Source organism: Neolamprologus brichardi, chromosome 1 (genome assembly GCF_056152115.1).
Source record: "Neolamprologus brichardi isolate AB-2024 chromosome 1, ASM5615211v1, whole genome shotgun sequence".
In the NCBI taxonomy this organism is placed as follows: Eukaryota; Metazoa; Chordata; class Actinopteri; order Cichliformes; family Cichlidae; genus Neolamprologus; species Neolamprologus brichardi.
This window is the reverse complement of record NC_142104.1, coordinates 36,568,370-36,640,458: the sequence shown is the minus strand read 5'-3', so window position 1 is coordinate 36,640,458 and position 72,089 is coordinate 36,568,370.

Sequence of the window (72,089 nt, the reverse complement as noted above, 5' to 3'; positions counted from 1 at the left end):
CTTTGCTGGAAATAGTTTATTTTGATGCATATGCTGTTTTTTTTGCAAATTTGCATTATAATATTTATTTTCGTTTTTCCTGCAGTATGTAAAAATTGGTGTATTTCAAAAATAAACTATGAAGACACTTAAAATTAATTTCCTGTGGTGGGAAACTATTTTGTGCAACTTTTTGTGTATTTACAGTTTTGAGGGATAAGCCTCTTAAATTTCTCTAACTAGAAATATATGTTAAAAAAGCAAAAAAACGATTTTAAATTTTTTTGTAGTTTATTGCACTTTTTTGCAATGTATGTAATTACTATGCACTTAATGCAGACGTATTATTAAAATTTGGGCTATAATGGTTGTATTGATGTATAGCAACTTGAAATGCTCCCAAAAATGGCTCTACAGCATGTAAAAATATAATATAAGGTCTGGCGGACTTGGTTCTATGGTAGGTCTTAAAGGGTTAAGGTGTGGCAGGGGTCTCAAACTCGCTGCTCGCGTCACCTTTACTTGCGGTCCATATTGACGTGACGTTTAAATATTTCAAAAGAATTATTATTCAAAAAATTATTTAATATGAAGACAATATTAGCAGAGTGTTAAAAGCATAGCTCTTTAAGAACGTAGCCCGATGGGGGGTGTAGTCCGTGCTTGAATGTGTGGGACTGCCCCTCCCGTTGTATGTGTGCGCACGTCAGTGAGTGCGAGGGAGGGAGAAAAAGGAGAGTCGAAAAGTACTAGTTGCTACCAACGAGAAACAGAAGATGAAAGCATATAATTACAATAATAACCACTGCAGCCAAAAAGAGTGCCTGACGAGCCCAGTTGTAGGCTGTTAAGACTCGACTGTACACTGTGTTCGCCTCCTCTGAAACAAGAAAGTTCCGTTGGAGCAGCTCTTCAGCGCCTCTGTCTGTCTCTCGCTAGCAAAGTTGACCCAGATAGTGAAGCTAGTTACCGCCTACGAGCCCGACACGGAACCCGACGTATTAGTCTGAGGTCTCTTTACCACGGTTCAGAGCCGCGGACCTGGCCGAGGTAACAAGAGAGTACGAACATGCTGTGTTAGTTCAGTGAGAGATTTATTTGGAAAGAAAACAGTTTTCACTAGAAGTGGGAAAACTAATGTGTACACTTATTTCTGCATTTTATTTTGTTAAATATAATAAATGTTTGTTTTTTTTAACCCATGTTTTTTCTTAATGGATCGCACAATTTTAGCTTAACAGATGTTTTTAATAGAAAAGGGAAAAGAGTATATTCCTTCATGTATAAAGAAATGAAAAAAGAAATCTGATACTTTTCCAAAACTGATATAAGCACAATAGTCACATGAGTGACAGCAAAGTCACATTTATTCTATTTAACAAAATAAAATGCAGAAATAAGTGTACACAGTCACTTTTATTGTGAAAAGTAGGAAGCGTAAATATCCTTTTATTAATGCATAGAATAATTGTTTTTTTTACTTACAGATTGCAGTATTTTTTTTGTGTGTGTGTGTGCCTTTTTTGTGTGGTTGGTTGGTTTTTAGCCCATATGAAGCTTGGTTTTATATTGACTGACTGCATTTATTAATGACACCATTTAATTAACTTTGGTATGCTTTTTAACTTTGTGTTTATCTAGTTAATTTGGTAAATTTTAAATTGAGGATATTAATAATTGAATAAAAACGTAAAGTTCCTTTTAAGTTAAAACATGCTCTTTCAGGATCTTGAATTATTATTATTTTTTCTCCATAGGACAGCCCTGATCTGTGCAGTGGGAGCCTTAAATGATTTTTGCAACAACAAACATTGGCAGAACTGGAACAAGGCCATGTGAGCTTGTTACCTTTGGAAGCTGAAAAGTTTGCTATCATTTTGAGCTCTGGTGTAAGTGAGAGCGGGGAGGAGGGGAACTCGCACTAGCTGCCACTGAAATGTGGCAAGTTAAACACTGAAACAGGCTTGAATTAAATGGATTGGCTTGTAGTTTGACATATTACAATGACTATTTGTTCCATCTCTTTGTGTTTGGATCAGAATGATATCTGATCCAAATATCTGATTGGTGCATCCTTAGTCAGTTATGTTGACTTGCAATGTTTGCGGATTTAAGTGCATCTCTTTGACTGAATACCTGAAACACTGCAGATCACACAGACACATTAACAATGTATTTTCTTTGTGTGGCCATAAAGATTGTGGCAGAAGATTTTCCTCATACAGCTGCTTTGCTGTTCATATGTCACAGACACACAAAGATACAAGTACCAGACAAACCTGGAACAGAAATGTGTCTGTGCAGCTAAAGTGTTTGTTGAATTTTTGCAACAGAGAATATGCAGATGTTAAAAGGCTTGTGACTCACTTGAGTGGTCACATACAAGAGGGTTTACGTGTAACTTGCCCTTTTGGTAATTGTGTAAAAACCTTTAATGTAAAGACATCCTTTTCATCTCACATATCCAGGTGTCATAGAGGCTGGACTGTCACCCAGATAGCACCTGCACATATATATGAAGTTCGACGGCCCTTACTAGGTGAAGGAGCACATGTAACAGAAAATGTAACTGAAAACACAGATGTGACTGATGCAGCCCAAAGCATTGATGTTGAGAATGATAACATTCAAGATGCCTATACAACGAATCTAGCTTTGTTTTTCTTGAGATTGCAGGCAAAGTGTTTAGTTCCAGCATCTACAATTACAGGGATTGCAAATGAAATGAAAACCCTTCAGGATATTCAGCAGGAGTACACAATGGATGTTTTGTCTCAACAACTTAAACAGTATGGTGTTCCAGCTGAGACATTTAGATGTCTTAAGCAAACTGTTTACAAACAGAGTCCTATGTATGAACTTTAATGAAAATGGTTCATTGTCTACACACCACAGAAGGCTGCAGTATTACAATGCACACTATAACTATGTTCACCCTATGGAAGTCAAGCTTGGGTACAATGATAATGGGCAGAAGAGGCATTATCATCACATTCCAGTTCTGGAAAGCCTCACTGCATTGCTGAAAGAGGGGAATGCAGTTCAACAGAGTTTTAATTCTGTTTCTGCTGCTGATGGTGCAACCTGTGATATTACAGATGGGCATGTCATTCAATCTAATGCCATGTTTTCTTCAGATCCAGATTCTTTAAAGGTGATGCTTTTTCAAGATTCCTTTGAGGTGGCCAACCCTCTTGGATCTGCCAATTTTTGTCACGATCCTGGGTCTTATGACCCAGTGTTTTGAGTTTAGTTTATTTGGATGTTTATATGATTAAGCTCATGAGTTTTTCTAGTTCTTTGTTATTAGATTCCTCTTGTGTCTTCCAACCCCTGTTAAGTCTCCCCTGCTCTTCATGTGTTTCATGTCTGTGTCTTACGTTGTCAAGGTCCGGTTGTCATGTCTGCGTCTCATTATGTTTCCTATTTTATTTTGAAGAGATCTTGTGTTTTTATATTATGGATTATGTTTTGAGTCCTTTGTTGTACTGTTTCTTGTTTCCCTAGATTTCAGTTATGGTTATCATAGGTTTAGTTCTTTGGCTTTGTAATATGGCTTCCCTGCGTTCAATGTTGTGTCTACTGTGACCTTTTTGTACCATGTTTCTGGTCCCTATGTTCTGTCTTCTCAGTTGCTGTTAAGTTTGCATGTTTAGAGTTCAGTCAGTGTGTTTCCCTGTGTGTCAGTTTATCCATGCCCCAGTTTAGTTTCGTTATATTTTTGTGCCATTCTGCAATAAAGCAGCTTTTTGAGTTTTATTCCTCCGTGGTGAGTTTTGCGTTTGGGTCCTTCTCTTGCCTGCACACAGCCGAAACATGACAATTTTAGCTGTTTACTTAACCTTGGGAAATTTATGTACACACCACAGATCAGCCATTGACCAAATACAGTTGGCACTGCTCTGTCTAGAGGAAGACTGCAAATACTTTGGTGTGGATAAAGTTTTCAGTAAACTTGTGTCAGACTTGTGTGAGCTGCAGTGTTGCCAACTCCTCAGTAAGGAAAATCGCTATTGGCTGTCCTAAAAGTCGCTAGAAGTCGCTAAATGACGTCATTGCCTAATTTGCATAATTGGTCATGCTAATATAATTGTAACCTACGTTGTTGGAGAGAGAAATAACATCGTGGAAGAGACATAAAGTGAGTAAAAAACGTCCTAAATGCATTTAGAATTTATTTAGAACTACAAATTAAATTTATTTTAGCAATTATTGTTTTTTTTAATGTCACAATTCCAACCCTGCTCCTTTACCCCGGCTTGGACCGGCAAAAGTGACCCGAAATAGGCACTCTGGTGGAGTTACTTTGTGTGTGTGTGTTTATAAGTAGTTTTAAACCTTGTGATCCACAAAACAGCATAAGAGTAAAAGAGTAAAAGAAGAACTGACTGCGTTACAGCACCCGCTGCTTGTTGAGAGTAAAAGCGATATGCGCTTTTACGTCTTTTTTTAGCGACTTTTTTTTAGAAAAAAAGTCGCTAGGGGGTCTGAAAACTCGCTAAATATAGCGACAGAGTCGCTAAGTTGGCAACACTGGTGAGCTGGAGGTAAAGGGCATATCTTTTGAGGGCAAGCTAATGGGAGATAACCTGGGCTCCCACATGATTGGTGGGTTTACTGAAAATGTCAGCTCTTGTGAGTATTTCTGTACATATTGTCCCATTAAAAAAGATGACTTTAGGTCTAACTCACTCACAGTTGCCATGCATAGAGATCCTGTTGGATATAATGAGTCTCTGAATTTTTTGGAGAGTCATCCTGATGCAACAATGCATCATTGAATTAAAGGCAACAGTGTTTTCAACAGATTATCTAACTTTCATGTTTGTCAGCCTGGACTGCCGCCATGTCTGGCACATGACCTTTTTGAAGGTGTTGTTGACTATGACATAGCACTATGTTTGCAGTTCCTAATAAAAACAAAAAAGTGGTTCAGCTTTGAGTCACTAAATGACAGACTTGGATCTTTTTCTGGTGAAGGTGGTGACAAACCAAATGCCATTTCCAACAAGGGACTAAAGCTTGGAGGCAATGCAGCCCAGAACAGGTGGCTGTTGAGGTTTTTGCCCATTTTGGTGCATGACTGAATTGAAGATGCTGACAATGCTGTATGGCTGCTTGTACTTCTTAAGAGGGAGCTGGTTGAATTTGTCTGTGCACCTATGCTATCAGAGTCGCAGATTGCGTACATGAAGGTACTCGTATGAGTATGTGGAAATGAGGCAGGAGTTAGTCCCACATGTAAATCTCAGACCAAAACACCACTATCTGCTTCACTATGCTGATTTGAGTTTACAGTTTGGTCCACTCATACATATGTGGACTATGCGCTTTGAAAGCAAGCATAGTTATTTCAAAAGGTGCATAAGAAAAAACTTCAAAAATATGACCAAGTCTCTTGCTGATGGACATTAGTGATGGGTCGGTCGCGAACGACGTGAGCCGGCTCCTTATCGCGAGCCGTGGGTTTTTTTTAAATTCTTTCTCTCACCCTCTCTCTCTCTCTCTCTCGCACTTTTTTTCCACTTCACTCAGCATGCGAGCCTTGTGCTTTGCGCTGGGAAGAGGGGGAGGGGCGATAGTTACACTCAGTAGCACAGGAACAGAGCGGGAGGGAGAGAGAGAGAAAGAGCCAGGGACAACAACGTCACATTAGAAAGGTATAGTAATCATCCACAACTATTTTCAGTTGCAGATGATGAAGGATTCAGAAAGTTTATTCATGCAGGCCCATATGACAGAGAATATGCATCTTCTTTTTGTTTTCATATTTTAATTTATATTTAATTGTGTTGTGGTTTGCAGTGTTTTGTGTTGTTTCACTTTAAATTTGTAAAAGGAAAAAGCTGAAAATTTAAATAGTTAAAAGTTGAAATGTGAATAGTTGATTTTTGTATTATATGATTTATTTATTACATTTTATGTGGAGTGAATAAATAAAAGTATATTTACAGTGGCCCCTACAGACAAAGCACGTACAAACTCCGAAGCACGTACAAACTCCAAAACACGTAAAAGCTCAGGCTACGTCCACACGTACCCGGGTATTTTTGAAAACGCAGATTTTTCTATGTGTTTGCACCTTTCGTCCACACGTAAAGGGCATTTTTGGTCACTGAAAACGGAGATTTTTAAAAACTCCGGCCAGGGTGGATATTTTTGAAAACTCCGTTTTTGTATAGACTAGACTTCTGATTGGCCAACATTTCTGCATGGTTAGGAATATATCGCCACCTGTTGCTTTGGCATGTTCCTAGCAGCGTTTTCCTTCATTTCTGCCTTTACGTGTGGACGGGATTATTTTTTAAAACGAAAACGGAAAATCTCCGTTTTCAAAAATACCCGTGTACGTGTGGACGTACCCTCAGAAGCACATAAAAACTCAAAACACGTTTAAAACACAACAGAAGTGCTCCAGGATGCTGGGCGCAGTGTTGAGCTTTTGTTACCTAGTGGCTACACAAGCCAGCAAGTACCAACGACCGGATTTGGTGTTTGGTAATAACAGGTAAATGAACATATTTTCTTTATTATTTGACTATATATGAATGCTTGTGTATAAATACACAAACAATACACATATGCTTTCATGCTTTCAATTGTGTAATTTAAGTCATCTAGGTAGCTCTGTTTTAGAAGTTCAGTTCATGCTAGAAATGTGTTTTGGAGTTTGTACGTATTTTGTCTCTTGGGGTCCCCGCATATATTTATATATAAACATATATAAATAAAACCATTTTTTTTTACATTAGTAATTCCTTTTGTGCATAAATTTATATTATTGTTAATAATAAATTAATTAAAGCAACAAAACAACCTGAGGTGAGTGGCCCTTCCTTTTTGAGGCAGTCCACCTTTTTGAGCACACACAGACTCTCCTTGGCTTTGCAGTTCAAACAAGGCTATCAGAAGAACTAACAACCAAAGAAAAGCCCATAAAATAAACTTTCTTAACTTAAAAGGCATTGAAATACTGGAAGGTCCATTATCACTGATAGCTGGAATTGCAAAATACTTCAAGGAAAACCCTCACCATCTTATGTACCAAAATGAGGTGGGTTTAGACTCCCTCCCCGGTAGAAACACCATATTTTTAGTTGGTGATTACTTTTTTTTCACTCCTTTGTGGCTTATTCATACATAAAATATGCTTTTGCATGAAACGCTTAAACTAAATGCAGACCAGTCAATTGCATTGTCCAAGTAATGCTCACAAGGACATTCCCTGTGTTTCTTTGTTTTATTTTACAGAAACAGATTTGCACAGCTGGTCGACTGAGCATCCCGTGCACCCCCTGCATACTTGCTATGGGTTTGTAGTCTATATTACACACTTTCCAGTTGTCAAATCAGGGAATATTACCATCCAATGCATTAGCAGCATCACATTTGAGAGGGTTGGTTGTCTTCACACAGTATATAGACAACCAAATTGTTTTGAGTATAATTTTAAATAATTTAGAAAAACTAAGGAAGAATATTACCAAATGTGTCAAAATAAACAAACTGGAGTTAAACATTGTCAAAACTATATGCACTGAGTTGGGTAACAGGAATGGTCTATAGATGAGATCTCAATTGAGCAGGTTGTTCAAATATCGTTATTAGGTTTTTTCATTTTGTGTTGGTTTTTTATTTATTAAATAGATCTTTATCTTGGTCTAGTCATATCTATATGGTATATGTTTTCATCTCTGTTGTGATTGATGTCATCTGCTCACCTATTCACACATTTGGTCCTGTGCTGCTGAAAAACATGTAAACCAAAAAATGTATTACTTTGTTGTTATTGCTATTATTTTGATTAACTAAATTATAGGCATGTCTTTTGTTATTCATACACATAGCTATTGTAAAAACTATGCCACATTATGCCACAAATTACTTTCTAATAGCAGTATGTACTTTGGTTTGACTAAAGTAATTTGTATGGGTTGGACTCAACTGTAGTAAATAAGTTGATTCAATATTAATTCATTGAGTTACTTAAGTAACTCAAGTACAGTTAAGTAGGAATAGCAGAATTGCATAATGATAAAATAAAGCAAGTTAATCACGTGGAAATCCTTTCCATGATTTTTCAAATAGTTATCACTTCTGAGTGTAAAGGAAGCATTTCCTGTGGCCAAGGCAACCACAAGAAGTCTTAATGTAATTCAGAATTAGAAACCACACCTTCAGCACAAATGGCTATAGCTCTAATAAAAAACAAACAAGCCCTTGGCCTCTATGCTTTTCCAGACTTCATGGAAGATGTCAAAATGTGGTCTTGAGGAAACTTTCACCTGGAACTACAACAAATGTGGTTTTTAGTACTTTAGTACAGCAGACTGCAGGCAAATAAGGTTTATTTTTTTACTAGAATTAGATGCTTGGGACATACTGCCCACTCCATTATTTGCAAATAATCAGATCAAATATGTTTAGGCTTTGACAATCTCTCTGTATAAGGTGGTGTGGGAGAGACAATGCTGTCACTAACTACATCGCTTTGCTAACGATTTGGTTAAGCAGGAATTAGAGATCCATCAATGTGCAGTCAACTTTATGTTGACATCTGTCCTTGTGTTTTTCATATTGTTGTCCACTACTGTTCTCTGCTGGTAGTAGCACAGGCTCTGCTCAGTGTTTGGATTTATTATCATCACTGTTTTGAAAGTGACACATTTTGAAATCTGATTTGAAACACCAGGATATTGCTGAGGCACATATACAGATATTTAGAAATCCAACTGACATGAAATATTTTTCAGTTATTTTGTGCAGACTTCCACTAAACATAATATACAAAAATGAATTAAGCCAGCACTCTGAACAAAGTCTTTGGATGGATTTGCCTCACAAGTATGTTATGATGTGGTGAAACTACATCTAATCATGAAACTCGATCCTAAAATGAAGCTCTGAGAATGGATGTGGTCTGAGAAATCACTGGAATTGGAGCTGCTGATCTTGTCACAAGATGGTCTCTAGTTAACTGCAATCAGTTTGTAGTATTCTGCATTTGAGTCCCCGAGCTCTACACTTCAAACAGACTACAGTGACAAACAGAATTCGAAACAAAAGATGAACCTTCAAAGTCAAAGTCAGACACCTTGACACAAATGACACAATGAGGACTGGACTTGTACAAAACCTGATTAGGGATAAAGCACAGATATGTCTGAGCTTTTGAGACACATGTACTGATAATCAGGACAACTGGGGCAGACACACAGATAGCTATCAACTATAAGGGGCGATCGTGGCTCAAGAGTTGGCAGTTCGTCTTGTAATCAGAAGGTTGCCGGTTCGAACTCCGACAGTCTCGGTCATTGTGTCCTTGGGCAAGACTTCACCCGTTGCCTACTGGTGGTTTCACACATGCCCGGTGGCGCCAGTGTCCGGCAGCCTTGCCCCTGTCAATCTGTGTCAAGGCAGCTGTGGCTACAATGTAGCATCACCAATGGGTGAATGACTGAATGTAGTGTAAAGCGCTTTGGGGTCCTTAGGAACTAAGTAAAGCGCTATACAAATACCGGCCATTTACCAATAAACAGGGATGAACAGTCACTACTGACACAAGGAGGCACTGCTACAAGAAAGATGAACTGCATGTGACTGACCTGTTTTAGGGGTCAACTATAAGGGGTGATCGTGGCTCAAGAGTTGGCAGTATGCTATGTTCCTCTCTGTTTTAGGGAAAACATAGCAGGACAAGCTAAATACAAATAAAAAGGTTACACCATCTAAACAAGAATTAAAACTCAGAATAAAAGAAAAGCTAACCATACTGGGATAACAATGAAAATGTGGTCCAACAAAATTGCAAAACAGGAAACTATTTTGGGTCACTGCATTTGAATTTGTTAGCTTTAAGAAAAGTTTATAGATTTCAGGATAACACATTGACATTTAGGTTGTATTTACTACTGCCAAATGTCAAAATGGGTCAAATTTGCTCAGAGAAGTATGTTATAATTATTATAAGATAACCAAGTGTGCAATTTAATATAGCTTACTCTGAATTCTGACTTAGAGGAAGCATTTCCTGTGCCCAAGGCAACCTACACAAGAAGCCTCAATATAACTAGAAACCACATCTTCAGCACAAATGGCTCTAATAAAAAAAACTAACTTTAAACGCTTGACTTCTGCACTTTTCCAGCATTCATGGAAGATGGGTCTGATGATTAAAGAAACAGTCAAACAGGTAATTAAATGCTGAATGTTTGCATTTAATTATTTTATCTTAACAATTATTTTAGCAACAATTCCCATTTCCTGTCTAATGCTAATTCACTGGTATAGTATATATTTTTCCTCCCAGGGAAGGCATGAGTTGGTGAGTGTGCATATGTGTGTGAGCAGAGAGGATGTGTGTGCATTAGAAAGTCAACAATTTCACACATGCTTAGTCTTCAGTGAGTTTGCTACGAACGGATTTGCGAGGGAGTGTGTGTTGGGTGTTGGGGGTGTAAGGTAGGAAATGAGGGAAGAGGGAGACAATTGGGGTGCAGGATGTTCTTGTTTAATGAAGTGGCAGGGGGAACTTTGGTCTGCTGTACATTCGGTTTCCTTCTCTTCTACTTTAGTTTTCTTGTCGTCTCTTGTACTGTTTTTTGTGCTTTGTCCTTTAGAAAGTAATTCTTAACTGTAGTTGGGGCAAGACTGTTCTTATACTGCTTTCCACTCATTAAAACTAGATAAACACACATTGCAATCTATAAAACTAGAACTGAATTAAAGAAAAATGTCATGACCTAAGATGCCATGTCTAAGCGCAAACCTAATTTAGTCTCCTCTGTATCGCTGTACAAAAAAGTCACAAAGACCTTTGTCTGACTGCTTGAGTTGCACTGTCAGGGCTTCTATTACTTCCTGACACTGTAGCAGGCATAAGACCCAAATCCAAAACAAGAAAGCTATGACATAATACTTCTTTTCTGTCATTTTTTCCCAATGGAGTACAATGTGGTTGTATAGTACAGCTGTTTTTTATTTTTGTAATTATTTTTTAAAGGGTGTCATTGGCATCTATATGATATAAACAATAGACCCTGTGCTATCTATTCCACACCAGCCATCACAATACTGGATGCCAAGTGTAAACTGCCCAGTTTGACTGAGTTACAAAGCTTATGTACTGTTTGTAGGTAGGAGGTACAGTGGCTGCAAGTCCTACAATAACCTTTTTAAAAGCTAAACTTATAGTAGAATATGATTACCACCCAGCCAGACCCTTATGACCTCTTTTATGTTAATTGGTGCATCACATGACAGTAACAAACAGTGTCTGGAATACATGGTACTTGACCAATCAGTTCTTATAGTAGGGCTGCACAATTAATCGTTAGAAAATCGCGATCTCGATTCATACTTATGTGCGATCTCATTTCCAAATGACAACGATTAAAAAAAAAAAAGACGACGACGATTGTGCCGCATTTTGATCCGGGACGTAATCTGCATGAAAACAAGCGCTCACTCTTCCTGCTCAACAAATGACGAGGGCGGAGCCTTATACCACGTGATACAGAAGCTGGCTGCTAAAATTAGCAGGGAAAAAACAACAGAGAGCACGTCAGGGATGACGAGAAAGTGACAGGAGAAAATCCGTCCCGGTCAACCACCCAAACATCAATAACGGGAACCTTATACAGCGCTTCCCTATACCCGTCGAACTCCCGCAGGCACAAAGAAATTACGGAGGCTGTTACTTATCACCTGACCAAAGATATGGCTCCATCAACACTGTGCAAAACGAGGGATTTAGGAAAATGATCAACACCCTAGACAAACGCTACACAGTGCCGTCCCGCAACTATTTTTCTATTGTTGCACTACCTGCTATATACACGCAGTGTCGAGCAACGGTGGAGACGGAAGTTCAAGCAGTACAACATTTTGCAGCAACGACAAAACGTGAGACATTTGTTGTTTTTATGTTTATTTATTGTTTTTATGTTCAGTCTCAACTGTTACGAAGTTGATGTGCAGTTAATGAGTGCAATAAATATTTATACTGGAAAAGAAAATCGTGAGAGAATCGTGATCTCAATTCTAAGCAAAAGAATCGTGATTCTCATTTTATGCAAAATCGTGCAGCCCTATCTTATAGTAAATATACTGTATATGTAAAGGACCTGCTGCTTACATTTTGGGCCAGATACCATAGGTCTTTCAGAATCCAGGCCTAGACAGCTCAGAGCCAAAACACAGCAATTCATCAAAAAATGTTTAAATGCAAAATATACACGGACAGAGTGAGATAATACTATGAACAGTTCAAACTCTGGGATTTCTGACACTTTAGGCAGATTCAAAACATAAAATCAAAGCTGGCTGAAATGTAAATCATATGTTTCATGAGCAATGAAAAAAAAGAGGTTGTTGCCTTCCGGATATAAGGCAAGATTTCTAACAACAACAACAACAATAATAGTAATAATAACAATAACAATAGTAATAATAATAATAATAACAATAACCCCTTAGATCCTTAGATGTATCTTGGCTAAGCTATATGGCAGTATGGCTAAAATCAAATAAACCTTTATGCTTTTGTCCACATGTCCTCTAGGGGCTCTACTTTTTTTTTTCTTCCATGTTTTTTTTTTTTTTGCCTCCTTGCTGTCACACCTTAATGCACAGCTGAAGTCACTTCCTCGTCACCAGTGGACTGCATAAAGCCACACTCATCCAGAGCCACATGTTTTTCTCCCTGGATATCTGTGATGTGATGTGTCAGCTGCTGTGATTTTGTGTGAAACTTACTCCTGTGTACCCAGAGTCTGGTTAATGTTATGGTTAGTTGTTTTTGTTTTGACCAACTGTGTTACGCTATCTTGTTTTAGATGGGATGTTTGGTAGGAGTTCTGACATTTTCTTTAAACTAAACTTTAAACTAAGCATTGTATTCTTGTTTTATTTTCAGTCAGAAGAGGGTATTTTTGTTGTTGTTTGGGCCTGAGCCCCTTAAGTCTAGTTTTGTTTTTGTTAAATCATGTGTGAAACGCTTAACTTAAAATAAACTGCAATTTAGCAGGGGAATAAATAAACTGAAAATGAATCACTTTTCTGCTGAGCTTGGTTTTGTGCAGTAGTTCTAAGTTGTGGGTTGCTGGATTTACTTTACTTTGTTACAATCTGTGCCTCCTAGACTTCCAAACTAAGGATAATAACATAAGCTGGGGCTCCTCCAGGATCTCTGGAAAGAGGGAGTTTGGAGTTGGTAGTATTGGGCTTTTAATTATTTTGCTTGTAGATGACTGACATGGTGCTATCTTTGGAAAATGCAACTTCCTGGTTAAGTAAGTGTGCAGCTGATCTTCTTCTGGGTAATTTTATTTATTTATTTTTGGAGTAATTCTCAGTGGGAATAAGTTCCTGGTTAGGAGCTATGCAATTCAGGTCTCTAGTCACTGAAACTTTAGCCTTTCAGGTCACTTTGTAATGTTGCTGTGTAAGTTGACAGATAGGCGGATTGGAGGACTGTTCTCGTCTGTATGGTGGCCTGCTTGGGTAATGAAAAGCAAACTTGTACCAGAAGCCTATAGGCAGCATTTTCTGGGTTTAAAGAGGGTACCAGGTCAATCCTACCTTGACTTTCCTCGAGAGAAGAAATGGCTCTTTTGACAGTTTGTGCTCTGCAAGTATGGTTAATGAGTTGGCTGCACTGTGAGCTAATGCTTGTGGAGGAATTTGAAGACTATGCCTCAGTTTATTGCTTTATCCAAGTGAACAGAGATTCCACTTTACAGCAGGCTGCCACAGTGGCAGATGAGTTTGTCTTAATTCACAATGTAATTGGGAACTGAACTTATCAAAATACACCCTGGTGAGCTAGCAATACAGAGTGTTGTGGGTTTAAGACCTAAGGTAAAGAAGCTGCTTTTTACAAACCTGTTGCTAGCTGTTTGAAATTTAAACTCAAGCGGTAAGCACATGAAGCATAAACAGCCTGGCTTGTGGGAAAACATTGAGTTGTGGTTCTCAAATGGACAAAGATGCTAGGCCTGGTTAAAAAGCCACATTTGGAGCGTAATTGCTTAATGGTGTCATGCGCTCAGTGTCAGAGGTTGACTAACTCTTGCGCCATCACTCTGATGGTGCAGTGATGAGGCAGGTATAATTAATTGGTTTGCTCATTGCAGTGTGAGACCCTTCGTAACAAACCACAGGTTTGTATTTATGGGAGAGTGTTATGGCCCTATCAGGGCATGCTGTGAAATTGACCTTGTGTGGGTGTCCTGCCAGCTCTCCTGCCGTAGGTGCCACCCTTTTTGTACAGCTGACTCTAATCAGCAATTAAGCTAGAGAAGGGAGTCTTGTGCCAGAGGGCCTTGTTGGTTTTGCAGCTAGTGAGCTGTGTGGTGGCTGTTTGCTCCTGCTGTGTGGAGTGTTTTGGTGACTTGTCTCTATTCTTGCCTGACTTTTCAGTTTGGTAACCAGCGTTGTGTTCGTCCTCCTAATATTTCTATTAGTAATTATTCATTTCATTATTTTGCCTCCCTTTTGCCTTTTTTCAAACCAGACAGTTTTTAGTTTCTCACATCTCCAGCTGAAATGCGACAGTCCGATCCTGAATGGGTACTAATAATGCACTTCACCCACACATCTGTTTGATATAGGCTTTTGTTTTAGTCAAACCAGCTAATCAATCAACCTGGCAGGGCCTCCTTGGATGAGGATTTCTAGTGATAATGGCCGAAACACCCGATGAATCCAAGGTCCACTACTGACGATGTGTCCCAAATTTTAAAATGATAATCTACATCAGATCTCTAATCCCTAAACCTAACCAAGGAAGAAAAAATGGCAGATTAGCTTGGATAAAAGACCGAAAGTTGAGGCACACAACGATGTGTGCTGCTAGTAAAGTTTCTGGGCTGCCTTTCCCTGAAGAGTCTCTCCATCTAAAGTAATGCATTATCAGGGACTCTAACATCTAGTCCTTTTGACTGAATGTGACAGTGTAACCCTGACTCTGTACCACTGCTCCACCTTGGACACACAAGTCACTGTGGCTACCTGTGACAGCCGCACTGTAACAGTGTTGTAATGTAATATTGTGCTATAATTGATGACAGAACTTTCACATTTATTTATTTATTTATTTAGGACAGTGCATGTTAATGAACATAAATGTAAAAAAAATTTACATGAATGTAAACATACCAGATTATAGCCAAGGGCTAATTTCCATCTGTTGTCCTTAAGCATAAAAAATATACATAATTCATAAAAATTCATCATTCATTCATAACAAAAACTCCATCACCAAACTTACACATACACACCATTCTGTTCCCAAATAAAACATTAAAACTATACAACTCATACATGATCACACACTTGATTTGTCCATAACCAGTTTTTAACCTTTGCCTTAAAAAAATTGAATAATATACACATGTGATTAAAAAAATTTCAGTGCGTTTTAGACAGCAAGGTAGAAGACAAGGATATTATTACAGTGCAATATTAAATGCCAAGTAGCAAAACAAATCCAAACAGAAATGCATAATTTAAAAAACTAAAATATTACAGTTCAGTATTAAATATAACAAACTATATAAAAAGTGTCATGCAAGAGATGCAAAAACTTTTTATCACATATCGGAAATCTGTAATCCATAATTACGTTGCTTGATATGTAGGAGCTCGCCACAAAAACATTTTAGGACATTTTGGGGAACGTGAGGATAATTTATGTGCTTCGATCCTTCTTGTTACTGTTATTTCCTTCTTATAGCACTGCTTTGCTTCACTGTTTAGCTTCTCTGTACTGTATCGTATGTACAGTGGGGCAAAAAAGTATTTAGTCAGCCACCGATTGTGCAAGTTCCCCCACTTAAAATGATGACAGAGGTCAGTAATTTGCACCAGAGGTACACTTCAACTGTGAGAGACAGAATGTGAAAAAAAAATCCATGAATTCACATGGTAGGATTTGTAAAGAATTTATTCGTAAATCAGGGTGGAAAATAAGTATTTGGTCAATAACAAAAATACAACTCAATACTTTGTAACATAACCTTTGTTGGCAATAACAGAGGTCAAACGTTTACTATAGGTCTTTACCAGGTTTGCACACACAGTAGCTGGTATTTTGGCCCATTCCTCCATGCAGATCTTCTCAAGAGCAGTGATGTTTTGGGGCTGTTGCCGAGCAACACGGACTTTCAACTCCCGCCACAGATTTTCTATGGGGTTGAGGTCTGGAGACTGGCTAGGCCACTCCAGGACTTTCAAATGCTTCTCACGGAGCCACTCCTTTGTTGCCCGGGCGGTGTGTTTTGGATCATTGTCATGTTGGAAGACCCAGCCTCGTTTCATCTTCAAAGTTCTCACTGATGGAAGGAGGTTTTGGCTCAAAATCTCACGATACTTGGCCCCATTCATTCTGTCCTTAACACGGATCAGTCGTCCTGTCCCCTTGGCAGAAAAACAGCCCCATAGCATGATGTTTCCACCCCCATGCTTCACAGTAGGTATGGTGTTCTTGGGATGCAACTCAGTATTCTTCTTCCTCCAAACACGACGAATTGAGTTTATACCAAAAAGTTCTACTTTGGTTTCATCTGACCACATGACATTCTCCCAATCCTCTGCTGTATCATCCATGTGCTCTCTGGCAAACTTCAGACGGGCCTGGACATGCACTGGCTTCAGCAGCGGAACACGTCTGGCACTGCGGGATTTGATTCCCTGCCGTTGTAGTGTGTTACTGATGGTGACCTTTGTTACTTTGGTCCCAGCTCTCTGCAGGTCATTCACCAGGTCCCCCCCGTGTGGTTCTGGGATCTTTGCTCACCGTTCTCATGATCATTTTGACCCCACGGGATGAGATCTTGCGTGGAGCCCCAGATCGAGGGAGATTATCAGTGGTCTTGTATGTCTTCCATTTTCTGATGATTGCTCCCACAGTTGATTTTTTCACACCAAGCTGCTTGCCTATTGTAGATTCACTCTTCCCAGTCTGGTGCAGGTCTACAATTCTTTTCCTGGTGTCCTTCGAAAGCTCTTTGGTCTTGGCCATGGCGGAGTTTGGAGTCTGACTGGTTGAGGCTGTGGACAGGTGTCTTTTATACAGATGATGAGGTCAAACAGGTGCCATTCATACAGGTAACGAGTGGGGGACAGAAAAGCTTCTTACAGAAGACGTTACAGGTCTGTGAGAGCCAGGGATTTTCCTTGTTTGAGGTGACCAAATACTTATTTTCCACCCTGATTTACGAATAAATTCTTTACAAATCCTACCATGTGAATTCATGGATTTTTTTTTCACATTCTGTCTCTCACAGTTGAAGTGTACCTCTGGTGCAAATTACTGACCTCTGTCATCATTTTAAGTGGGGGAACTTGCACAATCGGTGGCTGACTAAATACTTTTTTGCCCCACTGTATTATGATCTCACAGGTCAGATGCTGTGTTTTTCTCCTTATTACCCACCAGTGACGACTACCCAGAACATTTCCAAACCTTATATGATGGGAGTTTAGTTCACATGGGCCTATGTGTGTTCTTATGTAACAAACCGAGAAGTGGGGGTGGCAGAGGAGTGTGGGAGCTGGACGAAAGGTCATTAAGGGGTATGAGAGAGGAAGTACTTAGGTAGATCAGTAAGCAACCTGAGGTACAAGGCTGTGAAGCATTTAGTGAAGCATTGCGTGTCTTTGTTATCTTTGCTTGGATAGCACCAATGAGCTGCTTTGTACAGCACACTGGAATTTGGAACCATGATTTACATTGTTTGTGCATGCATGTGCGTTCAGGTGTTTGTCTGTGTTGTCTTTGCTAAGCAGCTTTATAAACAGTCATATAAATGTGTGGGTTTTTACAGTCACCCCAACATTACCCCAACATTATTACTCACAGATGCAAAAAAAATCATCTGGAACACTTTATTCAGTTTATCTCATTTCTTCTCAGTTTTCACATTTAACATGGTGCATTAAGAACATTTTAATAGTATCTTATATTCAGTGGCCACAAAAATGATACAGACTGTTAAACTATTAGTACGTTTCCATCATAAGGTTATTACCTAGAAGAGAAAACAAGGACATACTGAAAAGCTACATTCACAACTGTGTGTCCTGATGTTCTCATATTTTTATTTTTTTATGAATATACTTCTGTAAATGGAGCAAAACTGAAAAGCTCTACAAACTGATAATGAAAAGGCCTATGAACTACTGTAGTCTCTGCTATAGACACGTGTGTAACAGGCACAGGGAAAACATGCATCTCCACACAGAAAAACCCGCCAGGTGGATTTGAAACCAGGACCTTGTTGCTGTGTGGCAACAGTACTAATAACACCACCATGCTGCCCCAGATGAAGCATACTATCCTGAAGCAACAGCGCTGGCCTCCACCACCACATTGTCTCCTGCTGCACTGCAAAAACTTCTCACGAACAGCTTGAGACCCTGTTGACCTGATCTTAGACAGGGTCTTTACCTTACAATATAAAGCACATTGAGGCAACTGTTGTGTCACGATCCTGGGTCTTATGACCCAGTGTTTTGAGTTTATTTTGATGTTTATAGTATATGATTAAGCTCATTAGCTTTTCTAGTTCATTTGTTATTACAGGGGTGTCAAACTCAAATACACAGTGGACCAAAATTCAAAACTGGAACAAAGTCGCGGGCTAACGTTAATATTTACTGAAAAACAAAATCTTCCTCCAGATATTAGAATGAATCTTTTCTTATGGACTCAAACACGTTTTGCTGAAAAACTGAATATGGAACAAGCAAAGCTTAATACTAAACAATATATATATTAGCTGTATAATACCAGTAGACCAGCTCTAATAGTAATTTGGTATGGCTTCGCGGGCCAAATGTAATTAGGCTGCGGGCCAAATTTAGCCCGCGGGCCAGAGTTTGACACCTATGTGTTATTAGATTCCCCTTGTGTCTTCCAACCCCTGTTAAGTCTCCCTTGCCCTTCATGTGTTTCATGTCTGTGTCTTACGTTGTCAAGTTCAGGTTGTCGTGTCTCATTATGTTTCCTGTTTTATTTTGAAGGGGTCCTGTGTTCCTATGTTCAGTGTTTTTAGTTTTACTCTCCCCTTGTGACGTCGTTATGTTCATGTGTGTCAGCTGTTTCCCCATGTGTTTCCATTTCCCTCATTATCCTCCTGTGTGTATTTAGTCAGTGTGTCTTCAGTCATTCCTTCTCAGGTCATCTGCTCATCTACGTCACATCTTCAGGTGTCCATGTCAGTTCACCATGTTTAAGGTTTTTTTCATGTTTAGTCTTAGTTCACCCAGTTTAGGTTATTGTTTAGTTTCACCTATGCCCTTTGTTTGTACCTTGTTTTCTAGCCTCAATAAACGGCTTGTTTTTTGTTAAATCCACATCACGTTCAGTTTTTGGTCTCTCTTGCAAACACATGGGCTGTATCCCAATTCAGGGTCTGCAGCCTTAAAGTACGCAGCCTCAACGATCTTCAAGGGCCGTGTACTTAAAGACCGCTAAGGCCGGAAGTGCAAGGCTTGTGAAATGGGACGGTCTAGCCTCCGTTGCGCTGCAAACGAACGGCGTATATTTTAAAGTAAAGGCTTTAAAACCAAGTTAGTACAAACATCACTAATGTCACATAACTTTGCCGACATGTGGCCAACAGTAATGTTTTAATGTTCTTCGTTATTAAACATTCGCACATAAATAAGTGACATAATATTCAGTACTTACTTAAAGTTTACTCTTCGGGCGCCCCTCATCCGCCGTTTTTTTTTTTTTTTTTGGCAAAATTATCCACACCCACCGCCGCGCTATGCATTCTGGGATATGTTGGGCCACAAAGTCTACACCACCACGTCCTTAAAATTCAGGGAAATGAAGGACACATTTGAGGGCCGCATTTCGAGCAGCCTTCGAATTGGGACAGCCTTCGTCGCGTCGCTGTGACGTAATCGGCCTTAAAATGCGGCCTTTAAGGCTGCAGACCCTGAATTGGGATACAGCCATACAGTCTGCCTCAGCCAGACTGTGACATGTTGTTGTGATTTGAGGCTATATAAATAAAATTGAATTGAATTATGCAATTCACTACATCTTTGGAGTGTCCTGGAATAGATAACAGCACATTGTTATCTATTCTATACAATTCTGTGCAGTTAGGTTGTTATGTACAAAGAATAATAGTCTTAAAGGTTGCACTGTATAATGCTAAATGCTTGACTCTAACACTGTACTTGAACTGCTATCCACGACAGATTTTACAGTGTGAAATAGTCTTAATTACTTGACACAGTAAAACTTGATTGTATTTAAAACCTAACAAAAGACTCTATATGGACTTTTTTACTTTTGTACAGACCCTTCAATGCCATGTGTCCAGAGAGGACCGAGTGTTTGTGTACAAATGTAATTGTTATAAATGTTTCTGCAGACAGTCTTAAGCAGGATAGATTAAACGGTGACAGTTCTCACATTTTGTAACCTTCACGGGTACCACCATCAGCATTTCCCCATAAATGATATTAATATAACAAACAATAATCTATTTGCAATTAGCATTTTAATTTCGTCACAAAGCACTTGTTAATTTTTTGTTAAGTAACTTTGAGACAATTTACTCTTTATATAACCATCTTTCCCACTGTCCAGATGTTTAAATGATTATTTTCAAACAGTCTCTTTCTAGTAATTTGTCTAACATATTCATCAAGTGTATCTAGCTTAGTGATAATTAAAGCTCTATAATCAGATAATTTTACTTAATTGAATGTTTCAACTTCATGAATCTCAATTAACACTGAGGGGAGACTCTTTTTAAAGTCGGCGGTGTTTTGGGTTGCTCTGGAAAAACACGTTGCTCAAAAGGCCAATGAAAACACAGTAAGACAACCCTCAGCAGAGGTTTGCACACTATGACGCCTCTGCTTGGCTAGAAAGCGAGACACCCTGGATAAGATAAGTGCTGGAGATAAGATAAGGCAAGTCTTTTCAAAGGGATTTCTCGCACAACCTACGAGCTGTATTCAATTTAGATGGTAAGATATGCATAAAATAAATTGAATTTGGAGGGTGAAGATAATACATTTCTACATTTCACAGTTGTTATTTTGAGAGTGATTTCCACACTTGAAATGGGTTTGATTTGTTTATCCTGGCTGCATGGTTTGTAAAATGACAGCACAAGAGTTTGGATGATGCAGAAACGGTTGATTGGTTGAGTCTGGACTGATGGTTAAGTGACTGTGGTACAGAGGTCTGTGATGATCGTGAAGCTTTTATCAGCAGCCAAGGCCAGATCAGAGCTGGGTGGGGTCTAAACAGAAACCTCCGACATACATACCTTAGTGAATAAGCTATGCTTTGTGGGTATTCAGTAGTGACATTAAATACCATATACTCCAGTCTTTTCTCTTATATACACTCTTTCAGCAGTTAACTTTAAAATGCCAGTTTAATATTTATGAATGCATTATTTAGTCAAATTAAATATGCAGTTAGATCCATAAGTATTTGAAAAAAATACTTATTTAAAAAAAATATATTTTGTACTTTTTACTTTGTGCACCACTAAAGTGGACACATACACACACACATAAACATGATAAAAGATACCAGTCTGTGCTGCCTGTTATTTATTCTTTTAAATATTTTGAAAGCCGTTTGCACTCCTTTCTGGCTTAAGAAATGCAAAATATTGTTACTTGTACAGTTAAATCAATATCTCCTATATTACCAAAAATGATTTATTATTAGCTGAAAATGAGGAATGGTGGAGAAATTTGGAAGAATTTCTTTAGCAAAAGAAGCAATAAAACACTATGAAACAGCCCAGTGTTTATAAAACTGTATTATTAGCAAATTGTACATAACAGAAAACAAAACATCTAAAAACATTCAATGACGATTACATAAATTCACAAATATTTTCCATAATGTGATTTTTTTTTTTATCAGTGAACATTTTTAATTATTTGTGCCAGTAAACAAATCCTGTCAGAATTTGAAAGTCAGAGTTTTATTAAACTTCTATTTATATAACAAATCAGCACTACACAAAATAATAGTGCTAGGTCAACACCCATGCGTCTCTTTACAGGGACATTGTGCTGATTTCTTATTGTAAATATTTGGTGTAAAGAACTTATGAAGGTTATTTTATGAGAAAAAACAACTTACAAAAAAGCTTGCCAACAAACATGAAACTGTTATAACATGCATCCCCGATACCTCATCCCAAAGGATTCCTTAACAGAGACTAAAGTCATATAAATAAGACTAAAATAAGACTAAAAATTTGTATACCGAAATACTATATGTACTTTGTAACTGGCTGGATACTGACATTGAGAGTTTACTGAATACATAAGAAAAATATTAGTACAATAATACAGCTGTCCACAGTTTTTCACATATACGGGCCCAAATCTAATACACACACATTGTTTCACCCCCTTTCTTCCACTGCCAGGGCTAATGAAGAATTCCAGTTGCCAGGCTGGGCGGGCGATGTTCGGACAGTGGGAATTTTTCATCCTGTAATGTTGGCACGGGTCATTAATTGTGCCTTGCCATGAGACCAGTGGGCTTGTCATTTGGGTATAGTACGTCTATACATCTCCTAAACCCCACCCTACTAACTCTCACAAATACACACATAAAAACACATAAACAATTCTCATACTCTGGGTGTGTCGGGGTCTGGATGCTCTGAATGCCCACTCGTGTTCCCTGCAGAGTAGAATGACCCATATACAGTCCCAAACTGATGACCCCTCCTCTAGGGCTTAAACATTCCTGCTAACTGACATGTTTGTGGCAAAGACAGGAAAATGTGCAATTTATATCCAGCTTGATTTTTTCTTGGTGCCATTAAACCAGGATAATGTTTTTTGTTTGTTTATTTGTTTTTAATTGATATGGTGAACAATTAGATTTAATAGGATGTTTAATAATTTTTCAAGGACACATTTTGCTTTCTAGACACTCTACATGCACACACGATCTCTTAAAAAAATTGTGGCTCATCAATAATGAGATTTTCATACCAAGCACAGGTAAACAATGACTACCTTTAGTGCTGTTGGCCAGCAGGGTCCCCGAGGAAACTGTACTGCTGTTGACTGTAGGAAAAGGAAAAGGAATGGCACGTTAAGAGGCAGCAAAAGTGGAAGAAAGATAGGAGTGTTTAGGTGAGAGTAAGGACTTTAAATTTAAATTTACAGACTATGGTGAAGGGAGAGAGCCAGTTGATGCGATTAATAGAAAGAAGGCAGATAAATTACGTCTGTAGGTGACTAGGTGGTGGGGAAGCAAGAAGGGGAAGCAGAAACATTGGACATAAATTCAAGCTACCATTGTGAAGATAGTTGGATGAAGTGGTAGAGAGTATCTCCAGGTAAGAGAAAGTGGTGATTAGAACAAACTTCTGTAGATGAAGGTGAAGGGAACAGAGGTGATGAGGAGATGTTGGGTAGGTATGATACAGATAAATGCAAAAAGGCAGATAATAGTGGATTTTGTGAAAAGGATGGAAATGGCTGTGGTGACAAAATATTTTCAAGAAGAGGGGAGAATATTAAGTAAAAGAGTGGAAGAGGGTGCACATATGTGCAATCTGAAAGATATAGCAGACTGCAAGGTTGATGTCACTAAAGAATGTAACAGGCATCATATGGTAGTGTGTTGCAAGGGGTTGCAAGAGTAGTTGAGACAAACTCTGGGTGGTAGGGAAGAGACAACTGGGAAAATACAGCTGAAGCAGAGAAGGAAACTGCCAGGAATGTGTTTGATGTTTCTGGGCAGAGGAAAGAAGACAGGGAGAATGCGTAAAGTATCTAAAGGAAGAGGTTGGCAAAGAAAAAGTGTAATAGTCAGGGAGAAAAGGAAAGTAGACAGGAGTACTTGGAGTTGTGCATTCAGGAAAGGAGAGGGGTGGCAAAAACAAAGGAAAAGGCTTACAGCAAGTTGTATGTGACACTGGAGAGCAAAAAAAGGAAAAGAAAAATAGTATTGATTGAATAGATAGAGAGATTGAGCCGGAATGGATGTGAACAGATTAGGGTGATTAAAAATATAGATGGAAATGTACAAATGGGTGAAGGGAATGTTGTGAGAAGGTGAAAGCACCTTCACAACTTGTCCAACCAGACCCACATAAGCAGTTTGTTTTCACGGTGGATGCTTCAGACTCTAGGTCAGGGGCAGTGCTCTCCCAACACAGCAATCCTTTAAGCTTCACTTTTGTTTTCACTAGCTAAAGTTAGCTCTTGAAGAGTGGTTACACTTGTTGGATGTTAAATTGACTTTGCCGTTACCTACCAGAATTGTTTCAAAAATGTTAAACCTGACGCTTTCTATCCAGTTCTGATTAAAATCCAGTCGACTCTCTCCAGCAACCTTCCTGCCTTCAACTTGTGAGGTTGCTGGTGGTGTCACTTGGGAATTAATGGACTTGGTGAAGCAGGCTCAGCTGTCTAAATCAGATCCTGGTTCAGGTTCCCCTAATTGTTGCATTAAATGTGCCTGTCTTTATCCACTAAGTGCTTTATTTAGTGCACACAGCTAGGTTTGCCTGTCATCGCAGGGTTGGTTGCACCTTCTTCTCTGTTAAAACATCGCTTTTGGTGGCCTCTTTATAGTCTGTTGAACTGTCCGAGTAATTCCACAGTCTTAACAATAATAACAATAACAAAATATGTTCTCAAAAGCTGTGCAATTGTGTTCCCTAATCATTTCTCAATTCGGGAAAACCTTCAGTGAAGCCATAGGAGCCAAGTTAGGTTTAATTTCTGGTTTTCACCCACAAGCCAAAAAACAAAGGGCAAATCAAGAACCTGAAGCAGCTCCCAATGTATCAACATCCTAGAGCAGGGGTCCCAGACCCCCGGGCCAGACCGGTACCCGTCCGTAAGTCGTTTGGTACCGGGCCGCAAGAGTTGAACCTCGGGTGTGAAATGAATGTTTCTCAGGGTTTTTATCGGTTTTTAACGTTATTTTTTTTATTGTTAACTTGGTTTCCTGGGTCTTTTCCCATGTGTTATGAGTAAATCTTGTTTTTTTGGTACCGGTAGTGGTTTTATTTTGTTGTATTTATCCACAACACCTTAAAGGCCGGTCCGTGAAAATATTGTTCGACATAAACCGGTCCGTGGCGCAAAAAAGGTTGGGGACCGCTGTCCTAGAGTACACATTTGGCTTGGATTGGTTGCTCAAAATAAACTCTACTGCAACAAGATTATTACTCTTTGAATCTCCCCTAGGATATCAACCACCCGTTTCCAGTCCAGGAAGGGGAAATCGCAGTGCTCTCTGTACAATATCATCTGCATCATTGCCAACATTTCTAGAGGCAGGTAAAGGCTGCACTACCTCAGACTACACAGGAAAACCATCGTCTAGCAAATCGTAAAATGACTCCACCGTACACAACAGTTGAAAAGATTTGGCTTTCTTTCAGCAACTCTCCTCTCCAGTGCATCTCAAGAAAACTAGCATCAAATGAGTCATTAACCCCTTCAGGAGGGGCATAGCCCTGAAGAGAAATCCTGGAACCCTCATCCCTTTACACTTGACCTTCTTTCATCACTGACTTTTACAGTTCTCCTCCATATTATTTGTCTTTTCTTTCCAAGTCTGTTTTTGAGTTTCAGGTGGATTGTGAACTCTGCCTTTGGGCCGAGTATTGCTCTATGTTAAGCCTTTCTTACACCTGCTCCAAGTTAACACAATCATTCCAGACTTTTTAAAATCTCGATCAGATCTTGATGCAGATCTTGACCAAATCGTCTTCACCACTTGGGAATCATACTTTGCTTACATGAAGTCTTTTCACATTCTGTTGGCTTCAATATGGAATACATTATGAATTCTCATATTGTGAAGCAATTTGAGGAATTTGAGGAAAGCAGGGGAAACAGGGTTGACTCTATTTAAAAGGGACAAGTAAAGCTCAGAGCTGACTGAGAGGCAAAACAGTAAGGATTGGCCTCCAGCTTCTGGTTGGCTCACTCAGTCTGCCCATTGAAAGTGGATGAAAGATTGACCGCAGCTCTGAGTTCTGTTGAAAGAATCCCTTTCACACGTGGGGAGTGAACTGGGGTCCACAGTTGAAAATTATGTCTGTTCAAAACCTGTGTGGCTGTAAAATTTAATTGGTGAGCAGTTGTGCAGTTTAGAGAGCTGATTGGTGCTTGGGAAGAGAAATGAAATGGACAGCCTTGGAAAACCGATGTAGTATGTTTAATACTACTGTGCTACCTGAGGAGGGTGGAAGGCCAATTACAAATTCCAGGGTGATGCGCGACCAAGGGGAACCAGGCAAGTGGGAAGTGGTCGCAACAAACTGGCAAGAGGACAGTTGCAAGATTTGTTTTGAGCAGATATAGAGTAAGCAGAAGCATATTTTCCGACATCTTTAACCTGAGATGGACACCAAAAGAGATGTTGCAAGAAGGTGCCCAGTTAATTACCTTTGGAAGAACTTTCAAAGGAATGTAGAGACAATTTGGTGGGACTCGTGTTGGTGAAGAGACTTTGACTACCTCAACAAACATTCTGATCTTCTCAAACATGAAGTGGTTGATAAATGAATTGCCAAAATGTCCTTTACATGGGCCTGCATAACAGCTGAAGCATTAGTGAATCAGAAGGGCATTACCAAATACTCAAAATGACCAAGATGTGAGATCTTTTTTTTTTTTTTTTGCCTGTCCCGTTTGGATCTTTTGCCATCAGAATTATTTTCTAAAGGCGAAGAAAGATGCCCAACGGATTTACTTTACCAAATGGACCATCCCAGCCTTGCTTGAAAAACAGCGGGAAAGAGGGACGGGGATAAGGGGCAAAATACAAAAACCAACAAAATAAGCAGACAAAAAATACATATGTCAATCACCTGGATCACCCGTTGAGAAAGAAAAAAGAGAAAACAAGCAGAAGAAAAAAAAGAGCAATATAATAAACAACATCACAATGATCTAAGGGAATATAACAGTAAATACTAAATATTAAACATTATTGTGCAGCACGTAAGATCGACAGCGCACAGTGTGCTTTGAGGTAGGAGCCAAAAAGGGTGTAGTTTGTGTGTGTGAGCACCCGTGTGTACACCTGTGAGCATGAGCGCGCTTGTATTTAAAAGGTTCCTTCATGTAATGATCTGCTAGAGGGTGTGGGGAGCCACAGCCCCGTCCTCCAGGGCATGAAGCAGGTATGGAGGAGATCAAAACTCCAGACATCCAGAGGTCCTCAGAACACAAGAGACCAAGGAAGACCAACAGAGGGGCAGCCGCGCCACTATCCCAGAAAGAGCTGAGGAGAGCCCCAGATGAGGGGTCACTCAGCAGCCACGGAGCATAACCCAGGGGGGGTTGCAGTGACGTGCCCGTGAGCTCCGCCGGCAGCCAGCTGTGCCAGAGTGACCGAGCCCCAGACCGAGAGGCTGAGGGCACTCCACCCCTGAAGTGGCCCGAGCGAGCCCCAGGCTCCAGGCCCCGACAAGCAGCCACCAGGAGTAAGCCAGTGTGTACCTGAACGCCCATGCCCGGACACAAAGAACCACCAATGCACCGATGTCTGAGGGCGTCTGCCACTGGTAGGGGAAGTGGTGGGGGGAGATAGGCCTCCATACCTTGGAGGGCCTGAGATGTCCCTAGAGAGGTGGCGTCTGATACCCAACCTGACATATAGACACAAACAAACAGGCACACACAGATACAAACATCCATTCCCACCCTCATGCTCTCATATGCAATTACTCAACACTCACCCAACGTGGAGACAGACATAAAGAGACACTGTACACACAATCACACTCCCCAAGCGTACTCTAAGCCAAGGGTCTAGGTACCCTTGCCCCTGAGGAAGGGGGAAACTTCACCCAGACCCAGGTAGTGTTACCCTTTTCCCTGGGGTGGAGAGAAGCAGACTGCCCCGACTTGGCAGCAGCAGGGAGACCCCAGACCCCAATCGGACACCCAACTCCTCCTCCTAGCCCCCCCGCTCCAACAGCCAGCAGAGAACGGGGCTGTGTGAAGACTCCAAACCTCCCTCTGCCCGCTCATATTTAGTGTTGATGCATGTGTGTTCTAAGGTGCATTTAAAACCCAGGAGGGCATGGAGCGACCTGCCAGAGAGCAGCAGGTAAGGGCATAGCCCCTCCTGAAAGCCCTCAATGTCTACATGTATTTAAAATTGAGAGGTGGGCAACGACACCAGGGATGAGGTTGTACACCCTAATGGTCTTTTGGATTCCGTGTAGCGTGCCCACCCCCAAGGTCCTATATGTATGTGTTATGAGAGTGTGAATAATGTGAATGTCTAAGTTGTGGGATAAAATTGAGGCACAGGCAGCCAAAAGGGGACAGAGGGGGGGATGCCTCCCCTGCACCCTGGTGACACACCTTTACCCCAAGGCATGTGTGGGTGATTGTCGTGGAGCGGGAAGAGGGAGGCAGCTGGAGATGGGGAGGGAAGGAAGGGAGGGGCAAGTGACCCCTCCCTGGGGCCAGCTCCCCCGCTGACCCTAGTAGGCACCCCCAGACTCTGCAACCCACCAGGGAAAGGGGGCCCAGGCCCATCCGGACCAGGGCCCAGTTCAGCAGCACCGCCCAGCCCCACAGAGCCCGGGACAGCCCACCCGACAGAGAAAACTGCACCCATCCCGTCATCCACTCATCTTCCAGACTACACAAGACAATAGACGCCCAGGCTGAGATCTTCCTCCACCTCTCCTGTATCTCCCCCTCCTGCATAGTGAGTTCCTGAAGAGAGGAGACCTCCTGCAAGATGTAACAGCCTCCCCCACCAGTTGAAGAGCCCCCCAGGTGGCTCGATGCACTGGCAGCACCATGCGCCAGGGCTGGGCCCATATACACCCATCCGCCCACAACCACGGCAACACTCCAACCAGAACCCAAGCCCCCGAGGCCCAGCCAGGGCCCCAGCCCAGAGACGGAGCACCCCCAGAACACCACGCCCGTCCGGAACCCACCCAGGAGCAGCCAGGCTACCAGGTCAGTAACCCGCGTCCGTCAGCACAGACCCTCCCCTAGCCCCGCTGCACGCAGCCATGAGGAAACTGTCACCTAAGAGCCAACAGAGCACTTAATAGGCCATGACCACAACCCATGGTTGATCCCTCCAAGGAAGATGCTCCTGGGGAATCCCCCGACGCCCCAAGCCTGTCCCTACCCTCACACCAATCACAACAGCGAAAGTGGGACCAAACTATGACCCCCCACCCCCACTAGGTGATGGAGCTGATCAAAGGAGCCCAGAGCAATTGATCTGATGTGGTGGCAGAGGCTGTATCAAGACTAATGTAATCTAATAGATAATTTCTATATTGGTTAGAATTAAGATTATTTTTATTTTTCCAGTTCATGAGGACTGTTTTCTTGGCTATGCATAGGGCAGTGAAAACCACATGGGCTATATTCTTTTCTGTAGTGACATTATCTAAGCTGCCCAACAAACACACTAAAGGGGAAGTTGGAATGTTACATTTCAGACACTTTGATAAGTCTTCACATATCTTCTGAACTGGTGGACAGAACCAAAGAGCATGGATATAATTGTCCGGTGAATTGGTTTGGCAGTGTGAGCAGTTGTTGGTAGACGTAAAGCCCATCTTCAACATCCGATGACCTGTATAGTGCATTCTATGTAGTATTTTGTATTGAATTAATTGAAGACTGGGATTTCTAATTAAATGAAAGGTTTTTAAGCATATCTGAGACCAGAAGTTTTGGTCTAAGTTAACTGATAAATCCGCTTCCCATTTTTCAATAAGAAGGGATATTGATTCATCTGTTTTAGAAAGCATTCTGTATATTTTGGAAAGTAATTTGGGGGTTTTAAGAGTAAGAAATTCTACCACACTTGGTGGTGTTTGTAGTTCAGCTTGACCCGGTTTGAATTTCTTTTTTACTATGGATTTAATTTGTTGATATTCTAAAAATCTTTTCTTGTTGATCCCATATTGTGTAACTAGTCGGTCAAATTGAATAAATTATGTTGTTTCTAATATATGTTCTAAGTATTTGATTCCTTTACCACTCCAATCTGAAAAGTTTATCATATTATTGTTTTGTAATATGTCAGGGTTGTTCCAGATAGGTGTACGTTTGCATGGGATTAATGAAGACTCCGTCAATTTTAGAAACTCCCACCATGCTGTCAGAGAAGAGCTGATGCTGACGCTTTTGAAGCATTCATGTCGTTGGATGTTTGAGCTGATAAATGGTAGGTCTGAAATCTCTAGATTATTGCAAAGTGCTTGTTCTGAATTTGGCCACAATAGGACGTGGTCTCCCGGTCGCTGCCCGCATGGGGCCGATGCGATGCACTCTATCAAACACGATATTCTTTACGGTATGCACCCTATCAAAGGCGATGTTCTTCACCGTGTCCTCCGGCAGCTTCAGGTGGGTTTGATGAAGCTTTTCACCGTAGTCGCCGCGTCTTCTCCAGCGGCTTCTGGAATACCAGAAAATACAAGATTATCACGCATGCCATGAGCTTGTAGATCAATAACTATCTCTTTTATTTTTTTATTTTCTCTATTTAGCTGGGTAACATTTTCAGTGAGACATTTCACCAACTCCCTTAGCGTGGCATTTTTAGTAGCGAGCGTTTCCACCTGCTGCTTGCTGAACTCCAGGGATTCTCGCAAGGATTTAAATTCCCGGTGAAGAATCTCTACCAAGGACAGCCTTGCATCGAAACTGGACAATCGCTTGTCGATTGACTCCAGTATGCATAGCTGGACTGGCCATCGGGCATTCCGGGCATTTGCCCGGTGGGCCGATGGTGATTTTTCGTTTTAATGGGCCGATGGGTTTTTTTTCCGTTTTTTTCCCGTAACGGTATAAACACTGAAAGGTGGTGGATTGGCCAGATGAAGGGAGATGTGTAAAAATAACTCGGTTGTTTGGTGGTGGCTATTGCGGAGCTTCCACAGATTCAGTAACATTAGCAAGTGGTGGAGGCCAGCAGATGCAACATGCTGGCAGGTGGATGACGGAAAGGCAGGAGGAGCAGAGACCCGAGGCGGTGAACTGAACTTCAGGTAAGAAGTTATGACCTGCAATCTATCTGGGTCAGATATAAACCAGATTTAGGTGTAATTTATTTTCGTTATGCTGACTTTTTACAGTCAGTTACAATAACTCGTACTGCGTACTAGCTAGCATGATGGATTTTATATACTGCTGGGCGGGTGCTATGATGTTATTGATGTTGAACTTGTTTTATCTTATTTTATTTATAAGGTTAGTTATTAGAGTTTCCAACCATCCCGTAAAAAACCGAATGGTCTCGTATTCAGAGAAAATATTGCGCGTTTCGTATTGAGGGGAAAAGGAACACAGTTTGTCCCGGGCTTCAGCTACAATGAAAAAGACACAAAGCTGGAGGTATTCTGCGTCTTTGCTGCACAGCTGCCTCTTCTTCTCTCATTCTCTCCCCTCCCTCCCCTGTTTCTACTTCAATCATGAAACTGATCAGTGATCAGCTGATCGGCTTTTCTCTCTTGTTTGTTTATCGCCCACTTTGCGCCAGAAAGAAGAAACCGGCGGATGTCGCACTAAACAACAGCAGCACGTTTAAGCTTGGTCAGTTGTTGTTAGAATTTATTTAATATTCATTTTTAGTATCAGCTGATGTTTGCTGGAGCCACAGCTGTAAAAGCTGCTGGTCATGATATTGGTTTGGTTATGTGGTGAGAGGGAAACGTGAAGATGAAACCAGGAGATGTCCTTACTGAATCATCAGAGCTGAACAGGTGATGGAGAAACAGGTTTACCTTTTAGGTGACATTAATGAGCTGAAGGGAAGTTATGAACTGTTTCTGAGAGACAAATAACACCAGGATCCTTTTCTAAGTAGCTGACAGCTGGTAACTGTGCAGGGGCGGGTCTAGCAAAGTTTTGCCAGGGGGGCAGGTAGGGCATTAACAGGGAAAGGGGGGCACAAAGAAATACTCTTCTTTGTTATGTTATTTAAAAACTTTGAATAAATAATTATCTGAGTCTTACAACAAACGTTTTCATCTGATGTAAAATGTATAGAAATCCATTATTGTACATAGTAAGTTTTTTGAGGGTCCCATCATAATTTCTTAAGAAGGAAGTACTGTATATGATGCCAGTATTTTCCCACATTTTCTAGATTCTGTACCAGTACTGTGTGTAAAATGCCATCAAAAAGTCAATTAAGTTTTATTCTTTCTGACCTGTCTTTCTATCTCCTTTCACTTTTTAAAAGTTGCCATGTTAGAAAAAATATTTTGCCCTGCCATGCTGTTTATTGATGTGGCAAATGAATGGTTTATGAAAATAAATCTAAATCTGTCATCAGTAATCAGTAATGATCATGTCTCACCTCTAGTCTCCTCTGTCTTAATTTCAGGTTTTCACCATGTGTTGTAGATAGTTTAGGAAGTTAACTCGACCAAGCAGTCTACTTTTGGCTACTGTTAAGAATACCAGAATAGGGAGGATGGTGTAGGTTTAAGTTTATTAGATTGATACATATATACCAATAAGACAGTGTACATCACTGTGACAACAGCGTTTGTTTTCATTCAAAGGCTTTATGGTTTTTCCTGTAATACCTGGTGGGCCGGTCTCTAGTCAAAATGCCCGGGCTGATTTTTTGTCCCAGTCCAGCCCTGCCAGTATGTCAGCAATATCTTTGCTGGCTGGCGATGTTGTGCTGGGGGAATCTGCTGGGCGACATCTTTTCGACGACGGCGTCTCAGATTTGGCCGGGGAAGATGCGCTCTGAGCCTTTTTCATTACGAGACCCTGGAAGCACTGATCGATGTAATCTTGGAGAGCCTCTAAACTCTCCCCCTTGTTCTCCAGGGTGTTGGAGATGATTTAGACAAATGTTGTTAGTTATAAGACAATTGATAAGTGTATTTGGTAATACTGAAGCTTAAAGAAATTTGTTAAATTCTAAACTACCATTCGCTTTAATTTTACGCCAAAAGTCTGACGTCAGTTACAACATGAGTCGCTTACCACTTAGCAGACGGTGTGAGATCTTTACTCAGGACTTCAGCTACACTATATTGCCAAATGTTTGTCTGGCTTCATATACATATCAACTTGAGTGACATCTTATTTTTAATTCATTGCATTTATATATGATATCGACCTAACCTTTGCAGCTATAACAGCATCAACTCTTTTGTGAAGGCTTTCCACAAGATTTAGGAGTGTGTTTATGGGAAATTGTCACCATTCTTACAGAAGCACATTTCATGGCCTGGCTCACCGTCTTCTATTTTTTTTTTTTTTTTTTTTTTTTGCCTGTTCCGTTTGACTTGATTTACTTTACCAAATGGACCATCCCAGTGTTACCGCGCCAGATCCGCGGCCCCGAACCGTAGTAAGGAAACCTCTGGCAGTTACTTGAAGGTTCCGTAAGTGGCTCGTAGCCGGCAACAGCTTACGATACAGGTCAACTCCGCTAGCAAAAAGATCGAAGCAGGCGCAGGAAACTGCTTCACCGAACTTTATTTCTTCTCCAAGGCACGAACATCGTGTACAGGGGGCTGAAACAGTTTACTCACAGCGAGCATTGCCGACACAACTCTGGCTGTCGAGGGAGTTATTATATTCCTTTTATTTATTTTCTTTCCGTCTCTTCTGTAGCTAACCGTTACTTTTTCCCTTCTCCGTTCTCTCTCCACGCACCCACACCAGGCAGTCCCGCTACACACATCCCCAATACATTTCCCATCAGGCTTCACCCTTAAAGGGCCATGCCTGTAACACCAGCCTTGCCGTAATGGTCTATTTGATTCACCTTTTATTGTTTATTTTGTTTTTTTATTTTCACTTGCTAGATACGGGACAGACTTAAATGAAGAAAAGAAAAGGGAGAAAGGAAGAGGGGGAAAAAACAGCGGAGAAGAGGGACGGGGATAAAGGGCAAAAAACAAAAACCAACAAAATAAGCAGACAAAAATACATATATCAATCACCTGGATCACCTGTTGAGAAAGAAAAAAGAAAACAAGCCTTTAACAAGTGATAAACAACGTCATGATGATCTATGGGAATATAACTGTAAATACTAAGTGTTAAACATTATTGTGCAGCACGTAAGATCGACAGCGCACAGTGTGCTTTAAGGTAGGAGCCAAAAAGGGTGTAGTTTGTGTGTGTGAGCACCCGTGTGTACCTGGCTCACCGTCTTCACTCTAATTCATCCCAACGTTCTTTTGGGTTGAGGTCAGGACTTTGTGCAGGCCAGTAAAGTTCTTCCACACCAAACTCGCACATCTATGTTTTTATTGACCTAGTATAAAAATTAGCGAATCTCCAGAAACTAGCTTTGGAAAGTCCTTCAGGAATCTAAAGAACTATTTCTGAAGAGTACTTTACATTTACAAATTAAAATAAAGCTTTCCTAAGAGAGTTTAGGCTGTGTTGCAGAATAAAGGTGGTTACATGAAATATTGTCTTTCAAGCTTGTTAGAATTGCACAGACTTTAATTCTGCCTCATGTACTGTATTCCCATTTATGTTTTGCTGCACCTATGTCTCATTTTTCTTACAAAACATAAAGAACTGAAGGGTGTCTCAAGATTTTTGCACAGTACTGTATTCATTAATGTCTTCTCTTAAATAGATTTAAAAAATAAGCTATTTGGAACACAAATACTCACACCTCACTATTCTGGAAGTATACGTTTCCATTGTATTTCCTTTGGTTCTCTTTTGTTTGAAAGCAAACGTTTTTTTTAGATTTTTTTTTATTTTGCATTTAATGACTTTCATAGTCATTTTCCCTTTCTTATGCTCTCCTTTTGTCCCCATCTATATGTAATATTTGTATATATACATATTGAAAGAAACTCCTTTTCAGCATGCTAATTCCACTGTGCTCATACATGGCAAGAAAAGGCTCGGTAGGTATGTGTGTATGATGGTGCTAAGAATGCTTTTTACACACTCTGGCATCAATACTGACAGCTTATCACTACCTCACAGCACAACCTAAACAAAGCCTTTATTTGTCTCTTTTTTGAGCATGTAAAGAATTTCCAAATAAAGGAAATGGGTTCTTAGTTTCTTCAGCATTAGGGAGGAGGACAATGACAATGGGCAACACAATCGGCAGAAACCCCGATGAACAATTTCAGCCTTATTTATTGGTTTTTGGGATTTCCACGGCTAATTTGCTGTGAAATGCAGCAATGGACATGGAGATAATTTCCTGAACAAAACCTCCAGTAATTAGTCTGTGGTCAGATTCTGGAGAGCTTCCCTTGGTAGACTGGCTTCGCTCAGGCCTGGCAAAGGGACAGGAGCCTCATCATCAGCTACTTTCCCCCATCCTTCTCTCCTTAAGATCTCACTTAAACTCCACACCATCAGCACCATTACTTCTCTTTGTCATTTCCTTTTGTCTCATCATGTCCCACTCACAGTGAATGATGTCTGCCAGCATGCTGTTAAAAAAAATTGTGAGGAGGATGTGGTATTTAATTTGCAAATACTATGGTTCATACCTAAGGGCTGACAGCAGTGTTTCTCCATCATGAAATCCTTATTTACTAGAGATGGACTATAGGAAAAGGGACATACAATTAAATAAATCTCTTAGACGTTGGTTGTTTTGAAATATTTACAAACAAAAAATATTTTCCCATGGTTAGTTTTAGTCATTGAATTTTTTGCCTTTGAGCTAGTGTTATCAAGATGAGTAGTCACATCAATAAATTACATTTTACAAAAGCTCTATCCAAAACCAATGTCCCTGTTCATAAACTCCTAGTTTTGGCACTTCCCATTGAAACTTTTTTTTTACATTTGAAACTCAAAATGTATGGACTGATCTTCATAAATTTTTAAAGCTGCATTGGTTCAACATTTTGGTCTTTCAGCTTATTGTTGTGTTTTCATGGTCTGCAAATGTACCATATTTGATATGTATCAGTGCTTATGTCCAGTAGCTGCAGCATTTCAATTAATAAAAAACAAACAACAAAGTGTACTTTAAGCAACAAAGAGAAGACAGACATTCTGTAAGTAGTTCAGCTTATTATTTTTTTAATGTAAAGAGCTTGTATAAACAGAATACAAGTCAGTGATTTTTGCCTCCTATCAAAACAAAAATCAGCAGTGGTAAATATTCTTTTAATCGGGATTTTGTTTTTAACCATGCTTGATTTTTGTATTGCATGTAAAGGGTCATTGTAGGGTCTTTTTTTGTTTGTTTGTTTGTTTTTTGGTGCATGTGCATGCCTGCATTTTATAGTGGGAGAGAATTTAATGTGAATTATTGCTTGAGGTTAAAAGCACAGAATGCTCGGCTATAGTAGAAAAGTGCCACCAGTTGTTTTACCAGTTTTAAACTTTATTACAATTTGACTCAAACTTCTGTTATTGCCGCTAATCTTTTATATTTGTTAAAAAGAGTTAACTCGCCAAAATAACTACTGAGATCTGAGAATGCAAAGACCTGGTTAAACATAACTTTGAGTTGACAGATTGTTAGCAGATAGACGATAAAAACCATTATTTAAAATGTATGCCAAGTGTGCATGAGGTTGAGCTTTTAATTGTCATTAAATGTCCCGGTTGCGGATTTCCGCAATTAAGTGGAAATTTCCTTTTTGGTGTAAGAAACACTGATTATAACCTCTAAACAACAACAACAACAACAATAAACAAACAAAATCTGAATTATAATTATTTAATTGCAGCTGTTCCATGGAGTGTGTTTAAATAGTGTCACTGCTGGTAGTAAATGAAAGATGCATGCTGATTGGTTAGTTGGAGGAATGCTGTTGAGGGCTGAATATAACGGGGGGGGTGAACATCTGCAAACTGCCTTGGTGGAGGCCAACTTTCCTCTTTCTCCTCAAGCTCTCCGTCTCTACCGTGGCCAATTAAGTGAATTTCAGCAAAAGAGCATTTTATTAGTATTAGCCTACAGCCGCAGCGCACAGCAATAAATACTTCCTTTGAGCACTCTGGAAAACAAATTGGCACATTAACTGGTGAATGGCTGAAAGAGGCTCTCCTGCCCATGCCTTCAGGGCTGGCCGGGAGATTTGCAAGGGTGCCGATTCGGAGGCAAACTCTCTGCTTTATCATTCAGCGTGACAGTGTGGGGCTGGAGCGCAGGACCCAGACGGGGGAGAGTGATGCCAGATGTCAGCCATTAGCTCTTTCTCTCCATCTTTCCTCTCTACATACACAAATACATAGGCACACCCTCCAACATTAACTCCCTGTGTTCCCTTTGGCAAGCCCAAGCTGTTTGCTTTTGTGGCCTGACGAGCCCTCTCTATTTATCTGTTATTACATTGGAATTGTCAGATCCAAAAACCAAGAGGGAACCTGCCATGTGTGCCAGCACTGTTGGCTGAAGGTCAGTGTCTACTGCCACTCATTCCCTCTTCGACCTGCTTCTTTGATTCCACTTGTTCCCTGTATTGATTATCTTCAATCTGATGTGAAATATTCCAGGGTATATACAGCATGTGAGCATTTGTGTGTGTACTCTAGATTCCAACTCCTTTTGCATTAGCAGCTAACTGACTTTTTCCCTCCCACCATCCGTGCTGGCTACATCCCCCACCCCAGCACTGCATCAGAGGGGCTTTCAGCAGTGCTAATGAGGATTAGCATGTTTGTCTTGATTATATGTGTGTCACTCTAATCCTTTCAGCAATAATGTTTTTTGCAGGAAATACAAGTAATTTATGCACGGTGCATGTTTCATTGGGTTGCACATTGGCAAGACATTTCACACAGGTTGGGGAAAGTGTACTGTTTGGCAGTTAAATACACTATCAGTTACTAACCCAACACAACGAAATAAAGGTTTCTGGCAAGAAGGGATACCAAGTGGTCTCTGGGGATTATTTTAACCACAGAGGTAAAGGTTTGAAGTTAAACTTAAGGAAAAAACAATCATTCTTTTAAAACTTTCTATGTGATAGAGCATGCATCAAGGAAGTGTTTGAATTTGTTTCTCAAAATTTCCAACATTTGTTAAAGTTAGCTTCCTATAGCTTGCTTAATTGTTGTTGCACAGTTAGACTGCTAACAGATACAATTTTAGTGGATGAATTTGTTGTTAGTTTTAGAATGAAGAGAAGGACATGATGACACAAGACCTGACATGATCCATGCATACTGTCTGAAAATGCTGCCGGCACTCCATGCATATCTGGCAGCACAAGTAAGGGGGCTGTTAAAAGGAGGCACTCATCCAGACTGGCTAAATTAGGGCAGAAAAATCCTGATCATGAAGGATCCCAATAAGGGTACGGCACCATCAATCTACTGACTAATGAGACAAAGATTATCTGCCTCTCCACAACATGGAAGCTTTTGTCAGGCGCTGTAGCAACCAACCTGAGTAGGCACATCAATCAATAGATGAGAACAGCTTAGACGGCATTGGAAATAAGACCAGAGGGCCATAGCACCAGTTCTTGGTTGATAAAGCAGTACAAGTACTACTCTAAGACCAGGTAGACCAGCCTGAGCACCTCCTGGACTAACTAAAAGAAAGAATCAATGCCCCTCATATGGATACTGGAGTGCTTGGCACTGTACAAAGCTAATAGTGTGCTAATAACCTTCATCATGAACTCAATGAGACTGTTGAAGACAACACTGGAGGACAACTCGGATGTAATTGGACAACACCGTCAAATGACTTGATAAGGCACTATCCTCGCTGCTATTCTGCATAGGCCTCAACCCACTAACTCAACTCAAGAGCAGATGTGGCTATAGATGCTGGAATGGAGTGATCCTCAACACCTTCTGTACATTGATGGCATCAGTCTGTATGCCAGCATTAATTGAGACATCGGCCAACTGACCCACCTCATCAGAATCTAGAGCCAGCACACTGATTCAGTTCAACTCAGTGTTACTTATATAGCGCCAAGTCACAAACAAAAGTCTTAAGGTACTTTATAATATAAGGTAAAGACCCAAAAATCATAGAGATAAAACCCCAATAATCAAACAACCTATAAGCAAACACTTGGCGACACTAGGAAGGAAAAGCTTTGCTTTAACAGGAAAAAACCTCTGGCAGAACCAGACTCAGGGAAGGGCAGCCATCTCATTTTTATCAGAATTTAGAAGCAGAAAATTAGACGTCATCCAGTTCTTTATGTCTTTGAGACCTTTCTATGATAGATAGATAGATAGATAGATAGATAGATAGATAGAGCAGGATGTCATCTATATGGCAAGGAAGCCTAAGGGAAGCATGTATAATGTAAACAGAAATGTTCTCAGTGAGGAACCCAACAGATACACACACACACACACTGCCGATCAAAAGTTTGATAACACCCCAATATTTCCATTTTTTCATTGAAAATTATGCAGATTCATGTCTCATTGCACTCTGAAATGAAAGCAGATCAAAATGTATTCTAAACTTTTGACTCATCAAAGTAGTGACCCTTGGCAGCTGAACAGAGCTGATGCATCCTTTCTACAATAGATATTAAACATTCTTCAGAAAGTTCTTCCCATATCTGATGCATAATGTGTGGCACTTGTAGGTTACTTTGCTTTCACTCTTCTGTAAGCTGAAAGACTAAAATGTTCTGTCCAGAGACAGTGCTTCAAGCTTACCATCATGTTCTTTTCTTCGTGAGGTAGTTCTGGCATAGCTTGGACTTATGTTTTGTGTCATTGTCTTGCTGTAGGATGATCTCCTGACCAACTAGAGGCATACCAGAGGGTACTGCATGGTGCTGCAGAATGCTGCGTTGGCCATTTTGGTTCAGGGTGCCTCTTACTCTGTACGAGTCACCGACCCTGGATCCAGCAAAACAGCCCCACACCATCACACTTCCTCCTCCATGTTTGACAGTTGATGCCACACACTGTGGAACCATCCTTTCACCTACTCGAAGGCCTACAAAGATCCTATGTGATGAACCGAAACTTTCACATTTTGATTCATCAGTCCATAATACCTTTTTCCAGTCCAATGGCGGTGTTTCATGGCCCAGGCAAGCCTCTTTTTCTTATTCTAATGGCTTAGCAATGACTTTCTTGCTGCAACTCGTCCTGTCAAACCTGCAGCTCAAAGTCTTCTCTTCACAGTTGAAACTGAGACTTGCTTACTATGACCACTATTAAGCTGTGCTTGAAGCTGTTGTCCTGTGAGCTGCCTATTAACTCTCATGCAGACATAGGGGGTTGAAAGTAATCCAGAAAAGTTGGAACACCTGTAGGAATTAGTAACACCAACTTTCAAGGCTCAGGGGGTTGGGAAGCATATCTGTAACCGGAAGGTCGCCAGTTTGATCCCCGGGCTCTCTGTCCTGGTCGTTGTGTCCTTGGGCAAGACACTTTACCCTACCGCCTACTGGTGTTGGCCAGAGGGGCCGATGGCGCGATATGGCAGCCTCGCTTCTGTCAGTCTTCCCCAGGGCAGCTGTGGCTACAACCGTAGCTGCCTCCACCAGTGTGTGAATGCCAGAGTGAATGAATAGTGGCATTGTAAAGCGCTTTGGGTGCCTTGAAAAGCGCTATATAAATCCAATCCATTATTATTATTATTGATCACCCTCCATTGCTGCAGAACAGCTTTAAATTGTTAACCTATTTTGTGTTCCCTGAAAAAGACCTTTTTGTACATTTCTGAAATGTACATAATTTTTCAGTTTTGTGTAGCCTGTCCTCTTCTCTTTTTTAACCTCTGGTAGTTCACCATTTACCTTTGTACCATTCCAAGCTATTCATTGGAGTTGAACAACTAATAAATAACTGGAAAAATTCGGGTGTTCTAAAACGTATGACCTTTTTTTTTTTTTAATTAGCCAGTAGTCAGAGATTTTTTGAAGCCCCTCCTAAATTATAGATCATGATTAATTTCAATGGTAAAATCAGCCAGTGAAAATTTCAGGGTTTTATCTTTAATAGTTTTGTTAATATTCTTGTTTGAACAGTGTCTCGCTGATTCAGTAAAAGAACTAGATGTTACAATCCCTGATAATGCATTGCTTTAAATGGAGAAAATCTTGCGGGGTGGCTGTTATGAGGAAACGCAGAAACTTTACCAGCGGGACACATCGTCGTGTGCCTCAACTTTCGGCCTTTTACCCAAGCTAATCTGCCATTTTTTCCTTCCTTGGTTAGGTTTAGGGATTATAGATTATTTGAACAGTGTCTCAGATTTCAATCAGATTGCAATGTGCAAAAAAATAAAATGGTATAAAACTGGATTGATGGACCATTTTTCAAAACCAACCATTTTGAAACTATATTTGATATATGAAGCAAACTTCACAGAGAACTTCACAGCAATCATCATACATGCCCAAGCTTTGGACAATACATCAAAGACGGTCGAACAACATGCCAACTTTAATTTGAAATGAAATGACACAAAGCATAAATAATAGAAGGGGTGGGATACCTGAAATTTGTGCCAACAAAACCCGCAGAGCCTCCGAATGCAAACTGTGCGGGTCTATAAATGCAGACCCTTATAGCTGCATAGTCCTGCAGCCCATGCATTAGGGCACCAAAGCTACAGGGCACATGTAATGAGAAGCTCCACAAACCATCTGACAAAGATGCATTATATCATGCCCTGGTATGCATTCAGTGCCCTTGTTGCTGATCTCTGGCCTAGTTCACTTTCAGACCATTATTGGATAGTGAAGAATGTTGGCTTGAAGTTAAAATATTGTGTATTTCCATCTTATTTTCTGAAACATCAGTTGTAATCTGACATATTTAAGCCCATCGTTGAGCTGAGCCAAACATCTGATATTCTGGGTCTCATACTAGGGCACATCAAGAGTTTCTAATTCACTGGATGCTCTTTAGGATCAGGTTAATGTTATCAGTGGGCAAATTTTAGCCCAAACCGTGATTGTTTTTTAAACCATACTAAGTAGTCATGGTACCAAGACCTAAGAAAAGAGCAAATGAATATATAAATAAACAGCAAGTGAAACTAAAAACAATTTAAAAAGCAATTTCTAGGTTTTCTCCTAAAGCACTGTCATTATCTCTTATTCCAGATTTATTTTATTTTATTTACTTATTGCCATTTCTCCATAAAACAGTCCGATGGCTAAATGGGATGGACCGCAACATTACTCGTGTTAAAGCCCTCCTTACATGGAGGCCTGTGTATGGGATCTATCTCAGCAGGCCAGTCTATGAGGCCTGGTGGTTGATAGAGGAATGGTGCCAGGTCTGGGCTGTGGTCCCTTTTGGTGTCAAGCCCTGTCAGTCAGTGCATGCTGCTCCTCCTAGGGCTTCCACCCTCTCCAGCACTATCCCCTCTTCTCGTCCCCACAGGCCCATCAAAGGCTGATTTTCCACGCCGGCAAGCCAGCCGAGGAGGTTTGCAGCCAAGGACAGGTGGGAGGCAGGGGAGACAGGAGAAAGCTGAGGAGGCCAGTGAGCCAGCATCTGAGCCCAGGGAGGGTGCTGGGTTCAGGCCAGTAACTGAACCGAAAATAGTCCTGCCTTCACACACGGGCCTAGAGGTGCATGTGGCTCCAACTGTGCACACACCTTGCTCCAATAAATATAGACCACCAAGCCATTAGATTTTAATGGGATCAATTCATTGATGTTATGGGACTCCTTCATCAATAAAACATTAAAAATGTTGAGGCAACTCACATCATGAATCAGATTAACTACATGCTATTTCAGCATGTGCATTATACATAACTCCATATGGATTTTATAGACATACAGTATACAGTATATGTCTATAAAAAGTTAAAGCAATATCTGAACAGAAAAAAAAATCACACAACTTGAAATCATAACATTGTGAATTGGAGTCAAAAATTATTATTTTTTAGCCTTAAAAAAGTGGAGAAAGCCACTGTCCAGTCTCTACAATGGGTTATATCTGTGTCACACCAGTGAGGCCACTCAAGCTATTGGACTTATTTTCCATTGGTCTCTCATTCCCCTGTTCTTTTTAGATTTTAAACTTCCCCTGCCACCTCCCATTTTATACTGGTGTAAATGAGTTCCCCCACAAAATCTATAGTGCGTCTTTAAAAAGCGATAACTCTCATGGCAGCGCTGTGACATTGACCCCCCCTAGCAGGGCAGTTCCGGTTCAGTGCCCAGGCCTCACGCTTTTTGAACACACACAAACACATGCACGGTACACACATCCGCTCTCATATATCCACAAATTCACACACACTGGGCCAGACCCCAGGTGTACCAAGAGGAGCAGTTAAATTTCATCATTACCCTTTCTTCCCTGTGTTGGGGCTTTTTATAGGGCCTTTTTATGGCCCGCTCTGAAGGTGCCACTTTGGTCCCAATGGTGCACGGGAGAGAGATAGATAGATGAAGAGGGATATGGAGACGGGGAAGATGAGAGGGGAGGGCGGCGAAGGAGGGGGGGAGGTGGAGGAAAGAGATCTGTGCTACAGATGGAGGTAGAGGTAGGAGGATGAGAAAGAAGTGTGTATGAACACCCACAAACATGCCCACTGTCAGACATACAAGCAAAGCAAGTAGGGCACTGGGGAGTGAGAAAAAAGAAAAATGGAACAAAAAGACTTGGAGGGGGATACAGAGTGAAAGAGAAGGGAAGAGAGTAAGGCAGACGAAGAGAGAGGGCCATCAGTTGTCAATGTGACTGCAGCCTGATATAAAAACAGTGGCAAGGGTGGCAGATAAGGCGGATGATGAATGAGCTGGAGACGCTCATCCATCCCACTGAAGGATTTGTGGCCAGGGAGTCATGTACAGACACATCTAAGAAATAAAGGACTGTATTTGTTTGTGCTTGTACATTTGTGTGTGTGTGTTTGCGCGTGCATGTGTTTGTGTATCGGAGGGGATGGTTGTGCTTGCTTTGTGTTTTAGGAAGGCGTGAGGAACTTGTGATAGATAGATGGGCCATGGCAGAAATAAGGTTTTCACTACAAGACTAGGTACATATATCTAAGTATGTGGTAACAGGTAGCCAGTCTCTACATGTCAGTTGTTATACATGCATTCTGAAGTTGTTCATGTGCATACTTCCATGGCAAACCTACTGTAGCAAGGTAGCAAAGGCACGCCTCTGCACTGGAAGATGTATGGCCATGCTGCAGTCTTACCCCACAAAGGCCCATCCATATCCCTCACTGCTATCAGCGTTGTCCAAGTCTGTTTTATTGCACCAAACAGTGGCCATAATGATACTAGGACTCTGAACATGTCAGGATAGAGTAGATCGATTGGTAAACATACACAGCTGCTTGAGATACACTTGTATATCATTGTGCTGATTCGCAGAGAGAAGCTATAATAGAGGTTCAGTTGTTGTTGAAAGTAGTCCAAATGCTGTATTCTCACAAGTGTGGCACGTTGTGAGAATCTTTAGTAAATATTCAATTTAGTTATGTTAATCACTTCATTTATGGACTGTAAAACTGAAATACATCCACTACAGTCAATAATCTTTTTGTTTTAGATTGGTAAAGTTTTAATTTTCATTGTTGGGCTTTTTATTTTAATTTTATTAATTGCAACATACAGATTTGTGAAAGAAAATAAACTTTTAAAATGTCCACCTTGATACTGATTATTGCATTTTGCTAGAGCCTTTCTTTCATCTTTCTTTCAAAAGGTGTGTTTTTTTTTTTTTTATCAAGGAGAGTCACATATTAAAGTTTCACATTTTCAGATTGTTATCAAAACATTCAGTGTCTTCTGGAGGAGACCACTCGCATTACGACATAAACTGTTCATCAGAGGACAAAGGTGATTACTCAGTACATCTTTTTATTGATTTACAATGACCCTTCTTTCTAACGCGACAAATGGATCCATATCATACTAGCAAAATGCCTCCAATGGCTTAACAGAGAACAACTCACTGTAGGAGTTAAGGAGGATTTTCCTTTTATTTTTTCACCTGTCTTAAATGCATGGTATCAAATAAGAAATAATTTAAAAAAAACAAGCATCAGCAAATGAAATATCACTTTGTGTTTATTGGGAATTTGACCTTAAATAAAAAGTTGACATCTTTCTGGTGACTATTTCTTCTGCAAAAGTAGCTTTTCATGGTCACTTGAACATGAATCCCGATTTTCTTTCCCACCTTAACATTTCCTCTAGTTACATAAAAGGGAAACATTTAATTAAGTTACTAAAATGATTAAGTCACCATTAAGGAAACTATGTTTAAGTCTTAGGAGTGTAATACGTCCCATCTAACATTTTGTTGTAACTAATATTCATGCTGTCTTTCCCAAGCATCAACTACATTAGATCTCCCCGGTGGATGTGTTAAATACTTTGTGCACATGTTGAAAACTGCTTCTGTGCTTCTGTATGTCTTCGCCTATGGAAATGACTCACTGTTCACTGTGGTGATGTTAAACACAGGGTTGTTGGGGATGTCTTATATAAAAGAATGAAGGTAAAAATGTAAACAAGAGCAATCCAATCAACCAGAAAAGAGACGTGTATAGGTTTAAAAAAAAAAACAGAAATGGATCACATGCTTTATTATACAATGAGTTAACTTTTCTTTTTAACATTTTTGCTTAATGATGATGTTTATTTGTTAGTTACCCCTTATCTCCACTATACAATGAGAACCTAAGGGACGTTAAAGAAAACTGGTTGGTGATTAAGTCACATAATTTGTCACAAAATATTACCTACAAACTTGCACACACTCAAGCACTCCTGATCTACATGGAGTTGTTGTTGTCCATGTCACAGAGGGCTTGAGGGCAGACACTAAGATTGAGCCTTTGTCTCACTGCATTTTGATGTGTGTGGAGAAAGTGTCCTAGACTACTTTTGGAAGTTGAAGAGCAAAATAGTTAGCCTCCGATTCTGTTCCTGGCTATCTGCAGACTTTTTAGTGACCAGCCACCAATGGATCTATTAGAAAGAGGTTTCGGTTATTGACATAAAATACATCTAGTATTGAAAAATGTATCAATTTGCAGTCAAATTTGGCATTTACCCTGTCAACCCTATATATAGAATGTGTGTAAACTTTTAATATGTTTCTTTTAGCTAGTTTGAATGTCCAGCCTTGTGTTTGTTGGACCTTCCATGGGAAGTTCAGACCCACTGTTACCCCTCACAAGTGCCAGTGTCAGTACTGTGTGTCTTTTGCCAGCCTCAGCAGGCAGCAGTCCTCTGCTCCTACCCCATGCCCCAGGTCTTTGCAAACTCCCTCATGTGCACATGCACCTTATGGTTCAAGCACTTTCGCCAATTTTCCACCATCTGCCTGTCCCCTGTACTTAGACACAGAGGCAAGATCTCTGCTGGATAGTGACCACAACCCTTCACCTTGTCGGAGCAGAGACATTTCAGATGTTAACTTGCAGCCTGCAGAGCACAGAGTGCTCCTCAACCATCATGCCAAAAAACAGCTGAACTTGCTCATGTTAAGGGGGCAGATCACCCCTCTACCAATTTTTCTCTTGAGTCTTCCCTGCACTGTCTTCCTTTCTGTTTCCTTTCTTTCATGCATCAATGCTCCTCTCCTCTCCACTCCTCCCTTTCTCTTTTTTCTTCCTCCACCCTTCTCCCTCTCACCATCTAGCCTCTTTTCTAGCGCTCTGCTTACTCCCTTGCTCAGTCTTGCAAATGGCTGCTCGCCAACGGTTTGTCTGCGAAGAAAACAGATTTGAATGAAGAATGGAGACAAAAGAGGGAACAAAGAGGCAATAAAAAGCACTAAACACAAAGAGACACATGTCTGTTGGAAATGCATAGTTTAGTATGTGAGTGTGTTCTTTCTGCCTATTCAAAGGTCTTTGCTGTACAGTGGGCAGCAGTCCAAGACTAGAGGGTAATCCTTTACCCAGGGTTTACCCCACTGGGAATGTCAGGAATAAGTCAATCATGATGATGCATGCACTCTGCTGACGACATGTACGAGTGTTCAAAGAATATCTCAGGCTTGCAGATGTGCCAGAACCCTGCTTCTGCAACATCAGGGTGCAGTTTATGATGATCGGCAGACTGCTATTGACACACACACACACACACACAAATTTCCACAGTCATGCACACATATCCATAGTCACCAACACACACACACGTAAAGCCATGGCGGCAAGGCCAGATAAGCAAATTATTTGAAGGAGCCATTATTCACCATGCGAATGCAATAATTGGTTTTATTATTTGGTGGGAATTTCAGCAATACTAAATGAAGCATTAGATAGCATTTGGTTCCTCAAAGCAGAATGGTGTTGTGCACTCAGCTCACCAACCGTGGGCCTGTGTTTACATGATGTGTTTTCTGGTCCTTATCTCAAATCGCAGCAAGAGCGATGGCTTCTGCTGCTGCTTTTATTTGTTTTAAGTTGGTGTTTCAGTAAAAGAACTATTTTGAGGATATTTTGTCCATTTAATCAGCCAGCATGACTGTCTCTCTGTGTACGTGTGTGTGTGTGATCTGCTTTATTTGTATGTATATTCGCTCTGTCAGGCAAACACTGGTGGGCGATCTGAGAGGCGGGGAGGTCTACTCTAATGTTTTTTTGAAGGAGATAAATGGCTTGCAGATGGCTCGATCAATATATTTAAATGGGACACAATGCAATGAGCATTGAGTAGGGACATAGAAATAAGTGAGGTGGGGGCTAAAATACTACAAGTCATGACTAGACCAACCGTGCAACTATGAATTTTAACATGGTTCTCTCTGGGTACTTCCTCCCACATTCCAAAGACATGCAGTTAGTGGGGATAGGGTAACTGGTGACTCTAAATTGCCCACAGGTTTGGGTGTGAATGTGAGTGCGAATGGTTGTCTGTCTGTCTCTATGCATTAGCCCTGTGACAAACTCACGACCTGTCCAGAGCGTACCCTGCCTCTCGCGACAAAGCTTAAAGCGATAGAGAAATGTAATCAACAAGAATAAATGCAAAGTAAAACAAGAATATTGTTGTTCATCTGCATGTAATGCATCTATGTTAAGTTTATAAAACAGCAACAAAAAACATCCCTGTATTCCACAGTATACGTCCTTCAACATTAGATGCAGCTGACGTCCAGAAAAGTGCTAATTTTGTGACTTTTGTTTCTGGAATTAGCCAGTCCCATCTGGAGACTCCACCAGAGAGATCTAATGCAAAAAATGCAATTCTGGTGAATGTAGTCGTTCACTAGGGATCACAGGTAGGGCTGGGTATCGTCACTGATTTCTAGAATCGATTCGATTCCGATTCATAAGGTCCCGAATCGATCCGATCCACGATTTGATTCCATTCGATTCAATTTGATTTGAATCTGGGAAATTTTGCCTATAAAAAGGAAGCTGACACTTGCAAGACTTTATCAAAGGTGTGAGCATCACAGCAGATGCCTTTGTTTCAAAGTAGCTGAGTATAAAACACAGAAAAACATGAAGGTGATTTTCCTGGGATTTTATAAAAATATTCTGCAGTACATAAAAAAGAAAAACCATTAATCAACTTATGAACATTACCTCTGAAGTTACAGCGGTTTTATTAGAGACACAGCGTTTTGCATTTTGTATCATTTTAAAAAGTTTAAATTTGTTCAGAATCCTATTGAACAGCAGAAATTAGGTTTTCTTTTCGGAAGTAAGTAAAAGGGGAAAAAAAACAGCGGCCAACGGCGCTGTAAATAACGGTAGACTTGTGCGTAACAAGCAAGGGAATAATGCAGAAAACAGATTTTTAGAGGGAAACTGTTGTTGAAGTATACAGAGTGAGCAAGAGAGAGAGAGAGCTGTGCATGAAGTGTGATTTTATCGTGGTGGAAGCAAAACAGCAAAAGTAAGAGTGAGTTCATGACGATGTTTATGTGAAGTGCAGTTTGGATCTTCTTTTGCTGCTGGTTCAGTCTGTATTGTTTGGAGAGAGATGAAACTAACAGCTTTAGAATCAGCGCAAAAAGGACGTAAACACAAAGCGCGGACCCGCCGAAACATCAGAATCAGCGAGCTGTCGGCTTTCAGCCCCGACCTGCTCTCATTTACTGTTTTAGCTGTTTGGTGGTTGTTGAGGTTTTGTGAGGTTTAACCTGAGATTCTGGCGTTTTGGGCAAAATAAATTCATATTAAAAAATCGATTCAGGATTTTAATGAATCGATATCACGTTATCCAAGCCAGAATCGATTTTAATCGATAAATCGATTATCAAAACCCACCCCTAATCGCAGGGCAGTATACAATATCGACAGGGACTTAAAATTGAAGCGCTTGAGTATGTTTTCTAAAATTCTTACATTTCTGGGATCACTTAGCCCTCAAATGCTTTAATATTCCAACATGACCTTATTATATTTTTCATTATATACCTTTTTGTGTATTCAACAGATGTGTGCAGCAGCAGGTGTGGTGACTGTAAGCACTAGATTATCTGCTCTGCTTGGCAAAAGGAAAGGAAATGAAAGGAAAGGGAAAATATCCTACATCTTACAAGTTCACATGTTGAACTGCGAAAAACATAAATTTCAACCTTTAACCACTTTTAATAATTGCTATTTTCCCCTTTTGCTGCCAGATTTGATAGGGTAGCTATACTGATGTCTGCTAACCCAGAAATGCATACTTAAAATTGAATAATCTTTTCTTGTGCCTCGGTCTATGATGAAGAAGAGGCATATTTCAACAAGGACTATAGGCTCTGAGAATACATGGCACATGCAATTTTTAAGTCTCGGTAACTGATTATCTACACCAACTACTGATCATTAGGACATTCATATATGGCAGCGATACAAGACGACTGAATCAGAAGAAATTAAGAAATTAATCAAATGCACTATTCTATGATTTCTGCAATTCAGCGAGATTTCTGTGAGAAATAAGAGAATAAATGTTGTTTGAACCACATTCTGTCCGAAATTCAGATTTTCATTTCTTGCACAGGATCCACTATCATGTATCATATGTTTTGGAGCCAAAAGATAATGAAATTAGATAACATAATATAGATAATGCTAGAGAATAACCCCCATCCCATGAGATAAAGTTGTTTACTGACAATAGAAGCTAGATGAAAAATAGTTCAAGAGCAATCTGGCAAACATGGAGTAAGACCAGAAAAAAGAGGGTATAAATGAGAAATGGGTATTAAGGAGGAGGGCGGGGTGTGGTGTGGGGGTGGACATATGCCCAGTTGAACCAGTGCTTGAGGCTGATGGTATTGGTAGGGAAGATTCCTCGAGGGTAGAAACATGGCTTCCCAGTCTGGAGATAACATCCGCGCACAGGCTTCTCAGGAGAAACATAAAAATCCACCCAGACATTACCCAGGTATTTTATCATGCACTATCAGATCCTATTCTCTCTTATCACATTTTACACACACTTAAACACGGATACCCATTTCTGGACACATTTCTCACATTCAAATATAGGAGGAGGAAAGGAGGGAGGCTGGATTTCTACAAGATGGAAGAGCTCTGGTGGATTTCCTGTTTATTTTTTATTTATTTCTTTATTTAAACTGAGAATCAGGGGTCTGATTTCACAGCAAAGATAACAAAAAACAAATATAAGATCTATGGGAAACGTGGAAACTGAAATGCCTTCACTAAATAGATAATATGGATTTCTTTGTTTCAAGCTGTGGCAGATGACTGTATTATTATCATTATTAATATTATTATAATTTCACAGGTTTTCACAGATGCTAAAATGAGTTTGTGGTCTGTGGGGGAAAATAACCTTAAACATGGCAAGTATCATTATCACTGAACTTACTGTGCAGCTATTGCATATTCATAGATGACTATCCCAACAACTCAGGAGCAAACATACATGAAAATATAGACCTTACTGTTGGAAACTGAGGCCAAAACAGAAGAACTCAGGTTGTATATGTTAGGGCTGCAGGAAATATAAAAGTAATTGTGTGTGTGTGTGTGTGTGTGTGTGTGTGTGTGTGTGTGTGTGTGTGTGTGTGTGTGTGTGTGTGTGTGTGTGTGTCTGCTCTTGCTGGCGTAAGTGCTTGTGTGTTTTTGCAAAAGTGTGTGTACTGTGTCATAAGGTCACATGTCACAGAAAGCATCAACAAAAGCCCATTTCAGAGGAGAATTGGTCCTTCCACCTGCCCCCCAAAGCACACACACACACAAACGTCCACACAAACTGTTCTGCTCCAGGCTTTGACCTTTGACCTCAGTTACACCCAGGTGTTGAACAACCTAGCCCCCCTACCCCACCCCTGCCATACAGTGGAACATGTAGGGCAGGGTGGTGGGAGGCAGCAGATTCAAAGCAAGACTTCCTCTCAGCATGGCTTTCTGCCACTTCCTGTCAGCTGAACACATAAAACATGTAAATATGCACACCTGCACACACGCAGAAACATTTTGTTTGGTACATATAAAAATACAAAACCATATGCACATACATAACCACACGTATTGTACACAACAACTCTAAACACTCTAGAGCTGACATTATCACTACATCATATTCCTGGGTTATTTACAACGCCATGAGGACCCTAATGCAAATGATAGTGATTCATGTAATTTTTCAATAAAAATAAGCCACACACACACATTTACATGCTGCCTACGCATGAATCCAGTTCACATTAAAACACAACACACATATACACACAGTCCACGCACACACACACACCCTCCGAAGGTTTTAAAAAATTAGAGTAGCTCAAGTGGAAAAATAGTGTCCATTTGTCTTTGGGATAATATGAGTGTGGCTGCATTAGAGACAAATAGCATCCACTTCCATTTCCTTTATCACTGTCAGGCCAATTAATAGGCCTGTTACTGAGTTACTAGACGAAGAGAATGCACACACACACATACAAACACGCGCGCGCACACACACACACACACACACACACACACACACACAAAGAAAGCTTTTCAGCTGCTGACCTTGGCTGCTCCTCCCAACACAAAAGACCCCAGAGATGGATGCCTCTTTGGAGAGCACTGGCTCTCTGGAAGGGTACCATAGCTGTCATCCCCCCGCACCTCCACCCCCACACACACACAAACACACACACACCCACAAACAGATGCTCATGGACTTGTTCCGTTAATTGTGAGGTTCTGGGGTCAGGCACCATTTTGGCTTCAGACAGAATAGTCGAGTTTAAAGATATATAGAGTCCAGGCTATTTACAGCTCAGTCCGAATACCCTGGTGTCAATCTTCAAAAACTGGTTATGGCATCACCCTAGGCTCACTGCTCTCTGATGTAAAGCTGCACCGAAAGCGATGGAGAGCCTCATCTGGCTTTGATGACACTCGACATTTATCAGTCATGTAGATTACAGTATCGCCTTAGTGTCAACTCGAGGACAGATCCACACTGACAGAGCCATGCATTTTACTTAGATCCACACACATACAGCTTTATTATTTTTATTATAGCCATGTTACCTGTATTAAACAGAAATACACAATTGCAATAACTAGGGTTCTATCCATTGTTTGATATTTTGACCTTTACGAATGAATACTAGGTTTTTCCTTATGTTTCAGAATTTTGCAATACCATACCTATTTATATAGGTATGCTATGTATCGTTCATTTATCACTCTCTTCTGTCATTTTGTGTTTAATTTTAAATTAAATGATTATATTTTTTATTTACCTAAGGTATACTTATATCAATCACATCAAAAGTTAGTGAACATATTTAGGTAGAAACTTCCCTGACTCAAAGACAGCCAGTAGTTAAATGTGACTACAGCTCCTCCTTATAAGAGGGGCAGTTTAACGTCACTATCTGGCACAAAGGGAAACAGAACCTGGTTATTTAACAAGATCTATTTATTTGTGACGAGTGTTGGGTAAGTTACTTTAAATTAGTAACTTAGTTACATTACTAGTGACTTCTATCAAAAGTCAATTACTTCAAGTTACTCGTTACTTTCAAAGTAACTAGTTACTAGGGAAAGTAACTTTGGTTTTACTCAGAATTCTCTTGTTAATGTGTTGCTTCCCTAACTGGATAGCCAGCAGGACTGCCACTCTTCTAGCTTGCTTACATGTTAGCACTATCCTGGCACAAGTGCACTGTGCCACCTACCAACAGAAAGGAAAAAAAAATCATGTGCATATTTCCACAAGAGAAATCCCACGCCTAGACCATCCACGACTGCCGCCATGATTCTAGCCTACGTCACAGTGTCACGTGCGCTTTTTACATCCAATAATGTAGTTACTGTAACGCGTTACTTAATAACGCGTTAGTCCCTACACTGTTTGTGACATTACTTAATTTTATAAACTATTGTTCACGCTTTAAGAAACCACACAGTCTCACCACCTCTTAGTACCATTTTGAATTGTGTAGGGCTATGTATTATGCCATCACACACACAAATTCCTTGTGCTCTTTGGGGAGAACAACAACATATCAAGGCTATTGTCACACTGAATAATCTTCACCAAAAATCCCAGTGCCGTGGTCAGCTATTTATTTATTTTTATACATCATAGATAAATTAGCTTCCACTAAGGGGTTAAGGTATACTGGGTACTACTATTAGCTGTAATCCCAATAGAATAATAGATAAACACATCCAACTTAAGAAAACAGATTTGCTGTCAGTAAATAAAAAAAATAGTAAATAAAAAGTTTGAAGTTTCACTGGATTGTCTCACCGTTTTGTGCAGTTTTTGAATGGGGGGATAATTCTAAACATTATAAGCATGATGTTTCCACCTTGTGCTTGACGGTGGTGTTATTTGGTCATACATACTGCATTTCTCTTCCTCCAAATGCAAATTGTCTAACTGATGCCAAAGAGCTGATTTTGGTTTTATCCGAGTCTAGCACTTTCTTCCAAGAGTTCTCAGAAACATTTAGACATTCATTAGCAAATTTTAGACAGGTCTTTATATGTGCCTTCTGAGAGCAATTTGACCTTGCAGGCACAGCAAGATCTCAATCTATTATGGCGTAGCGTGTTACCAGTGGTGTTCTTGGTGACTGTGGCCTCTTGACTTTCTCGTGACCATCCTCACCCCACAAGGTGATTTATGGTCATTTTATATTTCTTCCCTAGAATCCCACCAACAACTCAAATCCTCAATGAGCTCCTTGCTGAAGGTCTTGTAGCTCATTCCAGCCTTGTGCAGATCTTTAGTCTTATTCCTGATGTCCTATGATAGTTGATAGTTGGTGGTGCAGAGGTTGAAATGGAAAAAACTGACTCTGTGGACAGGTGTTCTTCATACACATAATGAGTTGAGATCAGGACTATTGCTAATTGATTCATTGATTGTTATCTACTTCTTTTGGTTTACATGCAAATCAGTTTAAAAGTTTTATGCAATGTTTTTACTATATATTATACGGTATTCAACACGTTGGGTTTTTTTTACATTGTTGACCACTTCTTAGTCTTTATTTAATCAACCAAGTGATACCACACATGCATGCCTTTCATAGCTCACAACCTATAAAATCCATATACTTTGTGTTAACACAACGATGAGCCAGATTTTCAATCAGTGAAGATTAACTTGGTTAACTTGCCTAAGGTAAGTCCGCTCTATCTCCGACTTTTTCTGATTGAGGAAGCCCAAATACAATTATGTGGAAGGGGAAATGATGCCAAGATGAGTAGAGCTTAATATGTGGTAATAATTTGACAGGATATACTTACACAGTGATTAGGATATCTCCAAGACAAGGCAGAGATAGAATAGGAAGGAGAGGAGAGTGAAGGAAAAAGAGAATAGAGGACAAGATGAAAGCTACCTGATAAGGATTTCTGTCTGTCTCTCTGTCCGTCTGTCTCTCTTCTCTCTCTCCATGACATGGAGTAGTAGAGGACGCTGCATAGGCAAACTGTTCCATACCTTCACTGATAAGCCATGTCTATCGGGGTTGGGCCAATGCTAAGCAGATCTGACGTGCCTGGAGTACCAGTCAGAAAGCACAAATTGCACATATCACTTATTATAGGATGTACACAGTTTTGCAGTTGTGGCAGTCACAGGTACTAAGGTGTGGTGTGTAAAAAAAAATAATAAAAGAAGTAAAGAATCAAGTGTAGCATCTAGCTGACATGCAAAAAGATGCACACATACACAGAGACAGAATAGTATGGATAGTAGTAGGATAGTCAGTTAATATATATCTTCACAATACGTGACTGAGCATTTGCTGAAACAGAGCATCCAGAGTAATGCTGTGTGTTTGTGTGGTAGTGTAGTACATACATCTTAATGTCTGGCTCTGTGTCCTGTCGACTCATCCCTGCCAATACTCCCACTGTGACTGAGTATATTTGACTAATGTACAACGGCCACAAGCAAGGATCCTGCAATTGTAATCACATGTCATCGCCCCCCCCCCCCCCCCCCCCCCCCCAACCAAACACACACACAGACGCACTCACACACTAATATTCACATGCACACAAGTGCTTCTTTTACATCATGTTCTTGCAAAACAGATACTGATACTACGGATACTGGATGCCTGTGCTGGCATTTCTCCTGCGGTGTTGCTATCAGTGTGTGAAGAGTGGGAGAAGAGGGTTGCATTGACAATCCAACACAATGGGCAGCACATTGAACACATTTTATAAGTGGTCAGAAACTTGTAAATAACTAATGAAAGAATAAAGTTACGTTGAAACCTAGCACACCATTGTTTTTCTTGTGACATTACCAATAAGTTCGATGTGTCACATGACCCTCTTCCTATTGAAAAAACAAAAGTTGTATCCAAGATGGCCGACTTCTAAATGGCCACCATGGTCACCACCCATCTTGAGGAGTTTGCCCCCTCACATATACTAATGTGCCACAAACAGGACTTTAATATCATCAACCATTCCCATGTTATTACGGTGTATCCATATAAATGGCCCACCCTGTATTTTCATCCCACATAGCAAAATTGGTATGACCTGGACCTGGCCCACACAGTGTGCTTACACATGGCCCACATACCGCAAAGAATGACGGTTTTGGTGGCCCAGATGTGGTTTGCCAGTGGTGGCCCACACATGGGCCAGCACAAGGCCAGTTGCAGACACACTGTTGGCCAAGAACAGTTTCAGCTCTGGCCCCAGATATCAGCCTAATGTGTACCTTAATAAAGCCATGTAATAACAACATGTGCTGGAACATAATAGTGCAAAAGCAACATGACAAAACTCTGTTCAGACAGCGAATGGACTGATTCTTACATGGCACTTTTTCAGTCTCCCAGATTACTCAAAGTGCTCTACACAACATGCTACATTCACACACTATGTCTAAATTGAGTGCTTCCTATCTACATTCATACACATTCACACTCTTGCAGACTGGAGGAACCAGGAATCGAACCACTAGCCTTCCGATCAGTAGGTGACATGCTCTACCTCCCGAGCTACAGCCATCTAGTGATATACATGAGTAGGTGACTCGGTTTTGGATAAAGTGTAGTGTACACTCACAAACCTGTCAAACCTGCATTTGAAACGTTGGCTACCATAGCAGTATAGTATTGCAACATTGCATTTGGGTCTTCTAACTAAAATAGGGAAATAGGAACATAAATAGTGCCACCATTGCCAGACCTGGCCCACATCTAGTTAACATACACCCTGCCATGACACCAGCCAGTCAGAAGTGCCAGCTTGATGCCAGATTGACAGATTGATTCTTCTTGGCCTCAACCTTGGTGCCTCTCTCACGATTTATGGAAAAGAAAGAGTTTTATTAATAAAAAAGACTGAAGAAATTAACAACCTGAGGTGGGACATCAAAAGGCTGCGTTTGATAAACACAAATATAAATCCATAATAAAAGAAATTTCACCATTGGAGGAACTCCAGTGTTGATTGCAGCTCCACAGGGTAGTGTATGTTAAAGCAGTAGTAGCTGCCAAACATCAGGCAGATGGCAGAGGTTGAGAGAATGTTGTGATGCATTCATTGACAATCTTCTTGTCGATGTTCAACATGAAAGTCAGAACATGAAACTAAACAGCTTCAGCCTGATGTGAAACAAGGCAGAAGAATCTGTGGCACCTTTATACAACGCATTAAAATATAGCTACACTAATTAGACAGTTTCCATTAATACACCCATCTCCGAAACAGATCTCTAAACGTGCACTGCTTATGTTACCAGGCTAACGTTAATGCTAGACATGAGCTAAAGCTAAGATAACTTTATCATTTGCACCTTCACTGTCTGTAACATAACACTGATAAATAAACTAACTTAGATTATTTTCTTATGGAAGTAAATGAAGACAAGCTGTGGTTGGGGTTAAATTAAAAAAACATAAGAAACGTATCTATGACGAGTGTGCCTGGCTGTAGTCCACAGCAAAACTTGTGTGGAGCTGTACAGATGTGGAGCCTGATGCAGTGCACTGATTGGCCAGTTTGAATGCAGGCGCTGATGTGTAACGATGCTCCAGATCTCAGGGGGAAAAAACCCAGTTTTGAGATCAGGTGCTTTTAAAATGATACAGTTGTAGTTACCATCTAAAAACTGAATTTGTCTCCATATGATAATTAAATATGAATTGATTTCACTCAACAACGTAGTATGTCTATCGTTAGCTGTAGGTCTATCAAGTTGTTTTTGGCTTTTAAATTTTTACACAACATTATTTCAAGTATGAAGATGTCGGGACACATGTACCTGTTATATTACAATTTGAAGAAGAATATGCTGGATTAAATGCAGAGTGAATCAAGAATGGATTTAATGTAAAGTGGATTGAGTTTCTTGAAAAGCGCTATCTAATCCATTATTATTAATATGTGAAATTAATGCAAAAATCCCAATGTTATACTACAGGATACATCCATTACCAGCACAACCATACTTGAATTTAGCAATAAAACCTGTATTTCTTTCCAATAAATAAATGTAAAAACCATAGTGTTTGATTGTTGTAAGGTTTATGGAACATGTGCTTTACAGTAGGGTTATGTGTTTTTTCAGAGAAAACATTTACAAAATAATTAATTACAGTTTTTGCCGATTAATTTATTTATGGCAATTTCACATCAAATCAAAAGTTCTAAACTGGTTTATAGTTTGTTTGTTTTTTATTGTTTTTTCCTGCCATAGTTTTACTTTTTATCACTATATACAGTGGGGCAAAAAAGTATTTAGTCAGCCACCGATTGTGCAAGTTCCCCCACTTAAAATGATGACAGAGGTCAGTAATTTGCACCAGAGGTACACTTCAACTGTGAGAGACAGAATGTGAAAAAAAAATCCATGAATTCACATGGTAGGATTTGTAAAGAATTTATTCGTAAATCAGGGTGGAAAATAAGTATTTGGTCAATAACAAAAATACAACTCAATACTTTGTAACATAACCTTTGTTGGCAATAACAGAGGTCAAACGTTTACTATAGGTCTTTACCAGGTTTGCACACACAGTAGCTGGTATTTTGGCCCATTCCTCCATGCAGATCTTCTCAAGAGCAGTGATGTTTTGGGGCTGTCGCCGAGCAACACGGACTTTCAACTCCCGCCACAGATTTTCTATGGGGTTGAGGTCTGGAGACTGGCTAGGCCACTCCAGGACTTTCAAATGCTTCTTACGGAGCCACTCCTTTGTTGCCTGGGCGGTGTGTTTTGGATCATTGTCATGTTGGAAGACCCAGCCTCGTTTCATCTTCAAAGTTCTCACTGATGGAAGGAGGTTTTGGCTCAAAATCTCACGATACTTGGCCCCATTCATTCTGTCCTTAACACGGATCAGTCGTCCTGTCCCCTTGGCAGAAAAACAGCCCCATAGCATGATGTTTCCACCCCCATGCTTCACAGTAGGTATGGTGTTCTTGGGATGCAACTCAGTATTCTTCTTCCTCCAAACACGACGAGTTGAGTTTATACCAAAAAGTTCTACTTTGGTTTCATCTGACCACATGACATTCTCCCAATCCTCTGCTGTATCATCCATGTGCTCTCTGGCAAACTTCAGACGGGCCTGGACATGCACTGGCTTCAGCAGCGGAACACGTCTGGCACTGCGGGATTTGATTCCCTGCCGTTGTAGTGTGTTACTGATGGTGACCTTTGTTACTTTGGTCCCAGCTCTCTGCAGGTCATTCACCAGGTCCCCCCGTGTGGTTCTGGGATCTTTGCTCACCGTTCTCATGATCATTTTGACCCCACGGGATGAGATCTTGCGTGGAGCCCCAGATCGAGGGAGATTATCAGTGGTCTTGTATGTCTTCCATTTTCTGATGATTGCTCCCACAGTTGATTTTTTCACACCAAGCTGCTTGCCTATTGTAGATTCACTCTTCCCAGTCTGGTGCAGGTCTACAATTCTTTTCCTGGTGTCCTTCGAAAGCTCTTTGGTCTTGGCCATGGCGGAGTTTGGAGTCTGACTGGTTGAGGCTGTGGACAGGTGTCTTTTATACAGATGATGAGGTCAAACAGGTGCCATTCATACAGGTAACGAGTGGGGGAGAGAAAAGCTTCTTACAGAAGACGTTACAGGTCTGTGAGAGCCAGGGATTTTCCTTGTTTGAAGTGACCAAATACTTATTTTCCACCCTGATTTACGAATAAATTCTTTACAAATCCTACCATGTGAATTCATGGATTTTTTTTTCACATTCTGTCTCTCACAGTTGAAGTGTACCTCTGGTGCAAATTACTGACCTCTGTCATCATTTTAAGTGGGGGAACTTGCACAATCGGTGGCTGACTAAATACTTTTTTGCCCCACTGTATAATATATACAGTATATAATAATATATAATATATGGATATTTTTTATGGTTGTACTTTTTTACAAACTCAGACCAATTGAAAAGTCTTCAGTTTTAAGACTGATGATTTTTGATTGATGATTTTTTTTATAAATAAAATTGCTTCTTCTTATTATTATTGTTAACTAGTAGTACCAGGTGCTAGTTTCAGAGTATACCGAGAACAGTGATAGCCCCTTTTCACTAGTGCCTACTCAGGATGGCTCTAAATTGCTCAGCTTAGTTTTAAGGGGTTTCCATCAGGTGGTAGTACACTGTAAAAAAATATTCCGTAGAAAAACGGAAAATGTCCTGGTAATTTTCTGCCAGTACATTTTCTGTTTTTTTACGGAAGTTTGACGGACTTTTCTGTAAATGATAAAACGGAAAATTCTGTAGATTTACAGTATACTCTCTGTACTATTTATGGACATTTCCTTCAGCTATAAAACGGAAAATTCCGTTTATTCAGAGTATATTTTCTGTATCATTAACTGATATTTTCCGTTAATAGAAAAATTTAAATTTCTGTTTATATTACTATTTCCAAGCACTTCTTTTCATTGTAACTCATTAAATATAGTTCTTTATATCCTTAAATGTACATTTCCATGCAATTACAACCTAGTACACCATGTGCTCAAAAATGTATAAATTAAAACTTAAATAATAATTTAATAATTTTAAAAATTATTTTAACATTAACTAAAATGGAAAGCTTAAGTCATGTTAAACCTAAATAACAATTATTTAAAAAAATGAGTCAGCAAAATATTCCTTACTTGTCTGGAGACTATGGAAGCGTAGAGCTGCCACCCAGGCAAAAGAAAAATACAAGTGTATCACGTTATAACGTGAAAAGTTTATTGTTCTAACAAGATACTTTTCCTGTTTGTACAATATACTATCATGTTTGTACAATATACTTTTCACGTTTGAACAACATAATATCACGTTATTACAATATACATAATTATCACGTTCGTACAATATATTTATATTGTACGAACGTGATAATTATATTGTACGAACGTGATAATTATATTGTACGAACGTGATAATTATATTGTACGAACGTGATAATTATATTGTACGAACGTGATAATTATGTATATTGTAATAACGTGATATTATGTTGTTCAAACATGAAAGGTATATTGTACAAACATGATAGTATATTGTACAAACAGGAAAAGTATCTTGTTAGAACAATAAACTTTTCACGTTATAACGTGATACACTTGTATTTTTCTTTTGCCTGGGTGGCAGCTCTACGCTTCCGTAGGAGACAGCTGAAACCAGTTAACAAATAAATTAACAATTCTTTCTAAATAAAAACGCGGAGTCTTTTGAAAAACATTATTAAATAAAAGGAAACATGAGTTTTAATACTTACCAGAGAAATTTGAAGGCAGTTTCTCCAACTCCAGAGTCCAAAATCCAGATGAAGCCTGAAAGAAGCCTAATGGCTGCTCTTGCGCTTACTTTTCCCTCCCTTTCGGGTTCTTTTTCCCACAATGCATTGCAGTAGTTGAGAAATACAGAAAAATACCTGTAAATGACTAATACGGAAAATTCCTTCACGTTTATACCGTAGATTGTACTGTATTTTTACGGATTTTTTTTTTACAGTGTACCTGGTATTTTTTTAGTACTTACTTGGCCAGGGTTCCAAGCGATCTCTTAACAATATGCTTTAATACCCTTAGGCAGTACCATTAGGAGGCATAGCATGCATTTTCATGCATTTATTACTTCTAAGCTGGACTATTGAAACTTCCTGAAAAACTCCCAGTGCTGCAGCAATTTGAATCAGCTGACTAAAAAGAGGCCCTATCTTATCTTACTGCCTTTATAGAACTGAATCACGCCATTAGAACACTCCACTCTCATACGTGTGGTTCCTAAAGTATTTAAAGGTACAATGGGAGGCAGAGCCTTCAGCTTTCAGGCCTCTCTTCTGTGGAACCAGCTTCCAGTTTGGATATAGGAGACAGACACTATCTCTACTTTTAATAATAGGTTTAAATCTTTCCCCTTTTGATAAAGCATATAGCTAGGGCTGGTTACCCTAAATCCTCCCTTACTTATGCAGCAATAGGTTTAGGTTGTTCAGGGATTCCCATAATGCATTTAGTGTCTTCAGTCAACCTTTCCACTCACTATGTGTTTACACACTTCTCCATTTAATTATTCAATATTATTCATCACTGGCTGTCTTCTACTGCATGTCATTGTCCTGTCTTCCTCCCCTAACCCTAACTGGCCACGGTAGATGGTTGCTCCTCCCTGAGCCTAGCTCTGCTGGAGGTCTCTTCCTGTCAATAGGGAGTTTTTCTTTCCCACTGTCACAAGTGCTTGCTCATAGGTGGTCATAGGATGGTTGAAGTTTTCTGAGGTTTTTTTTGTATTATTGCAGGGTCTTTGCTTTACAATATAAATCACCTTGAGGCAGCTTTTGTTTTGATTTGGCACTATATAATTAAAACTGAATTAAATTGAATTGAATTGAACTTCATGCCACCAATTGGCTAGTCAGTGCCATCAGTCAATGAGTCTTGAGAGCGCCTCCTTCACAAAAATCAAAACCGCCAGTTTTGAAACCCGGCAATGAGGGGAAATGGCTGCAAAAAAAACAACATTGTGGTCCCTGAGTCTTGCTATAATGACCTCACATGCATTAGGTGGTACTGGGTTGTAATGGAAAACCACCAAAACCAAGTCAAGCTGAGCAGCATCGACTTCAGATGAGTTTCCATACAACTGATTTTTTACAAAAATATCTTACTATTGTTGGTCTACATGTATGATCTTGTGTCTATGTTTGCAAATGCAGGTATGCATATGTGAAATTAAATTGGTAGAGATAAATATTTCTAAAAGTGCTAAAACGCTTAGAATATGATCAGATCTTTAAAGTTACAGCACCAGATTTCAATAGATTGCAGATTGCAGTCAACTGAATACTGTTTTCCTACCCCTCCCAATTCAAGTGCATACTCTTAGCTATGATGGCCACTTCAGGACAACCAACTCTGCCATTTATCTGTAATGAATACAGGCTGTCAGTTCGCTATTTGCCTCAGCAATATTTTGGGTGTCTGGGTCAATTTACTCTGGAGGAGTCATTAAAACATTGTCTGATACAAGTCAATGAGTCAATGAACCTCACTTCTGACCAATGAGAGTGATGCTGAGGTGAATTGTTAAGGATCTTCTGAACTTTTCTGGCAGCAAGCTTCACTGTTTTTGGCACTGCTAGCTGCTGTTAGCTGGTGTCAGTGCTTAGCATATAAACACTAATAAGATGTGAGAATGCAATCAGACTCTTTATCAGAAGAAAAATGTGATTTTTAGGAAATAAAAGTCCAACACTAGGAGCATAATATTAGCTTACAGCCAGCTGTTTTTGTTTTTTAGCTGGCTATTTGTTCTTAGTAAGCTGTCTAGACACTGGAGAGAGTAGTGGAGAAGGAGAGAGACACAATCAAAGGAGATTTTGAAAATACACATGCGCAAATGCTAAGTGGTCATACACATTTTGAAGAGCTATTTCTGATCTTTATGTTAAAGTAAGGAGTACTACATGAAATAAAATAGTGAGGTGAAATAGTGAGGTCCATCTTAGCCACTGTATGGAAGATGGCAGGTCAACAGCCTCCTGTCTGTTTCATTTTAATGGATTCATTTTAGGTTTATGAGAATGTATCAGTTTCTTGGAAGACATATGTAAACATCATATTTAAACAGATCGATGTATATTTATATCGCAAAAAAACGTATTTAGTTTTTTACTAAATAACGTAACAATTACTTACTGTATCTTTAATGCATTGCAGTGTTTGAATGAAACTATATTTAAGTGTCATTCTTACGTCATTATGACATCTATTAGATGAAATAAGGACATCAAAAAAAGAGATTTGTTATCTGATTTTCATCTTTCACACTTTTCCCCAAGTCACACTCCCTTCTGCCCTCACTCGCCTGTCTTTTTAATCATAGCCCTTTTGTCCTGATTGAATATTTATTGGCTTATTTATTCTTAATCACAGACAGCCGCTTGTCTGTCCTATGAAACTCAAAGCCCCCTCCACCAGAAGGGAGTGCACACACACACACACACACACACACACACACACACACACACACACATTTATACACACGTACACATACATGCACTCTCACATAGTCATGCACACACACATTATGTCTACACATGCTCACATACACAATGTTAAATGCACAGCTGAACCTTTCTTCTTGGGTGCCCCTGGCGATCTCTCAGAGGGCCAGTCAGTAGCTCAGTAAGGGGCAGTCAGTCAGCGAACGAGTCAGTCTGTTAGTTAATCAGTCGGTCAGTTAGTATCGTGCCTGTCACTAGTTTTTTTTGCTTTGTTTTTTTTTTAATGTATTGATATAGGGGTATGTAGGGAACAATTAAACTCTGTTGGTCATGAAATTATCCAGCAAGCACATTTTAATATTTCTAGGTTTTTTCATTTTATTTTAAGTTAATTTCCAAAGTTGTTTTGTTATAATTTGTTCTTGTTTTTATTGTTTTATGGTACTGTGGTTGTTTCCTTTGCTGTAAATATTTGCCAGTGGAGAGGGATCCTTTTGTGTGAACCTCAAAAAACCCAATAACACATTTTATGTAGATTATGCAATGCAAATATCAAATATCTTATTGGTTGTGGGACAGAACATGGAAAAAGTGACAGAGGAGTTCAGCAGGAAAATTAGGTCATTTTTTTCTGCAATTACATGGAGTTCAGTGCTCATATGGTTTGCCAGCATAGTGAGAACCATGGCCAGTCCATTAAGTTGGAAGTACCTGCAAATATGTTATTTAAAAAAATAAAATAACTTTAACAAAACCTTTGAAATTGTAAAGATGAACATAGTTCCCACTTTGAAGGTGACAATTGCAAAGTCCTATTACGCTGCTTAATTACTTTATTCCTAGAACAGGTATGGTATAAATTTCAACTGCTATGAGCGGTGTGCGTGCATTCATCTAATTTTCATTCACACATTTTATCCTCCGTCAGCACTCTTTGATATATGTCTGCAAACCTGGAGAATATTATCCCACAAGAAACAAAATGTGTCTGTCTGGCCCCTGTTTTCTTCCAACTAGAATAACACCAGGTAAATGACACTCCATTTACACTCTCATTGTGTACCCTCTCTATCAGCCTGTCTTTTCCTCATGCTGTCCTGCTCTAATTAAATCACCATAGTCTCAGTGTATCAATTCTAACTTTGCTATTGAGATTTAATCGGGTGTGCAGGAGACCGGCTTGGCGGGCCGAGCAGTCCTTTTGTGATAGTCCCATCTGTTAGTGACACAAGGGCCTTAGTTTCGGCCTGGCCCAGAAACAGAGAGGGGGGGGTGTAAGTTGGATGACAGGATGGAAAGATCGACTGCTTCTCTTGCTGCAAATAAATTAATTCATTTATTAATACTCCCACCTTTCCATTCTCATCTATAAATCTAGGCTTCTGCTCTCAAAAGGTACATATAAAATGCTATGATTCTGAATGACTTTATGGGTTTTTTGCCTTTTTGCTTGACCTTTTCCACATTTGTAGGCAAACACCTACCAAACAAATAAAAAATATGCTTACAAGAAAACGCCAAAATGCTATGCAGCTAAGATGATACACACAGACATTCATAATACAATAAATAAAGGCCCCAAAAGGGTGGGAGGACTGAGAAGATCAGTTTTTCCCTTCTTTAAAAGAAATTGGTCAAAGTGCACAAATACACACGTTGTCTTTGTAACCATCTATCCATACAGATATAGATCTGATCTGTGTCTGTGTGTGGAGGGTTCAGGTTGTAGGTAGTTATATCATCAGAGTTAATAGTTGCCATCTCAGAACTGTCATCATTCACTGTGATTATAACCTCTCTGTAAGTGTGAGTGTGCATGTGAATATTATATACTAGTACTTATTACAGATAACTCACCAACCTAAGAAGCAAGTTTAAAATGGTGATATTTTAAACTTTAAGACCGCCCAATCTTACACTCGCCAATCTCTCTTGTCTTTTGTGCATTTCAGACTTTATTACACAGAAAAGTGGGGAGAGAGAGAAGGGGAAAGATACACAACAAAGGGCCGCAGTTTGGACTTGAACCCAGACCTCTACTTTCTAGCCACGGGCACCTGCTCACCCACTGAGCTAAACTGGCACCACGTCTCTTGTTAATCTTGTTTTGCTATGTGCTTACTTTCGAGCCCCTGTGCTTCCAATCACATTCAACTCACCTGCAGTTTTATCTCCCTGATGCTGGTCACCTGCTACAACTCACCTGTCTACATACTTATTCCATCCAGAACTACGACAACTCAGATGCACTCAGCTGCCTGTCATCCTGGTCACCTCTCAGTTGTAGATCATTGGAAACAAAGATCACCAATCCCACTCACCTTGCCACTCGCACACTTGCTCAATCACCCTCCATGGAGCCCTCCGTTTCCTTGTCTTTACAAAAAGCTCTCTCCCACGACTGATTCACTTCTTGCCAACCATATTCTACTTGGAGTATATCTCCCTTATTTCCAGTTGCCTCCAGGCTTGAGACTCATGCTTTAGCTTGTGTTCCACTTCATGCCGGTGAATAAATTTTTGTTTTGTTAATTTTTGTTTTGTTAATTTGCTGTGTTGTGGATCCCTTGAGTCTGCTTTTTTAGTTCCAACCCACGTACCAGCCTTACGGCCCCTTGACAGTACAGACCGGCCCAAAAAATGGACCCAGCAGACCTGGACAGTGAACTTAAATCAGGGAGCAAGCACGAGCAGGCCTTCTAGTTTCTAGGAAAACAGTGTAAGACAGTCTATGACAAGATCCTCACTGCTGTGCAGGAGCTGGCTCCGCCCCCATTTGTTGCACCAGAGGCAGCTGCCCAACTTTTCTCCTCAGCTGCTCCTTCACCGCCGTGCCTGTGTTTCGCGATGCAATATCCCGACGCCTGAACTTTTTTCAACACCTTCTAAAGAACCAGCTATGCATAAAAGCAGAAAAACTACCATCACTTTATTCATAACTACAGCCAAGTAACAGCACCACTTACTTGCCTTACTTCCCCTGTTCCTGTTTGACCAATAACTTCTCCATCTCCTATGACCAGGTTCTAAGTACACAAAGCTAGATGCAATTTTCCACCAATACTGACTAACCAGAAGCAGAACTTGGCCAAATTCACCTGTTACTCCAAAATAAGTAGAACCATTTCATTCATTAAGTGCTGCTTCTGGTGGGGAACCCTGGAGAGATGTTAAGGACTGCTTGTTCCACCTGTGCAAAAAAGAAGAACAATACCCGGTGGCCCTCTGGCTTACTTTAGCCAGTAGCCACCAAAGCAGACCTTGGTCCCATACTGCCCTTGATTTTGGTACCAGCCAACCTGTTCCCTCCAGGAAGACAGTCATCCTCTCCATAATTGATAGATTCTCAAACTCTGCCCATTTTGTTGCCCTTAATAAACTCCCAACAGCTTCCAAAACCACTGAATTACTGGTAGATAGACTGGTAGGCTTTCCTTCGGCCCATTAACCGACAGCGTCACTATGCGGACAGCCACCAAACTCCTGCTTCCCATGTACAAACTTGGGGAGAATGTATGGCTTCAAAACATTCCCCTAAAGCTCTCATTTTATTGGACATAGTGAGACTGAGTCTGTCATCATTCTGTAAAGTTCAAGTTACCCTCATCCATGTGCGTACACCCAACGTTTCATGTCTCTCAGGTCAACCACGTTCCCTCCAGTCCATTGTGCTGCTGCTAACTCACGTACTGGCCTTTTTGCCCCCTGACATTTTTCTTTAATTACATTTGTGAAATGCTGCTGTTATCATGCAGCAACAAAATTTGCACAATATTTGTGTTTGTATTATTGTGTGTCCTATAGCTACTTGTAGCATAGAGTGCTATGAGAACTGATTAGACCTGTTGAATGGAGCTTTGTTATTAGTGTTCTCATCTGTGTGACACCGCCAGCCGCTTTTTTAACCTGCAGAGGTGCTGATTGGTGGAAATGTTTTTCAGGAAGTGAGCTTTAAAGCAACATCACCTGTTTTCTCACAACAACAGTAGGTTGGTAGTTCAGAAGTCTGGAACTTCACAGTGCAAGAACAAGGGGACGATGATAGTGGTTACAGCAGTGATGGAATATGGTTATATTTAGGTCTGTGGTAGGATTATGATGGTGAGATTAGTAACAGATGACTGGTAATGAAAATGCTATTTATGTTCAAGTTATAAACTAATTCCAACCGGGGTAACTGAGTTGTTATTTCTAATTGTTTATTTCATTCTTCGATGGTCTGAAACGATTTCTTACATCACTACAATAGTTTCCCATTAATAACAACATTCAGACACTACAACAAGCACAATGCACAGGCAGGGCACCTCAGCTGGCCTCCACACGCCAGTTGACACAGGCCTGACCTCTGTTTTGTGTGTGTCCAGCCAGTTGGCCATGCTCGGGGTGGGCTGTCACTCTACTCACCTCTTGCTGCCAACAACAGAGAAGGAGGAGTTGTAAGGGTGAGGTGGTGGTGGGGGCAGTCTGGCAAGGCTTAAAGACAGAAAGGGAGGATGTCTGGAAGGCCATATGAGGGTGTGTGTGTGTGTGTGTGTGTGTGTGTGTGTGCTTGTCCCTGCCTCCTGGAGTCACTTGGTCAATTAAATTTGCATTGAGGATAAATGATTTGCAAATGATATACAAACAAGTGAATTTCCCATCCTTAAGTGGCTGTCAGAGGTTCACGAACAGATATTGCCATTCTGAAAATGACATGAAGTAATCAAGAAACTTAACAGAAATTTAGAAATGTAATAATAAAAAACACCAACTGATACAAAATAAAACAAAACAAACACAAAGAAACGCATGTAAAACAGCTGTTATACAACAATCATATATTACTCTTTATGTTGTTGGTTTTAAATCTCATACTTTTAAAATAATCAAATTAAAATCTGTTATTATACACTGTTTTTTATTACTTATCACACTTTATAGAATCATTGAAAATGTTTACCGCTGTTGTTATTCTTATGCAGGTGGGAGCATCATAGAGCTGTTAGTGGGATGCTTCAGTGTTTTGGCATTGACGAGCTGTTTTGCTCTATTACAACATAAACCCAAGACTATAGCACAAAGAGATGTTGTGGAAACGTAAATGTTAATCTGGCAGCTGATGTAAAACTTACAACACATCAACTATCCTTCTAGCACCAGTGATATGAACGCATCTTCTCTTCTATTCACGGAGTATATGCATTTAGATTTATTTGAATGTAAACGCTGTGCATTCACGTTATCTGCTGCGTTTTGCATTTACCAGACCATCTGATCCTTTGGCACTACTGGTCCAATGCATTTCCACAGTATTCCTGTGTTCTTCAGTAATCTATATTTACAATATAACAAACTAGAGAGCCTGCTACACGTTCATTGCTATTATCTCTTACGCCGTTCATGTTCATAAATATTTCTTCGCGGCAAATTAGTGTCAGCTTAAAAATAACTAGAAGTTAATGTGCAGCACTTTCTTGCACAACCATCTTTTCAGAGTCAAAAGGGGAGAACATATCCAGTGAGCAGCAGACCTGACTGCTTTGAGGTGACATGGAGGTAATAGGAACTCAAATAAACACTTTTTAAAACCAGGATGTGCAGAAGAGTATCTCTGAATACATATTTCAAATATAATATGTCTGCTGTGTAAAGTTATGGTTCTAATAAACTTTTATAATTTTTTAAATTTCTGTATCTTTTGCTTCCAAAGTGGTCAGGAGCAATCATTTTCAATCATTTTTTTGATGTTGTTGTTGTTGTTAAGCTATGCAACATTGAATCTGAATCATCCAAGCATAAAATGTGCAACAAAGTTATAATGAACAAACCAGTGTTGAGGCTACAAATAACAGACAATTTCATATTGTATCTTTAGGCACTGTTAGTAGGAGCCTGTAACCTAAACATATTTTTTTAGTTGTATCTATGAAACATGGCAAAGACCAATTAGCCAAAAATGTGGCCTAATTCAGCGTGGTGTCCAGGGTGTCCTTAAAAAATGAAAGACAACAAGTTCAAGACAAAAGAAGCGCAAGCTTGAAATCTATTTAGCAGATGAACAGTATGTGGAAGTCCTGTCCTCAATAAATAAAAAAACATCCAGAAAAGACCAGTGTGTGTGTGTGTGTGTGTGTGTGTGTGTGTGTGTGTGTGTGTGTGTGTGTGTGTGTGTGTGTGTGTGTGTGTGTCTGACAGAGAAAGACAGAGAGAGAGGGAGAGAAAATAAGAGATAGAGCATCAGGCATAGAGGAGATCCCCTTCTGGCTATCCTCTAAGGGGTTGATGATACTAAAGACACTGGAGAGCGCCCCGGCTGTGACCCACCCACACACATGCACGCGCGTACACACACACACACAAAAACACACACGCACCAACCCTCCAACCATTCTGTTCTCTTTACAACTTTACAAAATAGGCTTTTAATTTAGCTGGGCGGCCGGGGCGTGTGGGGCCCGCCAGCATCAATCATCATGAGGAGGTTGAGGAGGCTAGGCCATCCCCTGGGCCCTCTCACTGACGAGGACATCCCTGCAAGCGCACACATGCACACACACACACACTAAAGCTCAAGCATACAACCATCTTCCTTCTGCCGTTCTATACAGACACACCTTCTTGAGACCCCAAAACCTTATCATTCTCCCAAACACACATGCTCGTGGACAGACACACACACAGACAAACCCTCTGTCCCCTCCAGGCTTTAAATGATTAAACCAGATGGGGAAATGGAGGGAATATGTGGAAATAAACCATTGCTTTTTCTAATCTTTTATTTTATTTAATCATTGGCAAAACCAGACTAAACCATATGACAGTACATGTATGTGTGTGCTCATTTTGTATGCACCCAACCCAAGTCTGCCTTCTAGATTATATTTTATTTTTCTTTCTCTTTTTGTCATCTTTTTGGAATCCTTTGTACAATCATGTTCTCCTCTAAGCCAATTTGTATTTGCATTGCAAACATTCATTTCCATTTTGGGTTCATGTGCCTACCTTCTTTGTTAATTGGATTTGGATCGTTTCCAAATGTTCAATGTGTACCCAGTAATAATTATATTCCAGAAGAGATCTGTATGAATTTTGTCACATCCTTGACGGCTTGTCACCATATCACCACGTGACATTGATATTTTATTGCATTTGAAGGATACCTAACATGCAACGAAATATGACCAGGATATTATCTTTTATTTATAAATCTGACGACACTGAGGCATTATATTTGTTTCACTCTAGACTGTAAAGTCTGCATTTACTAAAGTACTGCAGCTAAATTATATTTTTAGATGTTTTATTTACTCTTGTGTGACTGACATTTTTCAAAGCTATACTTAAACAAGCTACGTGTCACATTAAAGGAAAACCCCCAATAGGCAATATTAAATTCCAATAAAAGATTACAGAGGTCAGTAAAAGGCCAAAAACTGTGTATTAAACACCAATTTATCATGACTTTCGCTGCCTTCTCCCACCTAATTACCTTCTGTAGGGTAATTAGTTTCTGTTGCAGGGCAACTGCAGAAACATATATCTTTTCACAAATGACTAACATTTGAACGATATCTTTGTGAGATGTTTATGTGTTGTAGCACCTTTCTAAGTGTTCAAATTTGCAAGAAAACTTACATTATTGACTTTTTAGTACTCATGTCAGAGTTGGTGTCATCAACAGTGACGGAGTTAAAAATATTGAAAGCAAAGGTTTCCTACATCAGCTGATGGGGTCTTTCATTTGATAAAGCTTGTAGGTTTTTGCTGACAAAAGAACAATGGAGGCATTCTGGACGTTTCAGTTTCAGTCAAGTGTTACTTAAATGCATATTTTGTTTACATAAAATAGGCTAAACTTGCTAAATCCCATTTTTATTGATCACAGAACATTTAGCAAACATTTTCTTTTTAAAAGGACAAATCCATATTCACTGACCTACATGTTTTTACAAATACCATGTGCAAAAACATGACTATCTGCAATACAACCATTATCTTTCACATGTAAAAAATGTGCCCCTCAAGAGAAGGAATAGGGCCTAAACACTCCTGGCTAATCATGGAATGTCATCCCATGTCCACTTATGCACAACTTACTGACTTGACAGTTGGTTAAGGTCTATTAGTTTTTCTTCAAAACCTTTCACCATTATTGTGGTGATCAAAAGCTGCTGGATAACTTACACTCTTCCATGTACCTCACTGCATCTTATGGATGGGTAGAAAGAAAGGATTCAATGTAGCAAGGACAAGTTGGCATAAATAATGCTTAAACACTGGTCTGGTGTGGCATGCTAGGATTTGTGGCTTTGGTGCATAACATCTGTTTTCCTACTGGGAAAGTCTGCATTCTTGAC